We start from the raw sequence: 72,089 nt of genomic DNA on the forward strand, positions 1-72,089 counted from the left end.
TGGCCAAACCATGGCTGAATTCCACATTAATTGAATAACTTAATGGTTTAATTGCTGAACCGATTCTGCTAATGTTTACATACAGTTTTTCTTCTCATTGCATTAAGGTGGTTTGATCCGAAACTGATTAGGGTAGCTTGCTAATTAGGAATTAGGGTTTTTATTTGTTTAATATTTCGGTTTATCAGATAACAAAAGGCTGATTCAGTACTAGTAGTTGTTGGATCAATCCTCGTGGGAACGATACTCTACTCATCATTGTATTACTTGATTGGCTAGTGCACTTGCTAGTGTAATCTATACACATCAAGTTTTTGGCACCGTTGCCGGGGATTTATCACAACAATATTAGGAACCATCTACCGTTGTTATTCTGATTTTGTACAATATGTTTATGATATGTGTGTATTAGTCTCTTTATGACTTTGACTTGTACAGTTTATGACACACAGAAGTGAAAAGGAGAGCATCACCTATGATCCCGAGATTGAAAGAACTCTCTGTCACCGCCTTAGAGCTTCTAAGCAAGGGAGAGCTGAAAGTGCAAAGATGGCCGAACAAAGGACCATGATGGATTAAGCCAAACCAACCCTCACCGGGGCAGCCTCGAGCATTGTGAGACCAGCATAGCTGCCAACAATTTCGAAATCAAACCAGCTATCATTCAAATGATTTAGAATACAATTCAGTTCTGCGGCTTGGCTCATGAAGATCCGAACACTAACATCGCCAAATTCTTGGAAATATGTGACACATTCAAGCACAATGGCGTTAGTGATGATGCAGTGAGGCTCAGATTGTTTCTGTTCTCATTGAAGGACAAGGCTAAGACTTGGCTGAACTCTCTACCAGCTGGATCAATTGCTACTTGGGAGGAGATGGCCAGTTGTTTTCTATCCAAATATTTCCCTCCGTCCAAGAATGCAAAGATGAGGAATGATATCACCACCTTCTTCCAGCAGGACGAAGAGTCATTGTATGAGTTACGGGAGCGTTACAAAGAATTACTAAGGAAGGTCCCTCATCATGGACTTCCTGTATGGCTGCAAGTTCAGACATTTTATAAGGGGTTGACCAAAGAAAATAAAACTGTTATGGATGTTGCAGCTGGGGGATCCATTAATAACAAGACCCCGGAAGTTGCCCATGCACTCATTGAGGAGATGGCTGCAAACAACTATCAATGGCATTCCGAGAGAGCCCAAGTAAGGAGACAGCCCGGACTTCATAATGTAGACACCTATACAACACTATCCGCACAAATCGCTGCCCTCAGCAAGAAGATAGATGAAATGCAGTTGGCAGCCATGCATGTTCAAACCGTAGTTTGTGAATGGTATGGGGAGGTCAAATCAGCACTGAATGTCAAGTCGGAAATCAGTTCATGCAGTCACCCGAGCAGGTAGATTTTGTTGGTAATTTGCAAAGGCAGCAAGGCAATCAGTACCCTCGTGCATTTATCCCCGGATGGAGGAATTGTTAGACAGTTTTGTATGCCCTTAGCTTCAATCAGAATGATGTACACTATGAGTTTATTGTAAATGAGTAAAAGTACATATTTGATTCATCTTCCCTTGGTATGTTTCTGTGTAATACCCTTAAACTGGACACTTAATGAGACTCGTGTTAGTTTAGAATGTTCCCAGCCAGTGGATCGGTCTGGGGGAGACCTATCCCAACAAGGCAGACACTGTGGTGCCACTAAGTCGGTTTGCGTGGCCTGTCTCAACTGCCAGGGTGAAACCCTAGGCACATACAGTGTGGGATTAATTGAATCTTTGAACTGGATCAGATTTTCAGTATTGCCCTGGACCTTGGATATTGATGGGCAAAACTGGAAAGTTACACCCGACCCCTAGACTCGATTATGATACTGCACTAGGTGTCAAATTGGGCTGTCTTTGATGTACCAATCAGTGAGATCCTTAGCGGGGGTCAAAACCTGGGTATGTTGGGACAGTCTGAGAATTCATCTGAGTGGGTGATCATAGTGACAGGATCAGCCCCTTTGTCGGACAAAGGTAATGATCGGGGATGCACTCTCACTGATGGAAACCAAGACTATCGGCAGTCGATTTCAACCGTTGAGATTTGTTTTGCAAAGTATATTTTATATGAGATATAAAAGTATATATATTATGGTTTCTAAAATGTTTGCAAGAAAATTTTAATTCCCGGGATCCACATAAGTAGAGAGTGCAACACTGTTCCTTGCAGCCGAGGGAGAGGTCCTCTCTTGTCGAGCAATGTATGATAACTATGGGCTGAGAGGTTAAGTGTAAGACCATTGAAGATAATACCTGATGGGCTAATCTTGCATCTACCCACAGTCCCTGGGTGTTACAAGGTGGCTTGGCCCAGGGACCACTTAGGGTAAGTGTTGGGCCCATAGAGCCCATTTGATGGGTTTCAGGGGGTGCACTGTCCATAACAGTGTATTCGGCCAGGCCTTGTAACAAAGGCTGGGCCGAACCCATGTGGCTGATGTGTAGATCAATACTTGGGTCCCACGCCATACAAAGAAGCCCAACTGGGCACCAGTTAGGAAGGTTAAGTGAGCACATAAGCTTAATGGGCCTAAAGCCCATTTTGAACTGGGTTATTTAATTAGTTAATTATGGGGGGGAATTCTGAGATGGATTAACAGATAGGATAGGGTCTTGACCCTATCCACTCAGAGAGTCCAGATCTGAATGTGATTCAGATCTAGAAATCTCCTAATGAGATTAGGGGAAAGCTAATCTAATCTGCAAATAAGATAAGGGTTTATCCTTATCACCTAAAGAGAGGGCTGGTCCAAATATGATTTGGATAAGTAGCTCCAAATTGGATTAGGAGCTGATCTTTGAGGTTAACAAAATAAGGAGGGGGTGGCAGCCTTGAGAAGACACATAATCAGATCCTCTTTAGAGCTGAAATCACAACAGAAGAAAGAATTAAGCAACCCTGCAGAATTCTTTCTTGCTGCCTCCCTGTTCTTGCCGCCCTGTTTGGCAGTTCGATCTCCAGTTGTGGGAGAAGTCAGGATTCGATCTTGACATCAGTTCTTGGAGGAAGAATTGATAGGAAGTTGTGCTCACGTGCCATCCTGTTGTTTCTTGCGAAGTACAGAGTTCTTGGAGAAGAACACTGCTGATTCTACTCCATCCTGCACTGCGCCATCTTTAGTGGGAGTAGTCTTTGGATCCTTCCTTGGGCGTGAACACCTTCGTTGGGGGATTCTGCTCCATCATGCACTGATGTTAGCTCTTTTATCAGAAAATGGCAAACGGATCATTTGCAAAATTGCTTGATGACAACAAGTTGAAGGGCCGAAACTATGCCGACTGGTACAGGAACCTTATGTTGGTCTTAACCTCTGAAAAGTTGGATAAGGTAGCCAAGAATCCTGCCCCGGATCATCTGGGAGATAGGGCTTCCGAGGCCCGGAGAAGAGAATACCAGGAATGGGAGGAGAAAAACTCCCTTGCCCGCTGCTATATCATTGCCTCTTTAGACAATCCAATTCAGAGGCAGTTCGATCAGATCGAACTTGCTAAGGACATATTGGACAGTCTGAAGACAATGTACGAAGAGCAGAATCATTCTACTCGGCAGAAGGTCTTGAAATAGTTCATGACCGCGTAGATGTCCAAGGGCCAACAAGTTCACGACCATTGTCTTCGGATGATGGGCTATATCAACGAATTGGAGGCTCTTGGATCCGGGTTGGATCTGGTAACACAGATCGATGCTATTCTCAACTCTCTGCCTCCATCCTTTAATCCATTCATCATGAACTACAACATGAACAAGCTGAACGTCAGCTTGCAGGAACTCAGCAATATGTTGTAGAGGGCCGAAGAATTGATTAAAAAGGATGAGCCCATTGCCATGCTTGTTGAAACTGGCAAATCGGGCAAGAAAAAGAAGGCAAAGAGAAAGTGTAGGACCATTGAGGATAATACCTAATGGGCTGAGAGGTTAAGTGTAGGACCATTGAGGATAATACCTAATGGGCTAATCTTGCATCTGCCCACAGTCCCTGGGTGTTACAAGGTGGCTTGGCCCAGGGACCACTTAGGGTAAGTGTTGGGCCCATAGAGCCCATTTGATGGGTTTCAGGGGGTGCACTGTCCATAACAGTGTATTCGGCCAGGCCTTGTAACAAAGGCTGGGCCGAACCCATGTGGCTGATGTGTAGATCAATGCTTGGGTCCCACGCCATACAAAGAAGCCCAACTGGGCAGCAGTTAGGAAGGTTAAGTGAGCACATAAGCTTAATGGGCCTAAAGCCCATTTCGAACTGGGCTATTTAATTAGTTAATTATGGGGGCGAATTCTGAGATGGATTAGCAGATAGGATAGAGTCTTGACCCTATCCACTCAAAGAGTCCAGAACTGAATGTGATTCAGATCTTGAAACCTCCTAATGAGATTAGGAGAAAGCTAATCTAATCTGCAGATAAGATAAGGGTTTATCCTTATCACCTAAAGAGAGGGCTGATCCAAATATGATTTGGATAAGCAGCTCCTAATTGGATTAGGAGCTGATCTTTTAGGTTAACAAAAGAAGGAGGGGGTGCCAGCCTTGAGAAGACACATAATCAGATCCTCTTCAGAGCTAAAATCATAAAAGAAAGAATTAAGCAACCCTGCAGAATTCTTTCTTGCTGCCTCCATGTTCTTGCCGCCTTGTTTGCCAGTTTGATTCCAGTTGTGGGAGAAGTCAAGATTCGATCTTGACATCAGTTCTTGGAGGAAGAATTGATAGGAAGCTATTCTCACGTGCCATCTTGATGTTTCTTGCGAAGGACAGAGTTCTTGGAGAAGAACACTGCTGATTCTGCTCCATCCTGCACTGCGCCATCTTTAGTGGGAGCAGTCTTTGGATCCTTCCTTGGGCGTAAACACCTTCTTTGGGGGATACTGCTTCTCCGTATCAGGTATAATCCTTTCCTATTTCTTTTGGTTCAGATCTGGTTCAGTTTATGGTTCAAGAATGATCCTTGAAAATATGATTTTCTAAATAGGGAATGCGATTCCCAGTTGAAGGGAGAGAAAAATTTATGAAATTCACCCCCTTATTCCGCAATCTTTGGGCGTCCATTCGATGGATCTCTCATCCCTTCAGGAATCACCTCAATTTGTCTTGGCAAAATCAAAATGCGGTGAAACCCTTTCCCCAAAATTTCAATCAGCCAGAAAAGAAATCTAATCTGGAGGAGCTGATGACCAAGTTCATAGCATGTGCTGAAACGAGATTTCAGAACCAAGAGGCATCGATCAAGAACTTGGAAACTCAAGTGGGGCAACTGGCACAGATGATATCTTCTAGAGTTCAAGGCACTTTACCTAGCAATACCGAAGTTAATCCAAGAGAGCAGGTGCAAGCCATTACCTTGAGGAGTGGCAAGGAGCTATAAGAAGTGGAGAAGAAAGCAAGGTGAGTGCAACCCTAGAAACCGAAAAGAAGGAGGAAGAGCAATCTGATTCAAAGAAAGAGAAAAGTCAACAGCCGCAAGTACCATTTCCGAATAGGCTAAAGCAACACAAATTAGAAAAGGAATTCGGTAAGTTTCTTGAAATTTTTAAGAGTTTACGTATTAACATTCCTTTTGCAGATGCTTTATCCCAGATGCCACACTATGCAAAGTTCCTAAAGGAGATATTGGCAAACAAAAGGAAACTAGGAGACGTGGCTACAGTTGCACTATATGAAGAATGTTCAGCAATCCTTCTCAACAAGTTGCCTCAAAAACTAAAAGATCCAGGGAGTTTCACTATTCCTTGAATTATAGGTAGTTTGAAAATTAATAAGGCACTATGTGATTTAGGAGCTAGTATAAATTTGATGTCATATTCGGTTTTTAAGAAATTGGGGATGGGTGAACCCCAACCCACTAGAGTTGCATGCAATTAGTTGATAGGTCCATCAAGCATCTTAGGGGAATCATAGAAGATGTACTTGTTAAAGTTGACAAATTCATTTTTCCCGTGGATTTCATAGTTTTAAACATGCAAGAGGACGTTGATGTCCCACTTATCCTAGGGCGACCCTTCCTAGCTACAGGAAAGGCAATGATTGATGTGCAACAAGGGAAACTCAGTCTTAGGATTCAAGATGAGGAAGTAATTTTTAAAATGTCTGATCCTATGAAACATGCACCTTCTAGTGATGATTCCTGCTATATGATTGATGTCATTGATTATGCTGTTGGTGACTGTTTTCAGGTTAACAGATCGGCCGATCCCCTTGAGCTATGCATACAGGATGGAGAATCCATAGTGGGAGAAAATGAAGAGATTCAAAGCATGGCAGCATACCTGAATGCCAATCCGCAGTTTCAAGGGAAGGGGTTCATCAAGTTGGAGAGCTTGGATAGACCTTCGATGCCAAAAAGCAAGCCTTTGATCGAAAAGTCGCCCACCCTTGAGCTGAAGCAACTCCCACCGCATTTGGAGTATGCTTTCTTAGAAGCACCTTTAGCCCTACTAGTGATCATATCAGCAGCCTTGTCCCCTCTGCAGAAAGAAAAACTATTACGGGTGTTAAGAGAACATAAAACAGCTCTGACTTGGAAGATAGCAAACATCAAGGGCATCAACCCATCCATATGCACTCACAAAATTCTGATGGAAGATGGAAGCAAGCCCTCGGTTCAGCCCTAGAGACGCCTGAACCCAAACATGAAGGATGTGGTGAAGGCCGAAGTAATCAAGCTGTTAGATGCAGGCATTATCTATCCGATCTCCGACAGCTCATGGGTGAGTCCAGTGCAAGAAGTGTCGAAGAAAGGTGGCATGACCGTGGTACCGAATGCTAAGAATGAACTCATACCGACTAGGACCATTACCGGGTGGCGAGTGTGCATTGATTACAGAAAATTAAATGAAACCACATGCAAGGACCACTTCCCTCTACCCTTCATTAATCAGATGTTAGAGAGGCTAGCCGAACATGAGTACTATTGTTTCTTAGATGGGTATTCGGGCTATAATCAGATTCAGATTTCACCGGAAGATCAGGAGAAGACCACCTTCACATGTCCCTACGGTACCTTTGCCTACAGGAGGATGCCATTCGGGTTATGCAATGCTCCAGCAACTTTTCAGAGGTGCATGATGGATATATTTTCTGATATGGTTGAGAAGTTTATGGAGATCTTCATGGACGATTTTTCAGTCTTTGGCTCTTCCTTCGATGCATGTTTAAATAACTTGGAGAATGTACTCAAGCGGTGCAAGGAAACTCATCTAGTGCTGAACTGGGAGAAATGTCATTTCATTGTGCAAGAAGGCATTGTGCTTGGACATAAGGTTTCATAGAGAGGGATTGTGGTTGACAAAGCCAAGGTGGAGACAATTGAGAAGTTGCCGCCACCAACATCCGTCCATTCTGTGAGAAGCTTCTTGGGACATGTAGGATTCTACAGTCGGTTCATCAAAGATTTCTCCAAGATAGCTAAGTCGTTGTCCAATTTGCTTCAGAAAGATGTGCCCTTCGATTTCACAAAGGAATGCCTACAAGTGTTCAACATCCTAAAGGACAAGCTAATTAATGCCTCGATCATAATAGCACCGGATTGGACTCTTCCTTTCGAGCTGATGTGTGATGCGAGTGATTCAGCAGTGGGGGTTGTTTTACGACAAAGAATGAACTAACACTTTCAACCAATTTATTATGCTAGCAGGACCTTGAATGGAGCTCAACAGAATTACACCACAACAGAGAAAGAACTACTAGCGGTAATTTTTTCTTTTGATAAGTTTCATTCATATCTAATCTTGTCCAAGGTTGTTGTGTATATAAATCAACCAGCATTAAGACACCTACTCGCAAAGAATGATGCCAAACCAAGGTTGATAAGGTGGATTCTGCTGCTGCCAGAGTTTGATGTTGAGATCTGTGACAAGAAGGGTACCGAGAACCTAGCTGCTGATCATCTTTCCCGGTTAGAGAATGCAGACTTGGAAGGGAAGATAACCAGCACCTTCCGAGATGAGTTTCCGGATGAGTAGCTCTATTCTATTCAGGTAGACACATCTCCTTGGTATGCTGATTTTGCCAATTATCTTGCTGGAAATGTTCTCCCTTCTAATCTTTCATATCAGTAGAGGAAGAAATTCTTCTTTGATGTGAAACACTATTTGTGGGAGGACCCCTTTCTGTATAAACTTTGTGCAGATCAGATCATTAGGAGGTGTGTTCCCAATGAGGAGATGGAGTCGGTGCTCCGCTATTGCCATGATCGAGAAGCGGGAGGCCACTTCGGAGCCAACTGCACTGCAGCCAAGGTATTGCAATCAGGTTTCTATTGGCCAACCTTGTTCAATGATGCTCACAGGTATGTGTCCACATGTGACCAGTGCCAAAGGACAAGTAATATCTCTCAACAGAATGAAATGCCTCTTACTAATATATTAATCTGTGAAATTTTTTATGTATGGGGTATAGACTTCATGGGACCATTCCCAAATTCTTTTGGGAACAAATACATCCTATTTGTTGTTGACTATGTGTCCAAATGGGTGGCAGCCATGGATTTACCCACAAATGACTCTAGGAGAGTAGTTCACTTCCTCAAAAAGCTATTCACTCGATTCGGCACACCTCACGCCATAATTAGTGATAGGGGAACTCATTTCTGCAACACCCAATTTGAGCGGTTGATGCGAAAATATGGTGTTATGCATAAATTAGCAACCCCATATCACCCTCAAACCAGTGGCCAAGTCGATTTAGCTAATAGGGAACTCAAAAGAATTTTGGAGAAGACAGTAGACTCCTCTAGGAAGGACTGGTGAATCAAGCTAAATGATGCATTGTGGGCATATAGGACTGCATATAAAACACCCATCGGCATGTCCCCATATAGGTTGGTCTTTGGAAAATCATGTCATTTACCTGTTGAACTTGAGCATAAGGCATATTGGGCCCTGAAGTTATTAAATTTTGATTTGCAGGCAACAGGAGCACAGAGACGAATGCAGTTGATGAGATGGATGAATTCTGACTTGCAGCTTATGAGAATGCCAAGCTCTACAAGGAAAGAACCAAACGATGGCATGACAAGAATGTATTAAGGCGTGACTTTCAGGTGGGACAGCAAGTGCTATTGTATAATTCACGCCTCCGGTTGTTCCCAGGCAAGCTGAAATCGAGGTGGTCTGGACCCTTCACCATCTCACAAGTTTTCCCTCATGGAGCTGTAGAGGTAACACACCCGACACAAGGCACATTCAAGGTCAATGGTCAGCACCTAAAGCCATATATAGTGGATGGGACATTACCTGCCCCATCAACTGTATACCTAGATGAACATTGATGCCACTAGACTATCGAGCTTCAAACAGAAAATAAGCGCTTATTGAGAGGCAACCCAATGCTGATAAGTAGTTCTTATTTTTATTTGTTTTTCTGTTTTTCCTTTTTCCGTATCATTTGAGCTTTTTTTTTCTAGGATTTGAATTTCGCAGATTGCTGATTACACCTAGTGTATCATTCTCTCCTCCTTCCTAGTTTCTTTTGATTCTCAGCAGCTAGAAGGGCCAAACGGAAGAGCCAATTCAGAATTCAGCACGCTCTTCAGGGAAGTTCTCTAAACCCCTTTTATTGCTTGAAGTCCCACTGCCCTCATTGCTGAATTCATCTTCAAATTATATGAACATTGAGGGCAATGTTCATGATAGTTCTGCACCTCAATCACCCCAATACTTACATGCATCGATAGGCCGAATAAACTGGAATTCCCCTGATATTTATTGCTGTCTATAAGGTGAACTCGAAGAGGGAATACGATGAGTTAAAGGAAACCATTGTAAGTGCTAGAATTCATTCCTGTGAATTATCTAATTGATCACAATACATGAGGTTAAGGAAGCTGAATAAGACATCATGACCAACACTAATTTTACTCATGAGTATAGGGCTCTTGATTGAAATCTTAATGAACACTCGAGCCATTAGTGCACTTCATGAACTGTTCATGCATGAATTTCAAAAATTGCAAAAAGAAAAAAAAGAGAAGAAGAAAAAGGGACAAAGTCCAGATGACTCCGCTGTCATGAGCTGAATAGTAAAACTAGCGGTTTATGATATGAGTTCAGTCCCAACTCCGCTATTCCAAGCTGAATAGTAAAACTAGCAACTTGGAATATGAGTACTGTTATCTGCCTCTAGCCTGTGATCCGTGTGAGATGGAGCATAAAATGCACTCACACCAAAAAAAAAAAAGAAGAAAAAAAAGAAAGAAAAGAATTTGGTGATGGCTGAGGTTCAAAGGGACAAAAAAATATGGTTGAACATTCAATTTAGTGCATTGACAGGATTTGAGACCAAGCTCGAGGTGATGGTTAGTTATGGCGGTGAAGGAACTGCTATATACAGTGAATGGAATTAAGTGCTGGAGCATGAAGAACCTCATGTTTCCCCTTCCTTGGCTCTTATGTATGTGGTAAGAGTGGCCAATCATGGGGATGAATCAGAGTGCTTATGCAAGATTTCTGATCACTAAGCGCATTCTCATCCAAAAATTCACTCGATAGGTGAAAATAATCTGGGGGATGATCAGTTTATGGGTAATGTAACCTTTGCTTGAGGACAAGCAAAAGTTTAAGTGTGGGGGAGTTTGATGTGTGCGCAGGCTACACATCATTTTTATTGTTTTATACATGGTTTTCATGATGATTTTCATGATTTTTTACCCTAATTGATAATGATTTCAGGAAATCAAGAGTTTGTGACAGTTTAGGGTGAAGATAGCATAAAGACATTCTGAAGGGCGAATAGGGAAGCATTTCGGCCCATCTAGAAGAAAGACCCAGCTGAGAATCAAAACGAGATCACTTCGGCCCATAAAGAAGAAAAACCCAATTTGAAACCCTATGGGGGACACCAAGGAGAGAGCCCAGCCAAAACCCTCCAAGAGAAGCATTTCGGCCCACCAAAGAGGGAGGCACAACTGCAGCCCAATTCGCAGCCCTAGGGAGACCCCAAAATGGTGGCTGCTTTTAGAGAAGAGAGAGAAGGCTGAAGGGGAGAGTATAAAGAAAAGAAAAAAGAAGAGATTAGGGTCCGAACCCGTGAAAGCAAATTGAAGAAGAGAAGTACTAGAGAAGGAAGGAGGCTGTTGAATGCGAATTGAAGAAGAATCACATCAAGGAGATCGAAGATTGATGCAAGGATCATAGGTTGTCTTCTTCTTTGGTTCTGCATATTTGGTAACCTAGATTCAGCTAGGGTTTAATGGGTTTTTGTTATTGAATCTTTCTTTCTTGCTATTATTCGATTGATTGGATTCGTTCTTGGTATTTCTTGATTAGGGTTTTCAATTGATAGAATAATCTTGGCCGAATTGTTCTTATTTCTTGGATTGCTTGAATTGCTTGAGAAAGAGTTTAGGTAATCAGATCAACTGATCAAGAAAACGGATCTAATGCATCTTAGAGATAATATGCATGGTTCGTTTGGTGTTCATTCATACCTAAATTGATGCCCTTCGAATTTTTTGTTCTTAATGCATCTATGGGGATTAAATTCTTGATAGAGATATAGGAATTGTCACCCATAGATAGAGTGGGTGTGCTCGAGAGTGGCTGCTCATACCATTAGGGTTTCCCCAAACCATGGCTGAATTCCACATCGATTGAATAACTTAATGGTTTAATTACTGAACCGATTCTGCTAGTGTTTACATACAGCTTTTCTTCTCATTGCATGAAGGTGGTTTGATCCGAAACTGATTAGGGTAGCTTGCTAATTAGGAATTAGGCTTTTTATTTGTTTAATATTTCGATTTATCAGATAACAAAAGGTTGATTCAGTGATAGTAGTTGTTGGATCAATCCTCGTGGGAACGATACTCTTCTCATCATTGTATTACTTGATCAGCTAGTGCACTTGCTAGTGTAATCTATACGCATCACCTATCTACTATACTAGAAAAGTGTTTATAGACGTAGAGACTAGATATCTAAACCTGGAAAAAGTTGTTTTGGCCCTAGTGATCTCTGCTCGCAAGCTCAAACCCTACTTCCATGTTCACAATATTCATGCACCAATCAACCCTCCAAGCAAGTGTTATAGAAGCCTGGGGCCTTGGGACACTTGACAAGGTGGACCATAGAACTTGGTAAGTTCAACCTCCACTGTGCACCCTGACCTGCCTTCATGACCCACATCTTGGCTGGCTTCGTAGCTAAATGCACCTTCTCCATCCTGGATCCCATCAATGGAGTTGTCAACCTAGACTCTTCATGTTGACAACCCTTTGAACCAATAGGGGAGCGGTGTTGACCTCCTTCTCCTCGGACCAGATAACCTTGCCCTAGAGCATGCTCTTTGGTTTGACTTCAAGGCCTCCAACAATGAAGCAAAATATTAGGTACTTATTACTAAACTTTGCCTTGTGGTTAGTGCAACATGCATAGAGGCCTTTAATGATTCCCAACTAGTAATGAACTAGGTCAACAACGAGTTTGCAACTCAGAAGCCCACCATGGCCATTTACTTGAAGAAGGTACCTTAGTCAAATACGATGGCTAATCCAAGAGACCATTTCTAGACTTGAACACTTCTCCATTCGTCAAATACCTCAGTCAGAGAATGTTTAAGTTGGCATCTTATCCTTGCTAGCTAGGTTATCATGCTCTGATCTTGGAGGCAACTTTGCTATTTTTTTACACAAACTCAACCTTCTTGGAAAGACCCTATCTCTTGCTTCCTTCATAAAGGCGCCCTTTTAGATGACTGAGCCGATGCCAAGAAGGTTGCACACAGGATGACCTAATATTGCATCATTAGAGGAGATCTGTACTAAAGATCACATACTCCGCCTTATATTAAATGCCTCACCCTCAACAATGCAGATTATGTGCTTTGAGACATCGGGCAACTCATACGAAAGTGCGACCATTGTTAGAGGCACTCCAACATGCTTCATCAACCTATGATCCCACTAACACCGATTTGTAGCCCCTGACCTCTTTCCCAATGGGTGATGGATATCATTGGCCCGTTCCCTCTTGCTACTAACCAAAAGAAGTTTCTCTTCATTGCCATCGACTTTCATGAAGTGGGTTAAGGCTGAACCCTTAACGTGGATCACTACCAAGAATTTACAAGGGTTCTTTTGGAGGTCAATCTGTTGCTTTGGTATCCCTTTGGTCCTGATCACTAACAATGAATCCTAATTCATAGATAGGAAGTTCAAATGATACTGCAGAGAGTTCAGCATCGAGCATTGCACCACTGCACGCTATTACCTGCTAAGCAATGACCATACCAAAGTCACCAATTGCACCATCATGCATGGTTTGAAGACACGCCTGGACCAAGCTAAAGGAAGATAGGTCGAGGAACTCCCAAGTGTCCTTTAGGCGTATGCACCACTTCAAACTACAACCAGGGAGGCTCCATTTAACCTCACCTTTGGATCCAAAGAAGTGATCCTGATGGAGGTCGGATACCCTACACTTTGAATCAAACTCTACAATAGGTTAAAGCAAAACAGAAAGTGCAACAAAAATGTTCTACATTGCATTGATATGTTTCTACATAGCTCTAGCTTGGCATACCAACCCTTGCAACTTCAGAAGAAAAGGAGAGAAGAAGACATGAGGAATGAACTAGGAAACAAAAAAGGAAGGGAAAAAGGTCACAACACTTAAAGACTCAATGATTAGTTAGAGGATCATTTATGTCTTCCTACACACCATCTTTAGCTTACCTAGTGACCTTGCCCTCCTCATCCTCGTCACGCTTTTCCTTGGCCTGTAGTTCTGTTAGACAGTTTTGTATGCCCTTAGCTTCAATCAAAATGATGTACTTTATGAGTTTATTGTAAATGAATAAAGATACATATTTGATTCATGTTCCCTTGGTATGTTTCTGTGTAATACCCTTAAACTGGACACTTAATGAGACTCGTGTTAGTTTAGAATGTTCACAGCCAGTGGGTTGGTCTGGGGAGACCTATCCTGACAAGGCTGACACTGTGGTGCCACCAAGTCGGTTGGGGTGGCCTGTCTCAGCTGCCAGGGTGAGACCCTAGGCACATACAGTGTAGGATTAATTGAATCTTTGAACTGGACCAGATTTCCAGTATTGCCCTGGACCTTGGAGATTGATGGGCAAAACTGGAAAGTTACACTCGACCCCTAGACTCGATTATGATATTGTACTAGGTGTCGGATTGGGCTGTCTTTGATGTACCAATCAGTGAGATCCTTAGCGGGGGTCAAAACCTGGGTATGTTGGGACAGTCCGAGAATTCATCTGAGTGGGTGATCATAGTGACAGGATCAGCCCCTTTGTCGGACAAAGGTAATGATCAGGGATGCACTCTCACTGATGGAAGCCAAGACTGCCGGTAGCCGATTTCAATCGTTGAGATTTGTTTTTTGCAAAGTATATTTTATATGAGATATAAAAGTATATATGTTATGGTTTCTAAAAGGTTTGCAAAAGGTTTTAATTCCCGGGATCCATATAAGTGGAGAGTGCAACACTGTTCCTTGCAGCCGAGGGAGAGGTCCTCTCTTGTCGGGCAGTGTATGATCATTATGGGCTGAGAGGTTAAGTGTAAGACCATTGAGGATAACACCTGATGGGCTAATCTTGCATCTGCCCACAGTCCCTGGGTGTTACAAGGTGGCTTGGCCCAGGGACCACTTAGTGTAAGTGTTGGGCCCATAGAGCCCATTTGATGGGTTTCAGGGGGTACACTGTCTTCAGCAGTGCATTCGGCCAGGCCTTGTAACAAAGGCTGGGCTGAACCCATGTGGCTGATGTGTAGATCAATGCTTGGGTCCCACGCCATACAAGGAAGCCCAACTGGGCAGTAGTTTGGAAGGTTTTTTGAGTACATAACCTTAAATGGGCCTTAAGCCCATTTCGAATTGGGCGGATTTAATCAGTCATTTAAAGGGGGCGAATTCTGAAGTGGGTCAGCTAAAAGGATTGGGCTTAGACCCTATCCACTCAGAGAGTCCAAGATCTAAATGAGATTTAGATCTAGAAACCTCCTAATTATATTAGGAGATAGCTGATCTGATCTGCAGATAAGATAAGGATTATCCCTTATCACTAAGGGACTTCTAACCCAAATATGATTTGAATTAGCAACTCCTGATCTGATTAGGAGCTGACCCCTTTGAGATTATAAAAGGGGAAGGGGGCGGCAGCCTTTTATGATCATCAACAGCATTCTTCTCTTAAAGAAAGAGAGATTGAGAGATTTCCTGCATACTGCGAATTCTCTCCTGCCGCCACCTTCCTGCCATTGCCATTCCTTCAGTTCGATCTCCAGTTCTTGGGAGCAATCAAGATTTGATCTTGATCTCAATCTTTTGGGAAAAGATTGGTTGGAGCTGTACTCACAAGCTGTCCAGTTGATTCTTGCGAAGGGTCAAGTTCTTTTGAAGAACATTGTTGATTCTGCTCCATCATTCACTGCGCCATCTTCAGTGGGAGCAGATTTTGGATCCTTTCTTGGGCGTGAACACCTCCATTGGGAGATAGTATTTCTCCGTATCAGGTATAATCCTCTTCCACTCCTTTTGGTTCAGATCCGGTTCAGTTTATGGTTCAAGATTGATCCTTGAAAATATGATTTTCTAAATAGGGAATACGATTCCTAGTTGAAGGGAGAGATAAATTTGCGAAATTCGCCCCTTATTCCGCAATTCTTTGGGCGTCCATATGATGGATCTCTCATCCCTTTAAATTCTGGCTCGTTCTGTGCGAAGGATGCAATGCCAAAGATTGCCTTGGCTACCTCTAGAAACACATCAACCACTTTCCTTTGACAGCGTGTGAAGCAAAATACATCGGAGTCAGCAAAGTAGTCATCCAACTCCTACTAATATTGTTTCAAGGTGTAGAACTCCTCGATGGTTCAGGCTCTAGCCTCCCCAGCTGCACATAAACTTGCCTCTTCGGTCGCCTTCACAATAGGCTCTACAACCATTGACAGCTGCTTTTTCAACTCCATGATCCAATGGTGAAGCTTCTTCTCCTTGGCCTTTGCCTTGACCTTCTCTGTCTCCAACTACAAGTGGGCAGTCTTCAACTTACCCTCCATGCCTTCAATGAACCAAGACATTCTCTTCATCCAACATGAATGACCAAGCAAACACTTTGCAAATAGCACAGACAAACTATTAATCTACCAAAATTCAGAACTAGAAAGTCATCATCAAACAAACAACAAATTACCTACACGGTCGAGGATGAAGACAACCTAGGATGAGAACCCTAGCTGAACTCACAAGCGCTTCCACTCAAAATGACAATGTGAAATAGCTCACCTTTCACCTTATATAGAGATAGCCAATGGTCAGATCAAGGTTAGTCGATGGCCTAGATTGAGCCCCGCACTTCGTGCACATGCGTGAGCTCGAGAAGATGAAATGACATGACCTGAAGGCCACCCATTCAAATATCAAAATTCAAATCTTCTCCCGTTGCCCATGATCATTGTTTCAAGACCAGTCCAACCATGATTCACGTGGCTCAACCACAACTCCAAGGCACAACCAAGTTCCATAGTTGAGCATCTTAAGAGCTCATCCTCTAGACTTCGGCCAAGAACCTCCCTCCTCAACTTCAGAACTGAGGGGTTGGTGATGGGGTTGTACCAAAATTCAGAACTAGAAAGTCATCATCAAACAAACAACAAATTACCTGCACGGTTGAGGATGAAGACAACCCAGGATGAGAACCCTAGCTGAACTCTCAAGCGCTTCCACTTAAAATGACAATGTGAAATAGCTCACCTTTCACCTTATATAGGGATAGCCAATGGTCAGATCAAGGTTAGTCGATGGCCTAGATTGAGCCCCGCACTTCGTGCACATGCATGAGCTCGAAAAGATGAAACGACATGACCTGAAGGCCACCCATTCAAATATCAAAGTTCAAATCTTCTCCCGTTGCCCATGATCATTGTTTCAAGACCAGTCCAACCATGATTCACGTGGCTCAACCACAACTCCAAGGCACAACCAAGTTCCATAGTTGAGCATCTTAAGAGCTCATCCTCTAGACTTCGGCCAAGAACCTCCCTCCTCAACTTCAGAACTGAGGGGTTGGTGATGGGGTTATACCCCAGATTGGTTGAATTACCACGTGGACACTGACGTGGCTAAAGAGTTGGCCATGAGCTTTCCCATATTGGCGATGTGATGCACCATCATGTTAGAGGCAGCTGTTGCAATGCATAACAGAAACCTTGGTCCAAGATGGGATACATGGAGAACAACGACCACCACATGGCCTCCCATGACGAGGGGCACAAAATTGCCCCAAGACCTCGGCCAAAGGCCATCTTGATCCACACCACACATCCCAAAAAGTGAGGAGCACAACGGCACCACCCAACGGGTATTTAAGGGCACAAAACATGAGGTCTCTCTCTCTTGATTCTCTCAACACTCTAGCTCTCTTGTTCTTCAGGTTTGTTCATCTCAGACCAGCTAAGCCTAGCTGACTACCCTTCCCTTACTTATTGACTTGAGCATCGAAGTGCTCCTTCCTAGGGAACCAGCTTAAGGCCTCTGAATTCGGTTTCTCATAGGTCGTCAGATTCTCTTTAATTTGTCCTACACAACTCACCCTAAACATCTCATCTCATGTAGATGTCTACCATGGCTTATCTAGTTCGGCCTTGCCAACCTAGCAGGACCTTAGGAGCCACCTAACTTCTAATCTTCACCATTCAGCCTTTAGTCATTAAATCTCAGCCTTACATAATATTGGGTGCCCTCTCCTTTTCCTCTCAGCCTTAGGAACAACCCAGAACCATCCTAATCCTTCATTAGAAACCCTAGGGCACTCATATCTTTTCTAAAACCTAGCTGCCTCCCCCCTCTTTCTCTCTAATCCCAATTTTATCCACCCTTCTCTATAAAAAGGACCTATAGGCTCCTAAGAAAGGGTTGGATGCTGCTCCCAGGTAAGACGAAAGGCTGATATTGAGAAGTTCAAGGGAAGAGGAAGAGGAGAACGCCCAGGCAAGATGAGGGGTTCCAACTTGCAGTTCGCCAACACCACTACTGCCACCTCTAGAATCGGATCCCAACAATTTCTGCTTTACTTTAGATTTAATTTCTATTCTTTTCAATTCCAGGTTCGTTATTTACTTTATGCAATTTATTTTCCTTCCATTTGATTTTCATTTTGCTTTCTGCAGATCTGCAATTCAGCCAGGTTAGACGGAAGGCCTAGCTTGAGAAGTTCGAGGGTCAATGAAGAGATCGGGAGACTGCTACCTCTGATCGGATTAAAGATTTTTATTCCCTTTCTTTTGTTCATTTATTTTTGTATTTATTTTTGTTTATGCACTTTTAATTTTCAGTACTATTCGAATTCTATATTTTTCTTATGTTAATTAATTAATTTTTTTATTTTTGCACTTCCCCCTTGTGTTCTATTGTCCGGATTGGAGTTTATTTTAATTTTTCCCTTACTGCTCTGTGGATATGACCCATTCTCACCCCATTGCTTTAGTAATTGTTTGAGAATGGAAAAGTTTTATAAATAATTAAACTGGTGTTCCGAAGTGATTAACAACACTCTTCCGAACACACCAAGTTTTTAGCGTCGTTGCCAGGGAAGCAAAGAGAAAATTTTTTATTTACTTTATCTGGATCTGTTTAATTATTTTTATTTTCATTTTATTACTTAATCCGTTATCTCATTTTAATTCATGTTTCTCTTTGATTCTGCAGGACGGAATAGCGAAAGGTGGGGTACCGAAGCATTGCGGGACTGCGGGAGAGAAGAGAAGAGAAGAGAAATTGGATTGCATTTCAGGTGTAGTCATTCCATTTTATTTTTAATTTTTTAATTTTTATTTTTCAACTCCTTTTTTTGGTATAATAGTGATTTTCAAATTTTTTTATTACTTTTTTTTAGATCTGATTTATTTTTTTTAGTATTATCTTTCTTCCATTTTGTTTCTAAATCTATTCTTCTTTCTTTATTTTAATTTCTTGTTCGATTTTTTTGCTTTATTAGGTTTGTGTTTTTCTTTTATTTCAGATTTAAAAAACAAAAAAAAAATCATTTATTTTATTTTATTTATTTTTGTAGCATATTTTTCGTTCATTAATTTTATTTTCGTATTAATTTTTAGATTTGTGTTTTTCTTTTATAAAAAATGAAAAAATATAAATTAAAAAATTTCATATATTTTTTCTTTTTTTATTTTATTTTTGTTTTAATTTTTTTTAGTTTTGTATTTTTCTTTTATTTTATCTATTTCTTGCATAATTTTCTTTTTGATCATTTTATTTTCAGTTTAATTTTTAGATTAGCAATTAGTTTGTCAGAATTTATTTTTGGTAGTTGTAATTCTATTTAGCACAATAAATTGTTGTTTTATTTTTTTTTTTGCAATTATTATTTGTTGCTTTATTTAATTTCTTTTCTTTTAGTTGTTTAATTGAATAATTAATTGCTATATAGGAAATTATTGAAACTTTCGAATTTGAGTTTAAATTTCAAATCTGAATTTAAATTTTAATTTTAATTTGAATCTGAATTTGAATTTGAATTTGAATTTCAAATTTTGAAATTTAAATTTTAAATTTTTTAATTAAAAAAATTGAAAAGAAAAAAAAAGTTAAAAAATTAAAAAATATATTCAAATTTAAATTTTAGGAATTTAAATTTCAAAATCTGAATTTGAATTTAAACTCCCAAAAATTTAAATTTTGATTTAAAAAAAATCGAAAAATAATTTCTAAATATTTTTCTTGCATTTTCATTCCATTATTTAGGGTTTGATATTCTAGAGCATACATCATATAGGTTTATTTATTTGCTGAAATTATTATTGTTAGTTGTGAATGTGTTAGGTGCTCTTTTTATTATTTTAATTGTTCCTTTTGCTTAGTTGTTTGTTTTATTATTTTAGGTTTAATTGCTGAATTTCATTTTAGAAATAAGTGTTCATGCTTTGTAGTTAGCTGCGTTTGTTTTGTTTATTTTGTTTTTTCATTAACCCACTTAAGGGCACCCAACTTAAATAAGATAAGGTGGGGATTTCATCACCCTTCCTTGGCCCAAAAATCACCACCCTTCACATGCGGTTTACCCTAACCCTAATTTAAAATTTGGATAGCAAGATCTTCTAGGGAAACCTCACATTTGGTTCAAAAGTGTGCTGAATTTTAGGGAAGCTTGTAATTACTTTCCATAACCGGCGGTTGGTGTCTAAGGAAAGAGGTTAAACGGCTACGCCTAATAAGGTTTTGTGATTACTTAATTAGGTCCTTGCGAGAGCAAGGGGATCCTCCCACTTCCCCACCTCTTACCTATCTAACCAAAGGAAGTGGTGTAATTTCAAGTGAACCCAAGGTCAGCCCTAGGTTGTGTGCTTTATTTGTTTGCAAAAAAAAATTAAAAATTCAAATTTGAATTTAAATTTTAAAATCTGAATTTGAATTTAAATTTCGAATTAAAAAAAAATAAGAGAAAATCAAAAATCAAAAAAATAATAAAAAAAAGAGAAAATTTCAAATGTTAAGTTTAAATTTCAAAATCTACATTTGAAATTAAACTCAAAATTTTAAATTCAAATAAGAAGAAAAGGGACTTCTGTGTTGTATGTTGCATGCTCCCCATGCCTTAGCAAATCCTAGGGTGCCTTTTAACTCGATCTTTTCACTCTTAACAAACCCTAGCCACCCCTATTTGCTAAATCCTCACCTTCCATCCCTTCTAATCTCGACCATCCATTCTAGGGCACTCTCTTTTTAGCATTCTAACCCTAGGAGCCACCTAACTTCTAATCTTCACCATTCAGCCTTTAGTCATTAAATCTCAGCCTTACATAATATTGGGTGCCCTCTCCTTTTCTTCTCAGCCTTAGGAACAACCCAGAACCATCCTAACCCTTCATTAGAAACCCTAGGGCACCCATATCTTTGCTAAAACCCAATTGTCGCCCCCTCTTTCTCTCTAATCCCAATTTTATCCACCCTTCTCTATAAAAAGGACCTAAAGGTTCCTGAGAAAGGGTTGGATGCTGCTCCCAGGTAAGACGAAAGGCTGATCTTGAGAAGTTCAAGTGTAGAGGAAGAGGAGGACGCCCGGGCAAGAGGAGGGGTTCCTACTTGCAGTTCACCAACACCACTACTGCCACCTCTAGAATCGGATCCCAACCATTTCTGCTTTAATTTAGATTTAATTTTTGTTCTTTTCAATTCCAGGTGATAGCTATAAATATATAACCCTAGCAAGTGCACTAGTTATCAAGTAGTATAATAATATCATTCCCACGGGGATTTAACAAAATAAGTATTAGAACCACAGTCTTCCCTAATTATTTAGATAATCGAAATTCAGATTTGAGCAAGAATTATTGAAAATAAAAACTAGAAAAAGAAAATAAAAACAAGGGTGATCACTAATCGAATATGCAAATGATGAAATCGCTAGGACTTTTGGTCCACCTAACCAATGTAATGAATATTGATGAGCCTGATTATCCAAGACTAATTGTCATTCCCATAAGTTGAGATTTTTCCAAATTTATTTAATATTCTCTCTCGAGATATACTAAACCTACACCCATCAGGTAACCCTTTGATCTCTCGAGTAGAGCTCTCAAGATGGAAGTGCATTAAGTCCAAGAAAACCATTAAATTCAGATGAATCATGTATATATATCTCTATATATCATTCAATTCACACTATGAATTATTCTGTCAATTATGTGAATTCCTCTCTCAATTCATTCACATAACTCACATCAATTAAGAGGTGGCCAACCTCTTAATTGCAATAAGCACAATAATTCATAGACTATATGGAAATCACAATCTTGGATAAATCAAGAAGATAAAAATATATTCATTAACATGGTTAGGCTTTCCATAGCCTTAGCAAAAAAACAAATTAGTTTGTGATGGAAGAATTAAAGCAAACAAAGGGGAAGAAAGAACTCTTGAATTCGCCCATGGTGCTGAGATCTCCTCTTCTTGCCGCCACCTTCTTCTTGAAGTTTCTTGAATTCTTGAACATTTCTTGAACCCTTCTTGACTGATTGCTCCTTGCTTCTTGATTCAAATCAGAAATTGAGTGATTCAGTGATGCCCTTAGCTGGTCTGCCCCCTCCTTTATATAGCTTAAAGGGGAGGGGGTGGTCTCCTACTTCCTCTTGAAGTTGATCTTTACAAGAATAGAAAGTCCTATCCTAATTATAATCTTATCTTTTTATCTAATGAACTCAATCCTCTTATCTCTCTAAGATTACATCAAGAATTTAGGTCTGGAATGACTCTTCTCAGTTTCTTGTTCTTGGATTCGTAATAGACCTCCTCTACGAATTGGGCTTCAGCCAGGCTTTTCTGCGAGTTGGGCTTCAGCTGCGGATTGGGCTTTCCTACAAAATTTCCCCGACTTCGGGCCCGGATTTGACTTCGATGCAGGCCGAATCAGCAAAAGCCCAAAATACGAAAGTTGTGGCTTTTTCACTGATCTTTCCAGTGGGTCTTGAATCAGCCCATTCGGAGTTCGGAGACGCGAGTTACGCCCAGATCACTAAACGATGTCGAAACTGTGAAAAATCATCTGATTTGTCTTTCTTTGCTCTTGATGCCTTCTTTCATGCCTTGAACAGAAATATGAGTCCAATTAGGTGCTAATTCAGTATAAAAGACAGAGTAGTTGGGGATAAAAATATGATAAATTCTCTTCTCATCACCAGGTTCGTTATTTACTTTATGCAATTTATTTTCCTTCCATTTGATTTTCGTTTTGCTTTCTACAGATATGCAATTCAGCCAGGTTAGACGGAAGGCCTAGCTCGAGAAGTTTGAGGGTCAATGGAGAGATCGGGAGACTGCTACCTCTGATCGGATTAAAGATTTTTATTCCCTTTCTTTTGTTCATTTATTTTTGTATTTATTTTTGTTTATGCACTTTTAATTTTTAGTACTGTTCGAATTCTATATTTTTCTTAGGTTAATTAATTAATTTTTTTTTATTTTTGCACTTCTCCCTTGTGTTTTATTGTCCGGATTGGAGTTTATATTAATTTTTCCCTTACCTCTCTATGGATATGACCCGTTCTCACCCCTTTACTGGATTAGTAATTGTTTGAGAATGGAAAAGTTTTATAAATATTTAAACTAGTGTTCTAAACATGCACTTGAATGGCCTCTCCATTTAATAATTTGTAAGGAATAGATTGAGGTAGAGATTCTATAATATCCATCTAAATTTTAAGCTGAGCAAATTGACCTCATTTCTCCATGTCCTTTGATGACACCTTAAATGGTTTACCTAACACCGATCCCACATTACAGGCGGCATTTGCATTCAGGTACACCACTGGGAGATCAAGTAATTTCACCTAGAGATCAGCATTGATGGGATGAGAGATCCATCATATGGATGGCCGAACCCTACAGGAAGGTTGGGCGAAATTTCAAAAATTTCTCTCTCCCACATGGGAATCACATTCCCTATTTTAGAAAGCTGCATTTTCAATGATCAACCTTGAACCTAAACCAGACCAGATGTGAAACCAAAAGGGAGTGGAGGGTTATACCTGATACAAAGTAACAATAACCTCCAATTAAGGTGTTCACGCCCAAGGAAACATCCAAAGACTGCTTCCACCAAAGATGACACGGTGCAGGATGAAGTAGAATCAATAGGATGACTCTTCAGCAAGAATCTGATGGAGGGCTAGTAAGCACGACTTCTGATTACCTTTTTCGCCAAAAGGTAATATCAAGAACACTTCTTGATCACTCCCACAGGTGGGGATCAAACCGGTATGGCGGCAAGAGCAGGAAAGAGTAGAAGACATGAGCAGCCGAACTACAGATTCTTCTCTCTTTGTAATCTCTGAACTGAGAATTGTATGTTGGAGGTTCTCCCTACTCCTCAATTTATAGCCTTTAAAGAGAGTATCTCCTAATCCCAGTAGGAGTTTCCTAATCCAAATATTGTATTTGGATCTGGACTCTCTTTAAGAGATAAGGATAATCCCTTATCTTATCTACAAATAAAGATCAACCCTCCTAATCTAATTAAGAGTTTCCTAATCCAAATTTTATTTGGATCTGAACTCTCTGAGTGGATAGGGACAATCCCTTATCTTATCTACTGATCTAAATCCTAAAACTGCCCCCTTTTAATTAATCTCATTAAGCCAGTTCGAATTGGGCTTTAGGCCCATTAAGTCTATCTACTCACTAGCCCCTCAATCTGCTGCCTAGTTGGTTATCCTTGTATGGCGTGGGACCCAAACATTGATCTACACATCAGCCACATGGGTTCAGTCCAGCCTCTGTTACAAGGCCTGGTCGAATTCATTGTAGAAAATAGTGAACCCCTAAGTCCATCACCATGGGCTCTTAATGAGCCCAACATTTACACTAAATGGTCATTGGGTCAAGCCATCTTATAAAAACCCAAGGACTGTGGGCAGATACAAGATTATCCCATCAGGTATTACCCTCAATGGTCTTACACTTAACCTCTCAGCCCATAATGATCAAACACTACCCGACAAGAGAGGATCTCTCCCTCGGTTGCAAGGTACAGTGCTGCACTCTCTACTCACATGTATCCCGGGAATTAAAACCTTTTGCAAACATTTTGAAACCATAATATATATATTTATATATATATATATATGCATATCTATATATAAATATATTTTAAAAAACAAATTTCAACAGTTGAAATCAACTACCAGTAGTTTTGGTTTCCATCAGAGAGAGTGCATCCCCGATCATTCACTTTGTCCGACAAAGGGGCTAATCTTGTCTCTATGATCACGCACTCAGATGAATTCTCGGACTGTCCCAACGTACCCAGGCTTTGACCCCTTCTAAGGATCTCACTGATTGGCATATCAAATACAACCCAATCCAACACCTAGTAAAATATCATAATCGAGTCTAGGGGTCAGGTTTAATATTCCAGTTTTGCCCATCTATCTCCAAGGTCCAGGGCAATATTGGAATTCTGGTCCGGTTTAGGGTTTCAAGAAAACCCACACTGCATGTACCTCAGGTCTCACCCTGGCAACTGAGACAAGCCACCCCAACCATCTTTGCAGCACATCAGTGTTAGCCTTGGCAAGATAAATCTTCCCAGATCTATCCAACGGCTGTGAAGATTCTAAACTAACACGAGTCTCATATGTGTCCAGTTTAAGGGTATTACACAGAAACACACCATAATAACATGAACCAAATATGTACTTTATTCATTTACATTAAATGTCATAATGTACATCATTCTGATTGGAGCTAAGGGCATACATTGTCTAACAAGCATAAGTGAAACTATAGGAGGTCGGTTGTTTGTTAGGATCAAGTTTCTGTAAAATAAGAAGATCATCCTCAAAAAGCCATGGCCGCTTCTTAAGTATTTGATATCTCTCGAAGGAATTTGGGGACTTGATGAGATATGAATCCATTGTGAAGTCCACAATCATAGAATTTGCAACTTTCCAAGACTTTGTGATTATTTCTTTCAAACCAACAATCTTTATTGGTTTGTCCATGAAAACCTTGAACACCAAACTGCGTTGCCATGCATTCCCATGAGAGGAATCTTCTTCTTTTGCTTTGATAGGTGTATTAGGATGCGGTAAAAGAAGCTTTGATGTTTCTTTCAAGAATTTTTCGTCCACCATGAAACAATGAAATTCAATGAGCATGGGAGGTTTAGGGAAACTTGCTCAATAGCAGGAGAGAGACCTACCTAACAGTAGAAGGGAGAGATTCAGTTTTTAATTCAGTGCTACTGATTGACCACACCATTTTGTTAATTCATTATTAAACTATATGACCTTAATCATTTTTCAATACAATTAATTCATGAATTAGGTTTGCCCCTACCTCTTCTAGCCCATTCTAATTGGTGTTGGAGGTGGTCTTGTTTGTAAATGACCAAACCATCTTAACCGGTTCTACTATTTGAAGCCAGGGTGGTTTGTCCAAGTGGTACAAAACTAGGTTCACTATTGGCCTAGAGGAGCCACCAAACTTCTAATCTTCACCATACAGCCTTTAGCCATTAAATCTCATCCTTACATAATATTGGATGCCTTCTTCTTTTTTTCTCAGCCTTAGGATCACCCTAAAACCATCCTAACCCTTCATTCTAAAGCCTAGGGCACCTATAGTTTTGCTAAAACCCAGCTATCGCCCCCACCTTTCTCTCTAATTCCAGTTATATCCAGCCTTCTCTATAAAAAGGGTCCCAGGGGCCCTATAGAAGGGGTTGGTCAATTCACCCAGGTAAGAAGGAAGGCTGATCTTGAGAAGTTCAAGGGTAGAGGAAGAGGAGGATGCTTAGGCAAGAGGAGGGGTTCCTACTTGCAGTTCACCAACACCACTACTGCCATCTCTGGATTTAAATCCCAACCATTTTTTCTTCAGTTTTAGAATTATTTTTTGTTCTTTAATTTTCAGTTTAATTTTTTTTTACTTCCTGCAAATTTATTTTTATTAGATTTAATTTGTGTTTCATTTCATTTTTGCAGATCTGAAATTCGGCTATGTAAGATGGAAGGCCTATTTCGAGAAGTTCGAGGATCGAAGGAGAGATCCAGAGACTATCACCTCTGATCGGATTCTCAGACATTTTTCTTTCATTCCTGTTATTTATTTACTCTTATGCAGTTGTTATTCTCAGTACTATTTGAATGTTGTTTTAATGAATTCCATTTTTTTAATTATTTAATATTTTATTTTTTGCAACTCCCACTTACGTTCTCTTTTCCCGGATCTAAGTACATAATTATTTTTCCCTCACTCCACTATGGATACGACCAATTGTCATCACTTTATTGTGTTAGTAGTTGTTTGAGAATCGGAATAAAATTATAAATGTTTAAACTGGTGTTCCGAAGTGTTTAACGACGCGCTTCTGAACAAACACCAAGTTTTTGGTGCCGTTGCCGGGGAAGCATGGAGAAAAATTTTTATTTACTTTTTCTAGATTTGTTTTATAATTTTTCTTTTTTGTTTTATTACTTAATCCATTATCTCAGTTTAGTTCTTGTTTCTTTTTTATTCTATAAGATGAAATAGCGAAAGGTGGGGTACCAGAGCGTTGCGGCGGGAAGGAAGAGAAGAGAGAAATTGGTTTGCACTTGAAGTATAGTCATTACATTTTATTTTTCATTTTCTTATTTTTATTTTCAAACTCCTTTTTTTAGTAGAATAGTGATTTTCAAATTTTTTTATTAATTTTTTAGATTTGATTTATTTATTTTTAATATTATCTTTCTTCCATTTTGCTTCTAGATCTATTCTTCTTTCTTTATTTTAATTTCTTATTCAATTTTTTTCTTAGGTTTGTGTCTTTCTTTTATTTCAGATTAAAAAAAAAACAAAAAAAAATCATTTATTTTATTTTTGCAACATAATTTTCTTTTGTTTATTTTATTTTATTTTATTTTCGGTTTAAATTTTAGATTCGTTTCTTTTCTTCTGTTTCAGATAAAAAGGCAATAAAAATAAAAAAAGGAAATAAAAAAATAATTTATTTTATTTTTGCAGCTATATTTCTTTCATTAATTTTTAGATTTGTGTTTTTTATTAAAAAAACGAAAAATAATATAAATAAAAAACATTTCAGCATAATTTTTTTTCTTTTGTTTATTTTATTTTTGGTTTAACTATTTTTGGATTTGTATTTTTTCTCTCTTAATTTATCTATTTCTTGCCTAATTTTCTTTTTAATCATTTTATTTTCATTTTAATATTTAGATTAGCATTTAGTTTGTTAGAATTTATTTTTGGTAGTTGTTAATTCTGTTAGGCATAATTAACTTTTTTTCTTTCTTTTCTGTTTGCAATAATTATTCGTTACTTTATTTAAATTTTCAAATCTGAATTTAAAATTTCAAATCTGTTTAAATTTTCGAATTTGAGTTTAAATTTCAAATATGAATTTAAAATTAAATTTTAATTCGAATCTGAATTTGAATTTCAAATTTCAAAATTTAAATCTTAAAGTTTTGAATAAAAAATTGAAATAAAAATAAAATAAATTAAGAATTTGAAAATTCAAATTTAAATTTCCAAAAATTTAAATTTTGAATTAAAAAATATAAAAATATAAAAAAAATCGAAAAAAAATTGGTGAATATTTCTCTTGCATTTTCATTCCATTATTTAGGGTTTGATATTCTAGAACATGCATCATATAGGTTTATTTAATTGCTGAAATTATCTTGTTAGTTGTGAATGTGTTAGGTTTTCTTTCTTTTTATTATTTTAATTGCTTCTCTTGCTTAGTTTATTTTATTCTTTTATGATATTGCTGAATTGCATCTTATAAATAATTGTTCATGCATTGTAGTTAGTTGCATTTTGTTGTGTTTATTTTGTCTTTCCATTAATTCATTTAAGGGCATCTAACCTAAATAAGATAAGGTGGGGATTTCATCACCTTTCCTTGGCCCAAATATCACCACCATTCACATGCGGTTCACCCTAACCCTAATTTAAAATTTGGATAGAAAGATCCTTTAGGGAAACCCCACATTTGGTTCAAAGGTGTGTTGAATTTTAGGAGAGCTTGAAATTATTTTCCATAACCGGTGGTTGGTGTCTGAGGAAAGAGGTTAAATGGCTATGCCTAAGCGGGTTTTGTGGTTACTTAATTAGGTCTGTGTTAGAGCAAGGGGAGCCTTCCACATCCCCACCTCTTACCTGGCCAACCAAAGAAAGTGTTGTAAAGCCAAGTGAACCTAAAAGGATTCACATTGGTTAAATCACTAGTTTAGGAAACCCTAGGTTAGTCCCTAGGTCGTATGGTTGATTTGTTTTCCTTTAAAAAAAAATTAAAATTCCAACTTGAATTTAGATTTTAGGAATTTAAATTTCAAAGGCTGAGTTTGAATTTAAATTTCAAAAAAAAAGGAAAACAAAAAAATTATAATAATAATAATTTTGCAATGGTTGGAGTGTGTTGAATGAGAAACTACTTCCAAACTAAGACACAAATAGATTGGAACCTTGTGTCCCAACAATTACCAACCTTGCATATCGACAACAATTACCAACCTTGTCATCCTACTCAACATGTTCCATCTGTTCAAGCCCGGCCCATCATGTGAGCCAATGCCCTACTGCGGGCCCATGTTAACCGATCATTCCAGAGCAAGTACATGTAGCTAACGGATTTGTCCAACCCAATTTTACCCCATCCTTTATTCCATATAACCCTGGGTGGAAAAATCAACCCAGCTTCGCCTATTGGGCCCAATCCCAAGAAACCACCCTACCAGATGTGTACTCTCAATGGTCTGCAGCCCAGGCTCATTGTGAGTATAGTGATTACCCTATGACCCAACTGGTTCAACCTTATCAAACCGATTCATTTGATGATAGGTTTTTGTAACTCCAACACCTGATCTTAGCTCAACAACAATCAATCCTAAAATTATAGAGCCAAGTAACTCAGGTTAGGGAAGCTAACCTGCTATGGGAAAATAATTCAATGCTTAGTCAACCAGTTGTAAACCCTAGAGATGAATCCTTAGGTCTTCCCCAATACCAAGATCCTACAACCTTTAATACCCCAAAATTATAAAATGCTAAAGAAACCTCAGCTTTTCAATGGGAGGAAAAGTGTGAAGACCTGTATGAGTCTAGAAGTCCTTCTGCCTACCCAGAAAAGAATAAGAATTGTTGTACGATAGATGCAGAAAGAAACCCTAGAGAAACCAATCTGGTCACAATAGATGACCCGACGGAGGAAGTTAATGCCTTAATGAAGTCTCCTCACCCATTTCAATCTTGGCCTACTATTGAACCTCTACCAAAACTAAAGGGTGAACCACCTGTTTCTTCTTTGGAATCTCCCCCACAACTGGAACTAATTCCCTTACTAGACTCCCTTAAGTATGTGTTTTTAGGACCCGACCAAACACTACCAGTGATCATAGCCGCAGACTTAACCCCTAGATAGGAAGAGAAACTGATTGATGTACTAAAGGAGTATAGGGGTGCTATTGGTTGGTTAGTAGCTGATCTGAAGGGTATTAGTCTGTTCATCTATATGCCCCATATTTACATAGAGGAAGGTGCCAAACCTAGTAGGGAGATGCAAAGAAGGTTGAACCCAAATATGAGGGAGGTGGTCAAACAAAAAGTAGTTAAGTGGTTAGATGCGGGTGTTATCTACCCGATCTCGGATAGCAGTTGGGTAAGTCCTACACAAGTGGTTCCAAAGAAAGTTGAACTCAACGTGGTCACTAGTGATCAAGGTGAAGTCATCCCTACCCGACTTACCATGGGATGGCGAGTGTGCATCGACTTTAGGAAACTCAACGCAGTCACAAAAAAAGACCACTTCTCTTTGCACTTCATTGACCAAATTTTAGAAAAACTCACCAGGCAAAAATGTTTATGCTTCTTAGATGGGTATTCTGGGTACAACCAAGTGGACATTTACCCCAGAGACCAAGAGAAAACAACTTTTACCTGCCCTTATGGAACATTCTCCTTCCAACGGATGCCGTTTGGATTATGTAATGCACCTACAACCTTTCAGAGGTGTATGACGATAATTTTTTTGGAAATGGTGGGTGATTTCCTGGAAATATTTGTGGATGATTTCTCGGTCTTTGGGGATTCCTTTGAATCATGTCTCGAACACTTACGAAAAGTTCATCTATGATGTATCGAGACAAACTTGGTCCTTAGTTGGGAGAAGAGTCATTTTACGGTCAAAGAAGACATTGTTTTAGGCCACATAGTTTTTGAACGGAGTGTTGAGGTGGATAAAGCAAAAATTGACCTAATCTCTAAACTTCCACCTCCCACTTCTGTCAAGCAAATCCGTTCTTTTCTTAGACATGTTGGCTTCTATCGATGATTTATTAAGGACTTCTCCCAAATTTCTAGACCATTATGCAACCTTCTAGCAAAAGATGTCTCATTCAGCTTTGATAGCGCATGTCTTAAGGCCTTTGAGTACTTGAAAGGGGCACTGACCAAGGCTCCAATTCTGCAACCTCCCGACTAGTCTTTGCCCTTTGAAATCATGTGTGATGCCTCTGACCACGCCATTGGAGCTGTTTTGGGACAAAGGGTGGATAAATGATAAGAACCCACTAGACGACCTACTCTAGGAACTCTTGAATCAAGTTGTTATGCGCACCCAAAAGCTATAAAACAAGTTGTAGTTGATCAGATTAGAACCTTAAGGAAACTAAGTCCTTAAATAATCCAATCTTGAAGACGCCACAAAGGTTGATCACTCCCTTGATAAGTCAAGATATTGTATTATACCAAGACCACAAGAAGGTAAAGCTAAGCTTGCTGAAAATACCTTTATATTATTGATGATCTCGTTTTACATAGTTGTAGCCTTTATATAGGCATATAAACATCCTTATCTTATAAGGAAACTCCTAATCTAATCATTTAATATCATTATCTTATGAGGAAACTCCTAACTAATGAGGATCCCTTTAATTTAGGAAAACAAATCTGCCTTGATATAGGAATCCTTCTAAAAGACTACAACTAATGATAACTAAGCATAGAAAAGTCAAAGTAAAACAAAACAAAACAAAACAAGCCCATCAAACATAACAAGACAAAACAAGCCCATCAATACATCTTATCATGCGGATTGGGCCTTTCCTTATCATGTCCATGCGCCTTGGTCTTATGTCATGGATTCCAAGCTTTGTTATCTAGATCTAAGCCTTGTAAAGCCTCTTTCATTCTCTTTGTCCTTGCCCTAGTCATTGGACCACCGATTCCTTGCAAAGGATCTTGAGAATATTTGGGAATATTAGTTTGAGCCATTTAGCCAGCACCTCGATCTCCATTAATAAACGTCCTATAGTGATCTATTATGCAAACCATACCCTCTCGGAAGCCCAATTGACTTATACTACCACAGAGAAAGAATTGTTAGCTGTAGTGTTTGCTCTGAAAAAATTTCGTCCATACTTATTAGGCACCAAAGTAGTTGTATACTCTGATCACTCAGCCCTAAGACATTTGTTGTCTAAGAAAGAGGCCAAACCTAGGCTCGTCAGATGGATCCTTCTATTGCAAGAATTTGACCTTGAGATTCAGGATAAAAAGGGCTCTAAAAATGTAGTAGCTGATCATCTATCCCAAATTCAAATTGAAAAGATAGAGCCCATCCATGACTATTCCTTCCCAGATGAGCACCTTTTACCTGTCTCTCATTGTGCTCCCCATGGTACCCATATTGTCAATTACATAGCAGTAGGTAAAATTCCCAAGGGGTGGTCTAAGAATGAGAAAGACAGATTCTTTTCCCAACTCAAATACTACTTTTGAGAAGATTTCGAGCTATTTCATATCTGTTCGGATCAAGTGATCCGACGATGTGTCCTCGAGTCTGAACACCAAAGCATTCTTAACTATTGTCATACTCTAGCTTATGGGGGCACGTTTTGAGAAAGAAAACTATTGCCAAAGTTATGTAGAATGGGTTTTACTGGCCGAGTTTATTTAAGGATGCCCATGTCTTTAGCCAAAATTTCCTAAGATGTCAATCTGTCAGGAATATGTCCTAAAGAGACATGATGCCACTTAATCCTATTCCAGCTATAGAAATTTTTTATGTTTGGCGTATTGATTTCATGGAACCATTATTTCCATTGAATGAGCAAGGGGCCCTTCTTGCTTAATCAACAAAAATAATCCTCACAGTTAATTCGTAGAAAATATATGAATACCCATAAACAATGAACTGAAATAAAAATCAATTAGATCTCACAATGCTTATAGAATCAATACTTCCCTAACCCTTCAACCAGAAATAAAAACTTACAAACACTTCATGATGAAATCGCAGCTTCCAGATGAGAAAGGGGGCGAACTCTTGCTTCTTCCTCCTTGGTTGCTGATTCCTCTCTCTGAAGACTGAAGCTCTCTTCGAGGAAATTGATGCCTTGGGTGCTGGTCCGCCCCCCCTTTATATAGATTTGGGGAGAGGGCTTCTCTCCAACTCCCTTAAGGAGATTATCCTCAAACTGGAAAGTCCTAGTCTAATTTGAACTTATCCTACCTAACTCTTATCTCTTATCTTTTTAGGATTACAATTTGAGAATTTAAATCTGATAAAACTCTTTTATTGAGATTACATTCAACTTATATTCTAATGGGACTCTTGGATCTTGAATTCGAACTGGTCTTCTTTAAGAATTCGGGCTTCAAGACTCTTCTGCGAAATGGGCTTCAACTTGTGAAATGGGCCTTGCTACGAAATTGCTCCGACTTTGGTTCCGAATTTGTCTTTGATGCGGACTGATTCTTCCAAAACATAAAACATAAACATTGTGGGCCTTTTTCTTATCTTTCCAGTGCTTCTTGAATTGTCCAAATCGGAGTCTGGAATTGAGAGTTATGCCCAGATCACTGATCGGTGCCCAAATTATGCAAAATCATCCGATTAGCCTTGTTTTCTTCCAATCGCCTTCTTGCTTGGCCTGAATCGAAATACAAGAGTAATGAGTCTAATTAGGTACCATTTAAGTGTAAAATACTAAATATTGAGGGATAAAATTATGACAAATTTTATTCTCATCAAGGAGCCACCTAACTTCTAATCTTCACAATTCAGCGTTTAGCTATTAAATCTCAGCCTTACATAATATTGGGTGCCTTCTCCTTTCCTTCTTAGCATTAGGTGATAGGAATAAAAAGTAACATATTTTTATCCCCAATTATTCATTCTTTTACATTAAATTAGCACTTAATTGGACTCACTACTCTTGTATTTCGATTCAGGGCAAGCAAGAAGGCAAATGGAGGAAAACAAGGCTAATCGGATGATTTTGCACAGTTTCGGCACCGTTCAGTAATCAGGGCATACATCTCAACTCCAGACTTCGATTTGGATGATTCAAGATGCACTGGAAAGATAAGGGAGAAATCCACAACTCTCATGTTTTGGGTTTCGACAGATTCAATCTGTATCAAGGTCAAAATCGGGCCCAAAGTCGGAGAGAATTCCTAGTAAAGCCCATTTCACAACTGAAGCCCAATTCGCACGAAAGTCTTGTAGTGGCCCAAGTTATTAAAGAGCCCAACTCGGATTCAAGAATAAAGACTCCCATCAGATTTAATTTTCAAATGTAATCCTAGAAGGATAAAATGATTGAGATTAAATCACTAGATAAGAGATAGGATAGGATTAGTTCAAAACCAATTAGGACTTTCTAATTCTGAGGATAATCTCCTAAAGGAAGTTGGAAAACAACCCTCTCCTTACGGATATATAAAGGGGGAGAGGGGGGGCGGGGCGGACTAGCTTCAGCACTCAATCAATTCAGAAGATCAATCCATCCATCTGGGAAGCAGAGCAAGAAGGAATCAACAACCATGAGCGGCTAAGCTTTTCTTTTCTGATTCAAGGGGGATTTTTGATTCAATTGTGTCATCATGAGGTTCTGTGTTTAATTTAAATTCTTGCTTTTAATTCAAGTATTCATTGATTCTTGTGCATGTTCTTATGGATGTTAATGTTAATTAGTTTGACAAATTAATTAATGTTGATCTTCCTACTACTATCCATGGTTCGATGATCCATAATTGTCGCAAATAGTGGTATAAGTAGCAATTAGGTTATTATCTTTTTGGGTCAATTGTTCATGACAGCCTTTGACAAATGTATTAGCATGTTTTAACCTAAGGGGAATCAACGGAACAAGATTTGATAATTGCAGCTATCTCAATTATTGTTATTTTGGTTTAACTGTTTTCATAAAGGTTATTGCTATCATTAATTGATATGGAACGCTATCGTACCCAATCGGTTAATGATAAGTGTTGATCGAATGTTGGGTTTGGTCAACTAATTCAAGAAAACACGAGGTTTATTATGGCTATCCTAATAAATCCTAAGGTTAAATACTTGAATTGCAAGACTGCTGAAGTTTACTATGATCAATGACCAATTGACTCAATCTGAACCCTTGGATAAGAATTTGGTAAGACTGAATTTTCCTTATTAGTTGTTATTTGCTCTTTTGTTATTTTAGAATTTTAATTATTCAAATTTCCCACTTTTCATATTGCGCATTTGGCTGAGAAATTAATTACTGGCTCCCTGTGGGATTCGACCTGGTACCACAATTACTACAAGTTTATAGTAAGGTGGGACTAGAATTAATTTTGAGGGCTTCAACAACACATCAAAATTTTGGCGCCGTTGCTGTGGAGCTACTTTAATTTCTTAGCTTTGTACCTTCTGTTTGTGTTAACCTCCTTTGTTTTATGACTCGTGCTCCTCACCAAGGTGAACTAGAATATAACCCTGAAATTGAGAAAACCACCCGTTGATTGAGAAAGGAGGCAAAACAAAGGAAGGACCATTCACCTCCAAGGGTGAATTCTGATATTGATTTGACAACTTGTGATTGACCCATTTTCGAAGAGGAAGAAAGGATGGCTGATAGAGAAAGAACGCTAAGAGAGTTGGTTGCGCCAATCATGAATCAACAACCTTTATGCATAATCTATCCCACTCTCGAGGTAGCTTTTGAACTTAAATCAGGTTTAATTCAATTGCTTCCTGTCTTTCATGGCTTTCCAGGTGAGGACCCTCATAAGCATCTTAAAGAGTTCCATGTCGTCTGTTCGAGCATGAAACCACAGGGTATGACTAAGGATCAGATAAAACTTATAGCTTTTCCTTTTACTTTACGATACAAAGCAAAGGACTGGTTATACATTCTTCCTCCTGGTTCAATACGTACATGGGATGAGATGAATAGGATGTTTATAGATAAATATTTCCCTGCATCACGAGCTACAAATATTAGGAAGGAGACTTGTGGGGTTCGACAGTTTAGTGGTGAGACACTATACGAGTATTGGGAAAGATTTAAACAACTTTGTGCTAGCTGCCCATACCACCAAATACCTGAACAACTATTAATCCAATACTTCTATGAAGGACTCCAACCTATGGATAGAAGTATGGTAGATGCAGCTACTGGAGGAGCCTTGGTCAATAAAACACCCGAAGCGGCTAAGAAATTGATTTCCAACATGGCCGAAAATTCCCAACAATTTGGAGCAAGAACAGATGGTGCTATCAGACGTCTTAATGAGGTAAGCCATTCTAATTTGGAAAGTCAAATATCTGATCTAACTACTTGGGTTCATCAATTGGCTGTAGGGCAATTACAAACAGCAAGGGTCTGTGGCATATGCTCGATTCCTGGGCATCCTACGGATATGTGCCCATCATTACAAGATGGTTCGATGCAGCAAGTCAATGCCATAGGAGGATTTCTAGGCCAACCTCAATGCAAGTATGATCCCTATTCCAACTATTACAATTCTGGGTGGAGGGATCATCCCAATCTGAGCTACAGAAATCAAGGAGGGCCACAGAGATTCCAGTCTCAAGCTTTCAACAGACAACCTCCAATTCTAGCACATACCCATGCTCAAAATCAACCCTCAAGTTCAGGTATGTCTTTAGATGAGATCGTTAAGGCTCTTGCGACTAACACTCAACAATTCCAATAGGAAACAAGGGCCAGCATCCAGAACTTAGGGAACCAAATCAATCAATTTGCTACTTCTATTAGCAAGTTGGAGGCGCAAAACTCTGCAAAGCTACCATCATAGACGGTATTCAATCCCAAGGAGAATGCGAGTGCAGTGGTGTTGAGAAGTGGGAAGGAATTACAGTCACAGCCTACTTCACCAAGGAAAGAGGATAAAGAGCAGAAAGAAGAGGAGGAACAAGTATCACATGAGGACTCCCATAAGGTAAAACCCAACCCCCCTCTACCTAAGATGTCTAATGCCATTGTGCCACCATTTCCTAGTAGGTTGGAAAAATCTAAGAAAGAAGAGTACGAGCAAGAAATCTTGGAGACCTTTAGGAAGGTGGAAATAAATATTCCCTTGTTAGATGCCATCAAGAAAATCCCCAAATATGCAAAATTTCTGAAGGAGTTGTGCATTAACAAAAGGAAGCTGAGAGGTGATGAGAAGGTAAAGGTTTGGGAGAACGTGTCAACTGTCATTAAGAGGACCTTGCCAGAAAGTGTGCTGATCCAGGTATGTTTACTTTACCTTGCGTGATTGGCAATAAAAGAATTGAGTGTGCCATGCTAGATTTAGGTGCATCCATCAATGTCATGCCATACTCAATTTATTGTGCTTTGAATTTAGGTCCATTTGAAAGAAACTAGGGTTCTCATTCAGTTAGCTGACCGTTCTAACGCTTACCCTTAAGGGATTGATGAAGATGTTTTGGTGCAGGTTAATGACCTTATATTTCTAGTTGACTTTTACATCTTGAAGATGGAGGAAGATACTATCACAAGTTCAGCCCCACTTTTATTAGGCAGGCCATTTATGAAAATGGCCAAAACCAAAATAGATGTGGATGAGGGTACCCTCTCCGTCGAGTTTGATGGCGAGATTGTTAAATTTAATATTTTCGAAGCAATGAAGTACCCCAATGAATGTCATTCGATTTGTTCAGTTGACATTGTTGACTCAATTGTGCATAAAATTTTTTGGGAAGAGGATATGAATGCGGAGCTCAAATTAAGTGCACAATTGGATATGAAGGAAGAGCTAGATTCATCCTATGAAGCTTTGAAACCGATAGTAGAACAAAAGGTAACAAATTCTAATATTCCATCATCATTTTCTCATAAAAAATTGTTGCCTTCTGTTTTGCAGGCTCCGAAGTTAGAGCTGAAGACCTTGCCAGATCACCTTAAGTATGCCTACTTGGGTCACAAAGAAACATTGCCAGTGATCATTGCAAAAGGGTTGACTGATGATCAAGAGGCACGACTTATTGAGGTTCTGAAAGAGCACAAGGCAGCGATTGGTTGGACCTTCGCCGATATAAAATGGGTCAGCCCCTCAATCTGCATGCATAGAATTCTTTTGAAAGATGGTGCCAAGCTAGTCAGAGAATCGCAAAGGAAGCTCAACCCGGCAATGAAAGAAGTGGTAAAGAAAGAAGTGCTTAAGGGATAATCTATCCGATTTCGGATAGTAAGTGGGTGAGTCCAATACATGTTGTACCCAAGAAAACTGGGATCATTGTGGTAAGAAATCAAAATAATGAACTGGTCGCAATGATGGTACAAAATGGCTGGCGTATGGTGATTGACTTTCGGAAACTTAATTTAGCCACTAGAAAAGACCATTTCCCCTTGCCCTTCATAGATCAAATGTTAGAAAGGTTAGCTGGCAAGGCATTCTTTTGTTTTCTCAATGGATTTTCATGTTATTATCAAATCGTTATTGCTCAAGAGGACCAAGAGAAAACGACTTTTACTTGCCCATTCGGCACTTTCGCTTACAGATGGATGCCTTTTGGTCTGTGCAACGCTCTAGGTACTTTTCAAAGGTGCATGATTAGTATATTTCCTGACTTTATTGAGAAGTGCATTGAAGTGTTCATGGATGAATTTACTGTCTATGGTGATTCGTTTGATGATTGTTTAGATAATTTGAATAAAATTCTGGATAGATGTGTCGAAACTAATTTGGTTTTGAATTATGAAAAATGCCATTTTATGGTAAGGGAAGGCATTGTGTTGGAACATGTTATCTCTACCAGAGGCATAGAGGCCGATAAGGCAAAGGTTGATTTAATTGTGAGCTTACCTTACCCTACAAATGTTAGGGAAGTGTGTGCCTTTCTTAGACATGCAAGTTTTTATCGTAGGTTTGTCAACGACTTTTCAAAAGTTGCCCTGCCATTGCCCAAATTGCTTCAAAAAGATGTGTCTTTCGACTATGGGGATGAATGCATGGAAGCATTTGATAAGCTCAATAATTTGCTGACAATTGCACCCGTTATTCAACCACCGGATTGGAACTTGCCCTTTGAAATCATGAGCGATGCAAGCAACTATGTGGTAGGAGCTGTTATAGGTCAACAGATTGATGGGAAGAGTCATGTCATTTACTATGCTTCGAGGATGCTGAATATTGCACAATGTAACTACACAACCACCGAAAAGGAGCTACTAGAAATTGTTTTCGCTTTAGATAAATTTTGATCATATTTGCCTGGCTCTAAAGTGATTGTGTTTTCTGATCATGCAACTTTGAATACTTATTGGCGAAAAAGGAGTCAAAGCCGAGGCTGATACGATGGATACTTTTGCTCCAAGAGTTTGATTTAGAAATCAAGGATCGAAGGGGAGCTGAAAATTCGGTGGTAGACCATCTAAGCGGGTTGGTAAAAGATGAAGACTCCTCACCCATCTCTGAGCTTTTTCCTGATGAGCAACTGTTCCAAATAAAAGGTATGGTCCCTTGGTATGCTGATATCATGAATTACTTAGTTACTGGAATTTTGCCTAGTTATCTTAGCAAGTTGATGAAGGATAAAATCAGGTATGAGACAAAATATTATGTTTGGGATGAACCTTATTTACGAAAATTTTGCTCTGATCAAGTGATTAGGAGATGTGTCCCTGAAAGTGAACATATGTCGATTTTGAATTTTTGTCATAATTATGCTTGTGGTGGTCATTTTGGGCCAAAAAGAACTGCTAGGAAGGTCTTAGATAGTCAGTTTTATTGGGCAACTTTATTTAAAGATGCATACTTATTCTGTAAAATTTGTGAAAGATGCCAAAGAACAGGTGCATTGTCTCGCAGAAATGAGATGCCCCAAACTCCCATTCTTATTTGTGAAATTTTTGATGTTTGGGGTATTGACTTTTTGGGACACTTTCCTTCATCTTGTGATTTTGTTTACAAACTTCTGGTAGTTGATTATGTCTCAAAATGGGTGGAAGCAAAAGCCACCAAAACTGATGATTCTAAGTGTGTTGTAGGTTTTATCAAATCTAACATTTTCAGTAGGTTTGGTAATCTTCGAACCATCATAAGTGATCAAGGGACCCACTTCTGCAATAAATCCGTTGAAACCTTGCTAAAAAAGTATGGGGTACATCACCGAGTCGCCACTGCCTATCACCCCCAGACAAATGGACAAGCTGAGATTTCCAATCAAGAGGTCAAGTCCATTTTAGAGAAGACGGTGAATCCAGGTAGAAAGGATTGGAGCCTACGTCTGGATGACGCACTTTGGAAATACTGAACCACATACAAAACACCAATAGGGATGTCTCCTTATAGGATAGTTTTTGGCAAATCTTGTCATTTACCAGTTGAAATCGAACATAAGGCATATTGGGCAATCAAACGTTGCAATATGGACATAGAAGAAGCTGGCAAGGTAAGAAAGCTCCAATTACAAGAATTGGAGGAGTTGCGTTAGAAGCATATGAGAATTCGAGAATCTACAAAGAGAAGACCAAGTTGTTCCATGATATATTGCTTTTAAGGAAATAGTTTATGGTTGGTCAAAAGGTGTTATTATATAATTCTCAACTCCAACTCATGCTAGGTAGGTTGCGTTCTAGGTGGATGGGTCCATTTGTTGTTACTAATGTGTTTCCTTATGGTGCAGTGGAGATCAAAAGTCTTGATACAAATAAGGTTTTCAGAGTGAATGGGTACAGATTAAAGTTGTTTCATGAAGATGCAAATGTATCCTCCTTGGTAGACATCACGTTGGATCTCCCTCATTATTCATCAAATTAAGAGAGCAAGAAGGACGTCGAGCATAACGACGTTTAACAATTGCGCTTGTGGGAGGCTGAAGGGATGAGAGATCCATCCCATGGACGCCCAATGATTGCGGAATAAGGGGCAAACTTCAAAATTTTATCTCTCCCTTCAACTGGGAATCGTATTCCCTATTTAGAAAATCATATTTTCAAGGATCAATCTTGAACCATAAACTGAACCAGATCTGAACCAAAAGGAGTGGGAGAGGATTATACCTAATACGGAGAAATACTATCTCCCAATGGAGGTGTTCACGCCCAAGGAAGAATCCAAAATCTGCTCCCACTGAAGATGGCGCAGTGCAGGGTGGAGCAGAATCAGCAACGTTCTTCAAAAGAACTTGATCCTTCGTAAGGATCAACTGGACGACTTGAGTACAGCTCCAACCAATCTTTTCACAAAAGATAGAAATCAAGATCCAATCTTGATTGCTCCCAAGAACTGGAGATCAAACTGAAGGAATGGTAAAAGCAGGAAGGTGGCGGCAGGAGAGAATTCGCAGTATGCAGGAAATCTCTCAATCTCTCTTTCTTCAAAGAGAAGAATGCTATGGATGTTGTTGATGATGTTGTGTTCTTCAAGGCAGCCGCCCCCTTCCCCTTTTATAATCTCAAAGGGATCAGCTCCTAATTAGATTAGGAGTTGCTAATCCAAATCATATTTGGGTTAGAAGTCCCTTAGTGATAAGGGATAATCCTTATCTTATCTGCAAATCAGATCAGCTGTCTCCTAATCTAATTAGGAGGTTTCCAGATCTAAATCTTATTTAGATCTTGGACTCTCTGAGTGGATAGGGTCTAAGCCCAATCCTTTTAGCTGACCCACTTCAGAATTCGCCCCCTTTAAATGACTGATCAAATCAGCCCAGTTCGAAATGGGCTTAAGGCCCATTTAAGGTTATGTACTCAAAAGGCTTCCAAATTTCTGCCCAGTTGGGCTTCCTTGTATGGCGTGGGACCCAAGCATTGATCTACACATCAGCCACATGGGTTCGGCCCAGCCTTTGTTACAAGGCCTGGCCGAATACACTGTTAATGACAGTGCACCCCCTGAAACCCATCAAATGGGCTCTATGGGCCCAACACTTACACTAAGTGGTCCCTGGGCCAAGCCACCTTGTAACACCCAGGGACTGTGGGCAGATGCAAGATTAGCCCATCAGGCATTATCCTCAATGGTCTTACACTTAACCTCTCAGCCCATAATGATCATACACTGCCCGACAAGAGAGGACCTCTCCCTCGGCTGCAAGGAACAGTGTTGCACTCTCCACTTATATGGATCCCGGGAATTAAAACCTTCTTGCAAACAATTTAGAAACCATACATATATACTTTTATATCTTATATAAAATATGTTTTGCAAAACAAATCTCAACTGTTGAAATCGGCTACCGGCAGTCTTGGTTTCCATCAGTGAGAGTGCATCCCCGATCATTACCTATGTCCGACAAAGGGGCTGATCCTGTCACTATGATCACCCACTCAGATGAATTCTCGGACTGTCCCAACATACCCAGGTTTTGACCCCCGCTAAGGATCTCACTGATTGGTACATCAAAGACAGCCCAATCCGACACCTAGTGTAATATCATAATCGAGTCTAGGGGTCGGGTGTAACTTTCCAGTTTTGCCCATCAATCTCCAAGGTCCAGGGCAATACTGGAAATCTGGTCCAGTTCCAAGATTCAATTAATCCTACACTGTATGTGCCTAGGGTCTCACCCTGGCAGCTGAGACAAGCCACCCCAACCGACTTGGTGGCACCACAGTGTCAGCCTTGTCAGGATAGGTCTCCCCAGACCGACCCACTGGCTGTGAACATTCTAAACTAACACGAGTCTCATTAAGTGTCCAGTTTAAGGGTATTACCCAGAAACATACCAAGGGAACATGAATCAAATATGTATCTTTATTCATTTACAATAAACTCATAAAGTACATCATTCTGATTGAAGCTAAGGGCATACAAAACTGTCTAACAGAGGCAACCCATTGTGTTTAGTTATTCTTTTTGTTTTCAATTTTAGGAACATGGTCATGTTTAGCAGCTGATTTTACACCGGAAGGATCTCAACAAGGCGTTCAGGGAAGTTCCCTTAAATCTTTCTATCCTACACACAGTCATATACATTGGGGACAATGTATACCTTAAGTGTGGGGGGATTAAAGGAGTTTGATAAATTCAGAGTTAACTCTAGTGTGCTTCGATCATCACTTTTTAACCTTGCTTTTTGAAGTTTCTGCCCCCTAGAAACTTATCTTTGAATAATTTCAAACTATCATGAATTATGTGCTTAGGTTGAATAGACAAGACAGGATGCAAGCATGACTAACTAAACTTTTTGACTACGTAAGGCACCTCATTACTTTGGAATAAGCAAGATTCAATACAAATGTAACCCTTATGAGCATTCTTTTTTTTGCCTAAAGGCCTGTCAAACACGGTTTGATTATTCTAGAACTTGCTTTGTAGTCATGTTGAGACCACATCAATGAGTTCAGGGATCGGAATGGAAATGGTGATGTCTACTACTGCAAAAAAAGTAAAAAAAATAAAAAAATAATGATAATAATAAAATTCGTGACAAATGTGAGATGGAGCATAAAATGCACTCACATTTAGAAGCGGATGAAAAATGTGAGATGGAGCATAAAATGCACTCACATTTAGAAGCGAAAAGATTGAGATGGAGCATAAAATGCATTCACCCCTAGCACTCCATTTCAATTTTTGATGCATAGAACTCATAATTAGTAGTGGAGATGTGATACATAAGCAAGCTTATGGTGATAACATACCTTGTTTTGACCCCGGAAACTAATGATACCTCAAAAACAAAGAGAGATATTTGAATCTGGCTGCATTTGATTGTTAAAACAAAGAGTGCCTATTTTAGTCCAAGAATGTTTAGACGATGGAATGCTTGTTTTCCTTGACTGTTGATTTAACATGGGTTCATGTGGAATGATGGTTTGAGGTTACTCTTTGACAAGTTAAAGAGGAGAAAGAAGTGGAAAATAAAAAAGATTATTAAGTCTGAATTGAAGCATGCGAAAGGGCAAGCATCATATTGAGAGAGAGAGTTTTAAAATCAGTAGGTAGTTAGATTGTTTTTGCTTGAGTTTTGTCTTGGCCGAGGACGGGCAAAGTTTAAGTGTGGGGGGATTTGATAGGAATAAAAAGTAACATATTTTTATCCCAAATAATTTATTCTTTTATATTAAATTAGCACTTAATTGGACTTATTACTCTTGTATTTCGATTCAGGGCAAGCAAGAAGGCAAATGGAGGAAAACAAGGCTAATCGGATGATTTTGCACAGTTTCGGCACCGTTCAGTAATCGGGGCATACATCTCAACTCTGGACTCCGATTGGGATGATTCAAGATGCACTATAAAGATAAGGGATAACTCCACAACTCTCATGTTTTGGGTTTCGACAGATTCGGTCTGCATCAAGGTCAAAATCGGGCCAAAATTCGAAACAAATTTGTAGTAAAGCCCAATTCACAGCTGAAGCCCAATTCGCAGGAAAGCCTTGTAGCGGCCCAAGTTATTAAAGAGCCCAACTCGGTTTCAAGAATAAAGAGTCCCATCAGATTTAATTTTCAAATGTAATCCTAGAAGGATAAGATGATTGAGATTAGATCACTAGACAAGAGATAGGATAGGATTAGTTCAAAACCAATTAGGACTTTCTAATTTTGAGGATAATCTCCTAAAGGGAGTTGGAAAACAACCCTCTCCCTAAGGTTATATAAGGGGGGGGGGGGGGGCAGCGGACTAGCTTCAACACTCAATCAATTCAGAAGATTAGTCCATCCATCTGGGAAGCAGAGCAAGAAAGAGTCAACAACCATGAGAGGCTAAGCTTTTTTTTTTCTGATTCAAGGGGGATTTTTGATTCAATTGTGTCATCGTGAGGTTCTGTGTTTAATTTAAATTCTTGCTTTTAATTCAAGTATTCGTTGATTCTTGTGCATGTTCTTATGGATGTTAATGTTAATTAGTCTGACAAATTAATTAATGTTGATCTTCCTATGCTATCCATGGTTCGATAATCTGTAATTGTCACAAATAGTGCTATAAGTAGCAATTAGGTTATTATCTTTTTGGGTCAATTGTTTGTGACAGCCTTTGACCAATGTATTAGCATGTTTTAACCTAAGGGGAATCAACGGAACAAGATTCGATAATTGCAACTATCTCAATTATTGTTATTTTGGTTTAACTGTTTTCACAAAGGTTATTTCTATCATTAATTGATATAGAATGCTATCGTACCCAGTCGATTAATGATAAGTGTTGATCAAATGCTGGGTTTGATCAACTAATTCAGGAAAACACGAGGTTTATTATGGCTATCCTAATAAATCCTAAGGTTAAATACTCAAATTGCAAGACTGTTGAAGTTTACCTATGATCGATGACCAATTGACTCAATCCGTACCCTTTGATCAGAATTCGGTAAGACTGAATTTTCCTTGTTAGTTGTTATTTGCTCTTTTGTTATTTTAGAATTTTAATTATTCAAATTTCCCACTCTTTATACTGCACATTTGGCTGAGAAATTAATTATTGGCTCCCTGTGGGATTTGACCTGGTACCACGGTTACTACAAGTTTATAGTAAGGTGGGACTAGAATTAATTTTGAGGGCTCCGACAACACGTCTTTAGGATCACCCTTAAACCATCCTAACCCTTCCTTCTAAACCCTAGGGCACCCATATTTTTGCTAAAACCCAACTATCACGCCCATCTTTCTCTCTAATTCTAGTTATATCCACCCTTCTCTATAAAAGGGTCCTAGGGGCCCTATAGAAGGGGTTGGTCAATTCATCCAAGTAAGAAGGAAGGCTGATCTTGAGAAGTTCAAGGGTAGAGGAAGAGGAGGATGCCTAGGCAAGAGGAGGGGTTCCTACTTGCATTTCGCCAACACCACTACTGCCACCTTTGGATTTGAATTCCAACCATTTTTTCTTTAGTTTTAAAATTACTTTCTGTTCTTTAATTTCCAGTTTAATTTTTTTTTCCTTCCTACAAATTTATTTTTATTAGATTTAATTTGTGTTTCATTTCTTTTCTGCAGATCTAAAATTCGACTAGGTAAGGCGGAAGGCCTAGCTCGAGAAGTTCGAGGCTTGAAGGAGAGATCCGGAGACTACTACCTCTAATCGGATTGTCAGACATTTTGATTTCGTTCCTATTATTTATTTATCTTTGTTATTTATTTATTCTTATGCAGTTGTTATTTTCAAAACTGTTCGAATGTGGTTTTAATGAATTTGATTTTTTAATTAATTTTTTATTTTTGCATATCCCACTTACGTTCTCTTCTCCAGGATCTAAGTACATAATTATTTTTCCCTCGCTTCCCTATGGATACAACCCGTTCTCATCACTTTATAGCGTTAGTAGTTGTTTGAGAATCAGAATAAAATTATAAATGTTTAAACTAGTGTTCTAAAGTATTTAACGATGCACTTTCGGACATTAAATTATAAATGTTTAAACTGGTGTTCTAAACTACAAAAAGCAGTTCAGCCCATATAGCAGAATTTAGGCTGATGCAATTTTAACTTTACAATATTGGGTTTTACAGGTTGGGCTGAATTGCATCTTGCAATCAGCCATCAAACCGTTGGCCCATTATAAATTTTAGGATTGTGAGTAGTCCCTATTGAGCCACGGATTCAATCCAACCAGTTTGGTCCAATCTGGGTTGAATGTCTCTAGGGTTTGCTATCTAATTCAAGATCCAATTCATGAAGATGATCTGAAATTAATCATGGCTAATAAAAGACAATCAACAATCATAAATCAAACATAATAGTGGGTGGTTGTTCATGTGGCTGCAAACCTGCAAGAAAGAGGTTAGTCACAATTTGCAGATTTATTTTTCGTAAATCGAAGATTGCAGATCTTCTATCTGTGCAAACATCTTCTCCTCCACGTGAACCAACACTTATTCCAATGAAAAACTAGAAAAAAACTAATTTCTCTATTAATTTACATCAGAATGAATCCTATACATTTCGTCAAAAAAAAATTATTTACAGGCTCAATTGAATAGAATGATACAACAGGATGCGCAAATTCTTGGCACCGATAAAGATTTCAATGTCCACCATATGAATAGCCCATGATTTAAGAAATAAATATAGCACATTTCTATAATTATTGTAGATAAATAAAAAATTGATTTCAGATCATTCGCCCATAACAGAGAACAAAATTCTTAGAGAAAACCCTAATTTTCAAATCATGTATGATTTTGGTTCAAGAATAAGAACCTGGCTCTAATACCATTGAAGGGATGGGAGATCCATCATACGGATGAACAAACCCTGCAGGAAGGTTGAGTGAAATTTCAAAAATTTATTTATCTTCCATCCGGGAATCGAATTCCCTAATTTAGAAAACTGCATTTTCAAGGTTCATTCTTCAAACAAATCGAACTAGATCTGAAATCAAAAGGGAAGAGAAGAATATACCTGATACGAAGTAATAGTAACTCCCAACGTAGGTGTTCATGCCCAAAGAGAAGACCAAAACCCGCCTCTACTAAAGATGACACAGCGTATGGTGAGGCAGGATCAACAGGATAGTTCTTCAACAAGAACCTAAATTTTTTAGCAAGAATTGAACAAGGGCTAGTGAGCACGACTTTGAATTCTTTCTTTCAGCAAGAAACAATATCAAGAAGCTTTCTTGATCAGCTCCAAAGTGGAAATCAAACTAGGTAGGGGTGGCCAGAACTGGGGAAGAATTCTATAGATGGCTAAGTGTGTATAAACTAAGGAATTCACCCCTTATAGCCTTCATTGGATCAGCCTCTTAATCCAATTAGGAGAGAGTTTCTTGATCCAGATCTGATATTTGGATCTGGACTCTTAAATGGATAAGACTTATCTTATCCTTCAGCTAATCTTAATCAGGTTATAAATTAGATTTCGCCCCCTTTTTAATTAACTGACTTAAGCCCAGTTCGAAATGGGTTTTAGGCCCATTTTTAGGCCCATTAAGTCACATAGCTCACTTACCCTTTAATATGCTGGCTAACTTGGCTCTCTTTGTATGGCATCGGACCCTAACATTGATCTACACATCAGCCACATGGATTTAGCCCAACCACTATTACAAGGCCTAACCGAATTCACTATAGGACATAATGAACCCCTGAGTCCATCACCATGGGCACTTAATGGGCCCAACATTTACACTAAATGGTCCTTGGGTCCAGCCATCTTATTAAGGCCCAAGGACTGTGGGAAGATGTAAGATTAGCTCATTAGGTATTACCCTCAAAGGTCTTACACTTAACCTCTCAGCCCTTAATGATCAAGCATTGCCCGACAAGAGATGACCTCTCCCTCGGCTGCAAGGTACAGTGTTGCACTCTCTACTCACATGGGTCCTAGGAATTAAAACTTGTTGCAAACATTTTGTGAAACCATATCATATAAGTATATCTCTATATAAATATAATTTGCAAAACAAATTTCAAACACATTTGAAATCCTTTATCGGAAATTTTAGGTTTCCATAAGAGAGAGTGCACTCCCCGATCATTCACTTTGTCCGATAAAGGGGCTAATCCTGTCACTATGATCAACCACTTAGGTGAATTCTTCGATTGTCCCATCATGCCCAGGTTTTGAGCCCCTCAAAGGATCTCACTGATTAGCATATCAAAGACAACTTAGTCCGACACATAGTGCAGTACCATAATCGAGTCTAGGGGTTAGGTGTAACATTCCAGTTTTGCCAATCTATCTCCAAGGTCCAGGGCAATATTGGAATTTGGTTCGGTTTAGGGTTTCAAGAAAACCCACACTTCATGTACCTCAGGTCTCACCCTAGCAACTAAGAAAAGCCACCCCAACCAACTTGGCGGCACATCAGTGTCAGCTTTGGCAAGATAAATCTCCCCAGATCTATCCAACGACTGCGAGATTCTAAACTAACACAAGTCTCATAAGTGTCCAGTTTAAGGGTATTACACAAAAACACAACAAATCACATGAATCAATTATGCACTTCTATTCATTTACAATAAATGTTATCAAGTACATCAATTTGATTGGAGCTAAGGGTATACACTGTCTAACAGCCATGTTGACTAACAATATCCGAGGAATTTACCCAACGTCACACTGAACACACTTGTTCAGGTAAAGTTTTAACTTGTACTTTCTCAAAACATTGAAAACGAGGTCCAAGTCGGCGATTAAATCATTTGAAAATTGAGTCTTGACAACCATGTCATCTATGTAACATTAAATTATATTTCTGATTAAGTCTAAAAAAACACTATTTACAAGTCATTGGAAAGTTGCTCCTGCATTTTTTAATCCGGAGGGCATGACTTTATAACAATACAAGCCCGTCTCGGTTACGAAAGAACTTTTTCTTCATCTTCTAGGTCCATCAAAATTTGGTTGTAGCCATAGTATGCATCAATGAAACTCAACAGCTTGAACTTTGAGGTCTTATCTACTAGGAGATTTGTCTAGGGGAGAGGAAAGCTATCTTTAGGGCAAGCTCGGTTCAGGTCGGTATAGTCAATGCACTTGCGCCACTTGCCATTGGCCTTCTTTAATAATATTGGATTTGCAATCCAGCTCGGGTATTAGACTTCTTTCATAAAGTCCGTAGTGAGTAGCTTCCCTACTTCTTCCTCTACTATTTTCCATCTCTTCGGGGCGAGGTTCCTTTTCCTCTACTGGACTGGTCTGATTGTAGGGTCAACATTTAACTTGTTAGTTATTATTTTAGTGTCTATGCCAGGCATTTCTACTACCGCTTAGGTGAAAACATCTAAATTATTAAGTAAAAAACTTACCAAGTTGGAGCACACTGGTTCTATTAGGCGAGATCCTATTTGAACCATTTTCTCCGGCTTGGCCTTTGAGACCGACACCATGATTATTTCTTTAATCGGCTGATTTCACTCATATGTGTTTTCAGGAGGTAGCTCCAAATCGATGTCGACAACAATGTTGCATTTCGCTTTCAGGGCAGCTACATAACATTTGTGAGACTCCAGTTGGTTGCCTCGCATGACTCCGATGCTTCTGTCAATAGGGAACTTCACAGCTAAGTGATATGTCGAGACAACTACCCAAAGGGCATGTAGGATAGGTCAGCCTATTATGGGATTATATGGGGAGGGAGTGGTGCCCACTAAGAAATCGTGGTCGAACCGAACTGTGTTAGGAGGCAAGCCCGCCTCAACTGGTAACCTCACCTAGCCAACAGGTCGAATCACTTTCCCATTAAAGCCAACCAAGGGGACGTAAATGGGTTGTAAATCTTTTCTTTCGAGCTCCATGTGCTTGATGGCTTCTAAAAAGAGATGATGTTGGCCAAGCTTCCAGAGTCGACCAGGATCCTCTTTACTTCAAAACCATTGATAAATAATCTTACCACTAAATCATCATCATGCGGATATTGTATTTTGCGTGTGTCGTCTTCTGTGAAGTAGATTACTTCTTCCTTTCAAAGGTGCTTTGGTGGATTGTCATTATCGTGTTCATGATCCTTTACTTAGTTCTTTCCAGCCGAAGTGGTACAACCGGCCACTATTGAACCTCTAGTGATCATGTTAATGACCCCCCGGATACGTCGCTCTTGTTGCTGGTTCCTTGTAACTGCCTCTTTCTCCCTACTTCTCTGTGGTGCATCCCTACCTTGTTCTTCAGGTCGGTCTTCATCTTTGACAAATTGCTTTAGGTATCCTCATTGGATTAAGTCTTCATTTTTTAAGTTCTAGTAGTTCTCTATATCCTGAACAACGTCACGTTGGAAGTGGTAGTACTTATTAGGGTTTCTAGTGGCTGGGTCGCCCTTCATCTTGGGTGGCCACTTTACATAGTTGGTTGGTTTTATTTCTATCAATATTTCCCCCCATTTTGCATTCAAGGGGGTGAATGCAAAAAGGGGAGAAGGTTAACAGGGAAAAGGGAGGTGAAAATGAACACACAAAGGCAGTAATACGACTCAAATAAGAAAGTAAGGGAAAGCTTAACAAGGGACCGAATGACGTCCTTTCATAGAAGCTTCACATAGGCCTAGCAGCCCAAACGTTATCGTGGTAGACTAAATGAAATGATTATTAGTCCCCCTCTGTCTTACAGCTGAAAAATTGGTTCTTACAACTGTTGCCCTTAAGAAGGGGTGGGCGACCTGATAGACTAATTTAAATCAATGCCACATCATGCAACCGCTAGCTCAATTAGATAACCTCCAATCCCGACGCGCACACAACCCATTACACATGAATGCAAATTGACAATTATACATGAGGCATGATGAAGAGCATGCTACACACATAACGGTCGATCATATGCCATAACACAACAAAAGAAGAGGAAGAGACAGGCTACCCTCCAACAGACTCCCCAAGAAACCATAGCACAATGAACCAAGCATTCTTACCAACACACAGGGGGGCTGAAAACCTTGCCCAAACAATCAAAATGCCTATAGTATTTCCCAATAGAAAATGGTTTGCCAAAAGATAGGGGGCTGAAATTCAAACCATAACCACAACTGTCTTTGGCAAAGCACTTCCTATCGAGAAACAAGGGGTTTAATAATCAAATCATAGCCACAAATGTCCTTGAGAAAGAACATCTTGTTAGGAAGTAGGGGGCTGGAAATTGAAACATTACCTAGAAATTGTCTTCTGACAAACTACTTCCTATTGAGAAGTAGGGGGGCTAAGAACTTCACTAAATGATCAAAACACTGAAATGCTCTTTAATAGAAAGTACTCCATCAAAAGATAGGGGTGCTGCATATAACAAAGAAATTAACCCCAATAATCAACATAGCCAATGCCAAATCTCGAAAATAAAAATCAACAACCAAGCGGAAGGTGGACTCAAAACAACTACCCCCATACATCACCCAAATAATATCAAGATACATCTGATGAGGCTGAAAAGAACCATATTTTTGTCCCCTAATTTTCATATTTTTACATCACTTTAACATTTAAATGAACTCATTACTCTTGTATTTCGATTCAGGGCAATAAAGAAGGCAATTAGAAGGAAACAGTGCATATCGGGTGATTTTGCACAGTTTCAGCGACAGTCAGTAATCTGGGCCTAACTCTCAATTCCGGACTCCGAATTGGACAATTCAAGAAGCAATAGAAAGATGAAAGGAAGACCCACAACCTTTATGTTTTGGGTTTCGACGGATTCGGCCCGCATAGAGTACGCAAATGAGCCCGAAGTCGGAGCAAGTTTGCAGCCAGGCCCATTTCACAACTTAAGCCCAACTCGCAGAAGTACCTTGAAGCAGCCCAACTTTTAAAGCAGCCCAACTCGAATTTAAGAGTCAAAAATCCAAATCTCGAATGTAATCTCCAAAGAGAGAGTCTTATCAGATCTAAAGTCTTGAATGTAATCTTAGAGAGATAAGAAGATTGAGATTAGATCATTAGATAAGAGATAGGATAGGATTAGTTCAAGAAAGATCAAGACTCCCTAAAGATAAGATGATCTCTTAGAAGGAGTTGGAAAACAACCCTCTCCTTTGGCTATATAAAGAGGGGGGTGAACCAGCTCTAGCATCACTCACTCCAAGATCCAAGAGATCATCAAGAAGATCAAGAAGTTGAAGAAAACAGTTCGGCCACGGAGAAGCAAAACATGGAGATTGCGCAGATCATGAGCAGCTAAGCTTCTTTTTTTGGTTCAAGGGGGGAGTTTCGATTGTGTCATTGTGAGGTTCTGTAGTTAATTTATTTTCTTGCTTTTTAATTCAAGTATTCATTGGTTCTTGTGCACATTTTTATTGGATGTTAATGTTAATTAGTCTGACAAACTGAATTAATGTGGATTTTCCTACTGCTATCCATGATTTCAGTGATCCGTAATTGTCACGAATAGTGGTACAAGTAGCAATTAGGTTAATATCTTTTTGGGTCAATTATTTGTGATAGCCTTTAACCAATGTATTGACATGGTTTAACTTAAAAGGAATCGATGGAACAAGATTCAATAATTGTAGCTATCTCAATTATTGTTGTTTTGGTTTAACTATTTTCACAAATCTTAATGCTATCACTATTTAATATGGAACGCTATCGTACCCAGTTGCGTGGTGATATGTGTTGATCGAATGCTAGGTTTGGTCAACTGAATTAGGAAAACACAAGGTTTATTATGGCTATCCTAATAAATCTAACATTTAATGCTTGAATTGCAAGAATGCTGAAATGTACCTAGGATCGATGGCCAATTGATTCAACCTGAACCCTTGAACCAGAATTCGGTAAGACTGATTTTCTCTAGTTTGTTATTGCTTTCTTATTCTTTTAAATTTTAGTTATTTTCCCACTCAATTACTTTATCCATTCACCTAAGAGATTACTGAATTGCTCCCTATGGGATTCGACCTAGTACCACTTTTTACTACAATTATTTGATTGTGGGACTAGTACTAACACGATTAACTGACCGATTGAATGGTTTGCTGACCAAAATCAATGGTTTTAGGGGAAAAAGCAGTATTGAAGAAAAACAGAACCAGTGACCGGTTCCCGATTTTTCCACTCTGACGGTTCAGTCTGGTCCGGTTTTGAAAACAGTGATAAATAGTGCAAGACAAAATGATAATGACACATCTTTGGTTTTGTCTCATTTTCAAGATTCTAGGCGAGAATTGTTTAAAAAATGTTTTTTTTCTTTCACATTTGCTATGAGAGTCTAGCGCTGGGCCAAAATTGAAAATCATGTATATATAATATTGCAGTTGTCTCACTAAAACGTCACTTCATCTAATTCAAGTGGGACCATGGTAATAAATCATTCAGGGCTACGATACTGTTGTAGCAAATGTGGCTCCAATATTATGACTTTTTTGAAAATCTCTGATAGTTTATTATTAAAAGGTGAGTGGGTCCTCATCTTGTGGGGTCCGGATGTGTGACAATTGTTTTAGCTAATTCGTCTTTCATCTTAAAAGTTTTTGTTCCGTTAGGAGTTCTCTAAAAAAAATATGAAAAAGGAAAACCTGTCCCATTTAATGCACCTTTCTCTCCACTCTTCTAGCGTTTAGAGATCTCCCACCTCTGGACCTTCAGCCATTGCAACTGGTTGGTTGGGGCAGGCACCCAATCTGTTGCCAAGTATGTCACGCAAAACCTATGCTGACAGAAAGACTTGTATCGGGAGGGCTTTGATCAATCAAACCACATCCCCCTCCCCCCATCGTGGCTGTTATTTAGTTCTATGATATCAGTTGATTGATTATCAGCTTTTTTTTTTTTTTTTTCAGTATTGTCTTTTTAATATCATAGTTGAACCCTGTTCTATTTCTTCGAGGGAGATGTCAAAAATAAGAGGTTATAGATTGACCAGAACTAGAATCATGACCGAATCATGCACCCACAGCTTGCCAGTTTCAAGGCGAATGATGGATTGAAAACATTGCATCTTATGTTAAGAAATTATGAGTACCAGCTGATAAATTTGCCATCATTTTAAACTTTGCTCATAGAGAAAATATTCCCTCGATTCCAAATTGAAAACTGAATGTAAAAATAAAAAAATAAAATAAAATAAGTTGGAAAAAACTAATAAACCTCCCTTACCAACGACAAAATTGTAGTGTTATCTTTAAATAGCGACTATATACGAGTTTGTATTCAATTGACTGTCTATTGTCTAACTAGTTTGAATATAAAGATGAGGCTTGTCTCAATGGCGTGAAGTTTTGGTTGTTATTGCCCACAGTTTGAAGAGTTCGGATCGCAGTCGGAATTCATTCATTTGATGACACGTCAGTTGGGTATAGGGTCTGATAACGCCCTCCCTTAATGTTATATATTTTATATTTTAAAATAAAAAAACCTAAAATAGTAAATAAAAGTAGTTTGGATTATAGGGTCGATGGAGAAAAAAGTCAAAATCCATCTGTGTGAAAAATAAATAGAAAAATCTTAAGATTAGAAACAGGGAATTCGATTGATCAGTGATTTGAATAAGAAAAAACCATCTGTTTGAAAAATAACAGAGAGAACTTAAAATTAAAAAAAATTGATGATTTGCATAGGAAAAAACGATTCTTATGCAAAGTAAAGCTATAGGCTAATTTGACTGGCTAGTAAGGGGCTCATGCGTGTCCAATCGGAGGGCACCAGCCTGAGCGTACAATAAGGACACACAGGGCTCAGGTAAAGACCAGACGGACCCAACCCAAGGGTGCCGCGTGGCTCTGGCAGACGATCTCGGCAGGCCCTCGTACGGCTTGTATCTGGACCATCTAGGCTCAGATACTCCCAAGCGATTCCGACTATAAATATGAAGCACCCCCCCACAAGGTAAGGGGCTGGACTCTCTGATTTCTCTCCAGAGCCTAAGTAACCTCCAAACGCTACTGCCCTTTGGAGAACCTAAGTGTTATTTAAGTTCTCGTTTGGATCCTTCGGCTCCAGACTTCGGACTCTCCTTACGCTCATACTAAGTTGATTGTCAGAGTCCTCACCTTGAGCCCCCGCCCGAGGCCTTTGACACCTTTGTCCTTGCAAGATCCCCTTTGGACCCCTTACACATAGCAGGTGCCAGTCCTCGGCTCCTACAGTATCCGAAGAGACCTACCACCTCGGACACAGCCCTCGGCCTCGGCTTCCCCCCTTTGGACCTTTGAAGCCCTCGGCCATTTTCACTGAAGCTCGGGAACGAAATTACCTTGTTCTCCTCAGCCAATCCGAGCATCAACAATTAGCGCCATCTGTGGGAAACTTTGCTAACACGATCCCCTAAAGCATTAGTTATTGAAATCCACCCCAGCTTTAAACACCATGGTACGAAGAGCTAGGAGCACTCAGGACTTGGTTACAAACGAGCAGTTCTAGGTGGTCCTCTATCGTCTGGAATACCTGACACAGCGCGTGGAACAAGCATGCCCCCAAGCAAGAGGTCCCTCCTGAGATGACCGCCCCGTCAGGGTGTCTAAACACCAGGATCGACACAAGCCAACCGAACTACTAGTCCTCGGCCGAGCCCTCTGAGTCGAGCAGCAGCCGACCCCTCAATCCACCTCGGAGGAGCGAAAGGCCTCCCAGCCGGAGGGGGGAAGAACTAGCGGCATCCGATTACAGCCACCAACCCTCCGAGCCGCACCAACGTCACAGAAGGGATTGCACCCAAGACAACAGTGGGCGATTCGGCCACCGCATTGCCCATTCCAAGGCTAAGGGTCGACGCCACACCTCTCCCTCTCCAGTTTCCGACCTCCACGACGTTCTGAATGACCACCATGCCAGATGGGGGTGCGCATGTTAGACAGTTTTGTATGCCCTTAGCTTCAATCAGAATGATGTACTTTATGAGTTTATTGTAAATGAATAAAAGTGCATATTTGATTCATGTTCCCTTGGTATGTTTCTGTGTAATACCCTTAAACTGGACACTTAATGAGACTCGTGTTAGTTTAGAATGTTCACAGCCAGTGGGTCGGTCTGGGGAGACCTATCCTGATAAGGCTAACACTGTGGTGCCACCAAGTCGGTTGGGGTGGCCTGTCTCAGCTGCCAGGGTGAGACCCTAGGCACATACAGTGTAAGATTAATTGAATCTATGAACTGGACCTGATTTCCAATATTGCTTTGGACCTTGGAGATTGATGGGCAAAATTGGAAAGTTACACCCGACCCCTAGACTCGATTATGATACTGCACTAGGTGTCGGATTGGGCCATCTTTGATATACTAATCAGTGATTTCCTTAGCGGGGATCAACACCTGGGTATGTTGGGACAGTCTGATAATTCATCTGAGTGGGTTATCATAGTGACAGGATCAGCCCCTTTGTCGGACAAAGGTAATGATCGGGGATGCACTCTCACTGATGGAAACCAAGACTGTTGGCAGCCGATTTCAATCGTTGAGATTTGTTTTGCAAAGTATATCTTATATGAGATATAAAAGTATATATATTATGGTTTCTGAAATGTTTGCGAAAGGTTTTAGTTCCAGGGATCCATATAAGTAGAGAGTGCAACACTATTCCTTGCAGCCGAGGGAGAGGTCCTCTCTTGTCGGGCAGTGTATGATCATTATGGGCTGAGAGGTTAAGTGTAAGACCATTGAGGATAATACCTGATAGGCTAATCTTGCATCTGCCCACAGTCCCTGGGTGTTACAAGGTGGCTTGGCCCAGGGACCACTTAAGTGTTGGGCCCATAGAGTCGATTTGATGGGTTTCAGGGGGTGCACTGTCCATAACAGTGTATTCGGCTAGGCCTTGTAACAAACGCTGGGCTGAACCCATGTGGCTGATGTGTAGATCAATGCTTGGGTCCCATGCCATACAAGGAAGCCCAACTAGGCAGCAGTTAGGAAGGTTAAGTGAGCACATAAGCTTAATGGGCCTAAAGCCCATTTCGAACTAGGCTATTTAATTAGTTAATTATGGGGCAAATTCTGAGATGGATTAGCAGATAGGATAGGGTCTTGACCCTATCCACTCAAAGAGTCCAGATCTGAATGTGATTCAGATCTAGAAACCTCCTAAAGAGATTAGGAGAAAACTAATCTAATCTACAAATAAGATAAGGGTTTATCCCTATCAGCTAAAGAGAGGTCTGATCCAAATATGATTTGGATAAGCAGCTCCTAATCCAATTAGGAGCTGATCCTTTGGGTTAACAAAAGAAGGAAGGGGGCGGTAGCCTTTAGAAGAATGAGATATTCACATCCTCTTTAGTGCTGAAATCACAGAAGAAAGAATTAAGCAACCCTGCAGAATTCTTTCTTGCCGCCTCCCTGTTCTTGCCGCCCCCTGTTTGCCAGTTCGATCTCCAGTTGTGGGAGAAGTCAAGATTCGATCTTGACATCAGTTCTTTGAGAAAGAATTGATAGGAAGCTGTGCTCATGTGCCATCCTGCTGATTCTTGCGAAGGACAGAGTTCTTGGAGAAGAACACTACTGATTCTGCTCCATCCTACACTGTGCCATCTTCAGTGGGAGCAGTCTTTGGATCCTTCCTTGGGCGTGAACACCTTCGTTGGGGGATACTATTTCTCTGTATCAGGTATAATCCCCTCCTACTCCTTTTGGTTCAGATCTGGTTCAGTTTATAGTTCAAGAATGATCCTTGAAAATATGATTTTCTAAATAGGGAATGCGATTCCCAGTTGAAGGGAGAGAAATTTTTTGAAATTCGCCCACCTTATTCCACAAGATTTGGGCGTCCATACGATGGATCTCTCATCCCTTCAGCACAGTCCCGCCTCAAAGCACTCTAGAGTCCGAGCTGACCCTCACTCGGCTCGCAAAGACAAGAGGGGTGCACAAGCTTACGTTGACCCTCACATCGCGGAGCTGCAAGCCAAGCTCGGGACCATCAAGGATGAGCTCCGACAGGTTAAGGAGAGTCATGCTGACGCCTTAACTAGTCACAAAAACTCCGCTGGCCGCATGGACACATTCACCCTGGAAATCATTTTGGAGCCTCTTCCCCCACATTTCAAGGATCCCACACTAGAAACGTATGATGGGAGCACCAACCTCAATGATCACCTGGAGGGTTTCAGAGATACTCTACAAATATTTCGACGCCTTGACATGCAGGACCTTCCATGCCACCTTCAAGGGGGCCCGCTCACCGTTGGTTCTCTAGCCTCCCACCTCCGTCAATCAGCTCGTGGGAGCAATTTACAACTTTGTTCGTTACCTGCTTCATCAACAGTAAACGATGCCAGAAGAGCGTAGTCTCTCTGATGTCACTCAAGTAGAACTCGGGTGAAAGCCTACGGTCCTACATTGATCACTTTAAGAAGGAAGAACTCGAAGCTTGAGACCTCGACTCTATGGTCTCCATGCATGCCACCATTAACGGACTCTGCCCCAGCTCGGCCCTCAAGTGCTCAGTCACCATGACCCCGCCGAAGACTAAGCTTGAATTCCTCAAGAAGGCCCAAAAATACATCGTGGTCAAAGAGGCTTCAGCTGGGGACAACCAAGAAAGGGTAGTCGAGCACCGCAATGGGCCCTCGGAGAAGAAGAGGAAAGGCGGGGACCAGCATCACCCCGGCAACCATTGCGGCAAAGACAATAAGAAGCCATCGCCCCCAGCCTTGGCTTACAAGGACTACATGCCACTCAACTCCACCCGCACTCAGATACTAATGCAGATCAGGGAGGAGAAGTTTGTGAAGTGACCAACGAAGTGGAAGCAGAACCCCAAGAAGGGAAACCCTATGAAGTACTGCAAGTATCACTGTAGCACCGGACATGACACTGACGACTGTTATGATCTCAAGAACAAGATAGAGTCCCTCATCCGCCATGGGCACCTCAAGCAGTTTGTCAAAGGAGAGGTCGGTGCCTCGTCCTCCTAGCATCAGCATTAGTAAGTGGCAGGCATCATCAATGCCATCGCCGGGGGCATGGCCTCGGGTGGAGCCTCGGCTTCAGCTCGGAAAGCCTACACCAAGAAGCTTAACATCCAAGAGCTTGCCCTGAAAAAGCAGAAGTACCCGGACACTCCTTGGAGGCCGAGCTGTCCACATGCCCTCGTCTTCCCCGACGAGGACTTAGAGGGGGTCACAGTCCCCCACAACGATGCCCTCGTGGTCGCAGCCACCATGTCCAATTTTATGGTGAAGAAGATCTTGGTGGATAGTGGCTCGTCAGCCGATATCCCCTTTTACAATACCTATGAGAGAATGAAGCTCACACCAGAGTGGCTCCAGCTTGTTGATGTTCCCCTAATTTGCTTCTTTGGCAGCATCGTTGGGCCGAAAGGAAAGATCACCCAACCCATCATGCTAAGACAGCACCACACCAGGTGACTTGGATGCATGAGTTTCTGGTGCTGAATGTTGCCTCTCCCTACAATGCAATAATGGGGAGGCCAACCCTTCATACACTAGGGGTGACCATGTCCTCCTATCATCTGTCCCTCAAGTTTCCCATCGAGCATGGCACCGGAGTTGTTCGTGGGAACCAGCAAATTGGCCGCCAGTGCTACGTGGCGGCACTAAAAGGAAAGAATAAGGAGGCCCTATCACTGGAAGGCCTCAACCTTCGAGAGGAGCCAACAAGTTGAGAACCTCATCTTGGTTTTCCTAGACGAGTCAGCCCTAGAGAAGATAGTTCGTGTTGGGTCCCACCTTCCCGCTAAATGCCTATTCGAATTGGTAAGTTTCCTCAAAAATAATGCCGATGTCTTTGCTTGGTTCACCACTGACATAACCGGAATTAACCCCTTGGTCATTTACTCACATGCTGAGCATGGACCCGAGCTCTAGGCCAGTCCAACAAAAGAAAAGGAAATTTGCACCGGAACGATGGAAGGCCATAGGAGAAGAAGTTGACAAGCTACTCGTTGCTAGCTTCATCCGTGAAGTAGATTACCCTAACTGGTTGTCAAATGTGATTTTGGTAAGGAAAGCTAATGGGAAATGGTGAATCTGTATTGAATTCATAGACCTCAACTGAGCCTACCCGAAGGACAGTTTTCCTTTGCCGAAGATAGACCACCTTGTCGATGCCACTACAGGGTATGAACTACTCAGCTTCATGGATGCCTTCTCCGGGTATAACCAGATCAAGATGCACCCTGACGATGAGGAGAAGACCTCGTTCATCACTAAGCACGACACATACTGCTACAAGATGATGCCGTTCGGCCTTAAGAATGCAGGGTCCACCTATCAGTGCCTTGTCAACAAAGTTTTCATGAATCAGATGGGGAGGAACGTCGAAGCCTATGTGGATGACATGGGTGAAGAGCTTGAAGGCCAAAGCACACACCTTGGACTTGGCCGAGACCTTTGATACCCTGTGCAATTTCAACATGAAGCTCAACCCGAGCAAGTGTGCCCAGACGAAGTGCTGGCCATACTAGACATGGCACCCACTCAGTCAGTAAAGGAGACCTAGAGACTCACTAGTAGGATAGCTGCTCTCAACCATTTCATGTCGAAGTTGGTAGACCATTGCCTTCCCTTCTTCCGCGCCATCAAGAAGCTAAAAGATTTTTAGTGGATAGAGGAGTGCCAGCGTGCCTTCGACGAACTCAAGCTATACCTCATCTCACCCCCACTCATTGCTCGGTTGGCATAAGGGGAAGCTCTATATTTGTACTTGTCAGCAGGAGATGAGGCCATCAGTTCGATCTTGGTAAAAGATGACGGAGTCCAGAGACCTATATACTATGTCAGCAAGGTCCTCTGCAACGCCGAAACCAGGTGCATTAAAGTGGAAAAGCTAGCCTATGCCCTCATCACCTCGGCCGGAAAGCTCTGGCCATATTTCCTAGCCCATACCATTGTGGTCCTGACGAACCAGCCCCTTAAGACTATCCTTGCCAAGTCGGAGACTTCAGGATGCCTAACTAAGTGGGTGATTGAAATGTCGGAGTTTGATATCCAATACTAGCTGAGGCCCACGATCAAAGTGCAAGCCTTGGCTGACTTCATAGAAGAATGCACCTTCAGTAGGCCCCTCAGCCAACCTCACGGAGGCGAATCAGAAGAAGCTGAAGGGATGAGAGATCCATCGTATGGACGCCCTAAAGATTGCGGATTAAGGGGGGGAATTTCAAAAATTTTTCTCTCCCTTCAACTGGGAATCACATTCCCTATTTAGAAAATCATATTTTCAAGGATCATTCTTGAACCATAAACTGAACCAAATCTGAACCAAAAAGAGTAGGGGAGGATTATACCTGATACGGAGAAATAGTATCCCCCAACGAAGGTGTTCATGCCCAAGGAAGGATCCAAAGACTGGTCCCACTGAAGATGGCGCAGTGCAGCATGGAGCAGAATCAGCAGTGTTCTTCTCCAAGAACTCTGTCCTTCGCAAGAATCAGCAGGAGGGCACGTGAGCACAGGTTCCTATCAATTCTTTCTCAAAGAACTGATGTCAAGATCGAATCTTGACTTCTCCCACAACTGGAGATCGAACTGGTAAACAGGGCAGTAAGAACAAGGAGGCGCCAAGAATGAATTCTGCAGGGTTGCTTAATTCTTTCTTCTGTGATTTCAGCTCTGAAGAGGATCTAATTATGTGTCTCCTAAAGGTTGCCGCCCCCTCCTTCTTTTACTAACCCAAAAGATTAGCTCCTAATCCAATTATTCGACATCACCTCTTTCAAGAGTTTGGCATATTTCGGCATCTGTGACAATAAGTCAAGAAGAGGGAGATTAATATGAATATTTTTAAATACTTCTAAAAATTTTTCAACTTGTTTATCCAAATTAGCTTTTAAGACTCTTCTAGGGTAGGGGAGAGGAAGTTTAATAGCATCTAAATTCAGTTTAGGTGTACTCCCTTCAGTCTCCTTTTGTGAATCGGCTACTTCAGCTTCCTTGTCATCATTCTGGGTTTCGCCAATTGTCTTCCCACTTCTCAAAGCTATGGCATTTACTTGCTCTCTTGGATTCTTCTCCGTATTGTTGGGCAGTTGTCCCTCCTTTCTTTGCGACAACAGATTCACAATCTGCCCCATTTGGACTTCTAAGTTCTTGATTGATGCTTCTTGACTTAAGAATCTCTTATCATGTTCTTGGAGCTTTGCTTCAGTAGCATTGATGAACTTAGAAATCATTTCTTCCAAATTACTCTTCTTTTCTTGTGGGGGCGACTATTGTTGGAATCCCATGGGTGCTTTTTGTTGGTTGTTGTTCCATGAAAAATTTGGATGATTCCTCCACCCTGGGTTGTATGTGTTTGAGTAGGGGTTGAAATTCAGCTTGCCAGTATGAGAGATAAAATTAGCATGCTCATGTGAAGAAAAAGGATTACATAATGGACAGTCAGAATTAGTATGTCCTTTTTGACCACAGAAATCACATGGGATGCTAGATGATGTATTCATTGCTGCAATATTAAAAGTATCAAATTTTTTATTCAGACTAGCAAGTTGAGCAGATATGGCTGCAAGGGAATCGATGTGGTGTACTCCCCTTCTTCGATTAGTTTGGTCATTACTCCACTAGTAGCTGTTCGACACCATCTCTTCCACTAGATCATAAGCTTCCTCTAGTGTTTTTCTCAGGACTGTGCCACCTACAACTACATCAATAATAGAACGATTAAAGGGGGTAATACCATTATAAAAGGTTTGAATTTGACGCCAAGTTGGTATCCCATGGTGAGGACACTTCCTAAGAATCTCCTTGAATTGTTCTCATGCTTCATACAGAGATTCCCTCTCTAATTGAGCAAAAGTAGTAATATCATTAATTAATTTTGCTGTTTTAGAGGGTGGAAAATACTTAGCCAAGAATTTTTGGGTCAGGTCATTCCAAGTGGTGATACTTCCTGTAAGGAGTGAGTTAAGCCAATTTTTAGCTCTATCATGCAATGAAAACGGAAATAGTCTCATCCTAATAGCATCATCATTAACTCCATTATGTTTAAATGTATCACATATTTCCAGGAAGTTAACAATATGTGCATTAGGGTCATCACTTGGCAACCCACTAAATTGAATACTTGTTTGAATCATTTGAATGATTGCAGGCTTGATTTCGAAATTCTTGGCTTGAATTGTGGGCTTGCAAATACTGGAAGTAGCCCCATCAATGGTTGGACAGACGTAGTCCAAAAGGGTGCGATTTGCTTCGGCCATCTCTTCCTCAACTTCTATTGCTGGTTTGCCAATTTCAACCTCCTCTCTTGTTTTGCCTCTGTTGGCTCTTTGCAACAAGCAAAGGGTCCTCTCTATTTCAGGATCGAATCGTGATAGTCCTTCTTGTCTAGTGCGTGTCATGCACTAGTGAATCTAAACACAGCTAGAATTTGAGCAAATAAAATAAAAATAAAAAAATAGAAACAGAAATAAAAAGTCCAAATTAACCAAGGTTAACAAGCTCTAATATTATTTTAGGATTAAATCCCCGGCAACGGCGCCAAAAACTTGATAGCTATGATTATAACCCTAGCAAGTGCACTAGTTATCAAGTAGTATAAAAATATCGTTCCCACGAGGATTTAACAAAATAAGTATTAGAACTACAACCTTCCCTAATTATTTGGACAATCGAATTTCAGATTTAAGAGTAAAGGCTACTGAAAGACAGAAAAAAGAAAACAAGAGCAAGAGTACTAATACTGAAGTATGCAACAATTGACTGAATTCTCTAGGACCTTTGGTCCGTCTAACCATTCCAATGAATAGTAATAGATGAGATTATCCAAGATAATTTGTCATTCCCATAAGCTGAAGTTTTTCCAATTTTATTCAATATTCTTTCTCAAGATATATCATAACTACTTCTATTAGGTAACCCCTCGATCTCTCGACTAGAGTTCTCAAGATAAAAATGCATTAAGTTCAAGGAAAAACTATTACTTTCAGATTAATCATGTGTATATACCCTATATACCATTCAATTCACACCATGAATTATTTGGTCTGCTATAGGAATTCCTCTCTCGATTCATTCACATAAACCTAACCAATTAAGAGATGGTCACTCTTAATAGCATCAAGCAAGATAACTCATAGACTATATGGAAATCATGATCTTGGAAAAATCAGAATAAAAATATATTCATTATTATGATTAGGCTTTTACAGCCCTAATTATAAATAAATCAATTCATACTAGAGGAAATAAAGCAAACAAGAGGAAAGAAAGAACTCATGGTGTCGCCCTTGGAGCTGAGATTAACTCTTCTCCTTGCCGCCACCCCCTTCTTGCAGTCTTCTTGCTTGATAGATTGGTTGCTCCTCTGCTTCCTTCTTGATACCTCTCTAGTCCGCCCCCCATCCCTTTATATAGCTTATAGGGGAGGGGGTGGTCTCCAACTCCTTATCTTTATAGGATTACATTACAAATTTAAATCTGGTAGGACTCTTCTTAGTTTCTTGTTCTTGCATTCGTATTAGGCTTCCTCTACGAATTTGGCTGCTGCAAGTATTTCCTGCAAGTTGGGCTTCAGCTGCGAATTGGGTCTTCCTGCGAATTTGCCCCGACTTTGAGCCCGGATGTGACTTCGATGCAGGCCAAATCTGCGAAATTCCAAAACATGAAAGTTGTAGCTTCCTCTCTTATCTTTCTAGTGAGTCTTGAATCAGCCCAATCGGATATCGGATACGAGATTTAGGCCCAGATTACTGAACGGTGCCGAAACTGTGAAAAATCATCCGATTTGCCTTGCTTTTCTCCTGATGCCTTCTTTCATGCTCTGAACCGAAATACAAGAAATAGGAGTCCAAATAAGTATTAATTCAGTATAAAAGACTGAATATTTGGGGATAAAAATATGATAAATTTTATTCTCATCAGCTGACCTAGGGTTTCTTAAACTAGCCATTTAACCTCTTTCCTTAGACACCAACCACCGGTTATGGAAAATAGTTACAAGCTTTCCTAAAATTCAGCACACCTTTGAACCAAGTGTAAGGCTTCCCTAAAGAATCTTGCTATCCAAATTTTAAATTAGGGTTACGGTGAACTGCATGTGAAAGGTGGTGATTTTTGGGCCAAGGAAGGGTGATGAAATCCCCACCTTATCTTATTTAATTTAGATGCCCTTAAAATGGATTAATGGAAAGACAAAATGAACACAAAATGAATGCAACTAACTACAATGCATGAACAATTATTTCTAAAATGCAATTTAGTAATATAATATAAAAGAATAAAATAAACTAAGCACAAGAAGCAATTAAAATAAAAAGAAACCTAGCACATTCACAACTAACAAAATAGTTTCAGCAATTAAATAAACCTATATTATGCATGCTCTAGAATATGAAACCCTAAATGTTGGAATGCAAATGTAAAACTTTTAAAATATTTATTTTATTTTTTTAAATTCGAAATTTGAAATTCAAATTTTCAAATTTGAAATTCAAATTCAGATTTGAATTTAAATTCAAATTCGAAATTTAAACTCAAATTCAAAAATTTAAATAATTTCCTATTTAATGATTAATTATTCAATTAAATAAATAAAAAAAGAAATTAAATAAAACAACAAGTAATTATGACAAACAGGAAATAAAAGAAATAATTATGCTTAAAAACGAAATTAACTACTACCAAAATAAATTCTAACAAGAAAGTGGCTATTCAAAAAAATTAAACCGAAAATAAAATAAACAAAAGAAAATTATGCAGCTATAAATAAAATAAAATAAAATAAATGATTTTTTTTAAATAAAAGAAAACAGAAAAATAATAATAAAAAATACATCAGATTTTTTTAAAGAAAATTAATTAAAAATTCAAAAATCACTATTCCATAAAAAAAGAATTTGAAAATGAAATTAAGAAAATTAAAAATAAAATGGAACGACTACACCTGCAATGCAATCCAGTTTCTCTTCTCTTCTCTTCCGTCCAGTAGTCCCACAATGCTCCGGTACCCCACCTTTCCTATTACGTCCTACAAAATCAAAGAGAAACAATAATTAGACTAAGATAATGGATCAAGTAATAAAACAAAAAAGAAGAAATAGAGAAATCAGATTTGTTTCAACAAGACAATAAATAAAAATCAGAATATAATAAAGTATGGGAATCTACAAAGGAAATAAAAGAAATAAATTAAAAAAAATGATCCAGAATCCGGTTCTGATGGTGGTAGCAGATCGACCAGACAACTTGTAGAAACCCTTCCTGACAAGAACCGAGCATCTGTCCTTTCTACAACCCTTGAACCCCTCAAGACACCTTAGCCTTGAACTGAACGAATTCAGATATACAAAATAGAGAAATGAATAAGAATTAAATCTAAAAGATTGCAGAAATAAAATAACAGAAAAGAAAAGAATGGTTGATCAGATCTAGTGGCAGTAGTTGCAGATTGGTTGAATAGCTTGCAAGAACCCCTCCTAACAAGAATTGGGCATCTTCCCCTTCTATAACCGTTGAACTCCTCAAGAAACCTTAGCCTTGTAACTAGGTGAATTGACCAACGCCTTCTTCAGGGCCCTCGGGATCCTTTTTATAGAGAAGGGTGGATAAAACTGGGATTAGAGAGAAAGAGTTGGGTGGCAGCTAGGTTTTTTTGTAGAAATATGGACACCCTAGGGTTTAAAATGAAGGGTTAGGATTGTTCTAGGGTGATGCTAAGGCTGAAAAGAAAAAGAGAGGGCACCCAATATTATGTAGGGCTGAGATTTAATGGCTAAAGGCTGAATGGTGAAGATTAGAAGGTAGGTGGCTCCCTAGGGTTAGAATGCTTATAAGAGAGTGCCCTAGAATGGATGGTGGAGATTTGAAGGGATGGAAGGTGAGGATTTAGCAGTTAAGGGTGGCTAAGGTTTGTTAAGGATGAAAAGAATGAGTGGATAGATGCCTTAGTGTTTTCTAAGGAGAGGGGAGTATGCTAATACGGTAGGAGGGGCACCAAACTGGGTTTAGCAACTAGGAGGCGCCCTCCTGCTTTCGGTTTTTTACAAAAACACCCCTCTCTCAATTGGACTTCACACCAGCTTCCCAAAATTTGCATTTCATCCATGAAAACTTTCCAATTTTCCCTAGAATTTGCATAGAGACCCTCAGAGGCCACAACATTGCATTTAACTGGGAAAAGGAAACATCTTGACTATTATAAGGCCACAAATACCCCTAAATTGATGCCCTTAAGGCATCAAAATGTAAATTTATCACCTACCAGGTCTCTAAGACCCCTCGGCTTCATGACTGGAGGAGGCGCATGGCCTCTCCCGAGGACCGCACCCTTTTATCAGACCCTTGCCAGGGCATATTACCAATGGCTATGGTCTCTTGGTCCCATACACTTAGTGCAATGAACTAAAGGCGGCAACCCCGACGTGCTCGGTGGTTCACCTCGGCTCGAGACCCCAACCTCTTCAGAGCATGACCTCGGCTTCATCGATGTAACCGCTTGGAGAGGAACCAGGCGGACCTTGGCCCAGCCTTAGATCCTCCCCCACAACTCAACAAGCCACCTCGGCCTTGCCTAAACAATCATGGGAGAGGGAGCCAGGTGAGCTTCAGCTCTGCTTCGGCCATGCCTAAGGAACACTGGCCTCATCGGCCTTTCCCTTCTAACAACTTAAGGCGTGCGTGTAGCGAACCAATATAAGATACATTTGTGTGTGTGCATTGTGTTCTCGTGACCCCTCAGGACAAAAAAAAACAGAAAAATAAGGGAGAAACAAGAGAACACATTGCACAAAAACAAAAAGAGGCACAGTATGCAAAAAGAGTGCTCGGTTTTGTCATTAGACTTTGTCGAATTTTTAGCCCTTACAAAATAGTTTGGCAGCCTCTCAGGCCAATCACATGTACATCAAATAAAAAAAAAGAGAGAAGAAAACCCCATTAAGCATCACCACCTACCGGAGGAGGGGCCTCGTTAGCCTCCTCGGGAGTATTTGGGATCACCTTTCGTGACTTGACATCGTAGTCAGGCAAGATCTCCTTGAGGACCTTCTTGGTGTCCTCGATCCCATCTAGGTACATCCCAGATGAATATTCGGTGAGCTCCTCCACCTGCTTCTCTGCCACCTCGGCCCTCCTCAGTTCCTCAGCAGTCTTCCCTTCAGCCTCGGCCACCTTCTTGGCCTTGGCTTGGGTCACACGCCACACGTCCTTGGAGAGGTTCTTCTACACCTCCTTTAGCTTCCCCTCGTGGTGCTCTCGAACAGCCTGCTCGTCCTTGAATCCCTTGAACTTTTGCAACTTCTCATTGGGAGCGGAGGCAACCTTTTGGAGTTTCTCCTTCTCCTCCTTCAACATCTCCTTTTCCTTCTCAAGTTCTCCAGATGGGCCAAGTTGAAGCTCATCTTGTCCCCCAGCCCGACGATGTTAAGGCAGGCCTACAGCGAAGATCGTCAGCAAAAGTCACAATAAAGAAAAACAAAAGAATGCCATAATCAATATAGGAATTTACCATGGCCAAATGCTGCAACGCCTCGTCGTAGATTGCTCACGGTGAGCTATTCATCATTCAAAAGCGATCCCTTAAGAGAATTGCCCTACTCACCAAGGCCTGATCGACCCCTTCTTCTATGATCGAGTCCCCCTCATGGACTGGCCATCGGGGGCGGAAGACCTTAGATGACGGCTCGGCCCCTCCAACGGGCTCTTGCATAGAAGTGGGGGCAGATGAGGGTCCCATGTGGTGTTCCTTGGTGGGAGGCTCCCTCGTTATGGCATCATTGTGAGGACGCTTGCTTGGGGACACCTTCTTCAGTAGCTATCCTCGAAGGGCCTCCTTGGCAGGCCTCTTCTTACCGGGCTTGGCCCCCTTGGCGGGTTCCTTTAAGGCTTCCTTCGGCTTTGGGACTGTTAGACAGTGTATGCCCTTAGCTCCAATCAGAATAATGTACATTATGACATTTATTGTAAATGAATAAAGTAGATATTTGATTTATGTTCTTGTGGTGTGTTTCTGTGTAATACCCTTAAACTAGACACTTATGAGACTCGTGTTAGTTTAGAATATTCATAGCCGTTGGATAAGTCAGGGGAGATTCATCTTGCCAAGACACTGGTGTGCTGCCAAGTGTTGGGGTGGCCTGTCTCAGCCACTAGGGTAAGACCCAAGGCACATGCAGTGTAGGTTTACTTGAAACCCTGAACCAGACCAGAATTCCTGTATTGCCTTGGACCTTGGAGATTGATGAGCAAAACAGGAAAGTTACATCTGACCCTTAGACTCGATTATGATACTGCATTAGGTGTCGGATTGGGCTGTCTTTGATATGCCAATCAGTGAGATCCTTAGAGGGGGTCAAAACCTGGGTATGTTGGGACTGTCTGAGAATTCATCTGAGTGGGCGATCATAGTGACAGGATCAGCCCCTTTGTCGGACAAAGGTAATGATTGGGGATGCACTCTCTCTGATGGAAACCAAACTGCCGGCAGTTGATTTCAATCGTTGAAATTTGTTTTGAAAAATATATTTATATACAGATATACATATATATGTTATGGTTTCAAAATGTTTGCAAAATGTCTTAATTCCCGGGATCCATGTGAGCAGAGAGTGCAACACCGTTCCTTGCAGCCGAGGGAGAGGTCCTCTCTTGTCGGGTAGTGTTTGATCATAATGGGCTGAGAGGTTAAGTGTAAGACCATTGAGGGTAATACCTGATGGCTAATCTTGCATCTGCCCACAGTCCCTGGGCTTTTAGAAGGTGGCTTGGCCCAGAGGCCACTTAGTGTAAGTGTTGAGCCCATTAGGAACCCATGTGATGGGCTCAGGGGGTGCACTATCCATGACAGTGTATTCGGCCAGGCCTTGTAACAGAGGCTGGGCTGAACCCAAGTGGCTGATGTTTATATCAATGTTTGGGTCCCACACCATACAAAGAAAGCCAAATGGGCAGCAGTTCGAAAGCATACTAAGCACTAAGACTTCATGGGCCTAAAGCCCATTTCGAACTGCGCTAATTTGATCAGTTAAATAAAGGGGCGGATTGTTGGATAGTTTTGTATGCCCTTAGCTTCAATCAGAATGATGTACTTTATGAGTTTATTGTAAATGAATGAAAGTGCATATTTGATTCATGTTGCCTTGATATGTTTCTGTATAATACCCTTAAACTAGATACTTAATGAGACAAGTGTTAATTTAGAATGTTCACAGCCAGTGGGTCGGTCTAGGGAGACCAATCCAAATAAGGCTGACACTGTTGTGCCACCAAGTCGGTTGGGGTGGCCTGTCTCAGCTGCCTGGGTGAGACCCTAGGCACATACAGTGTAGGATTAATTGAATCTTTGAATTGGACCAGATTTCTAGTATTGCCCTGGACCTTAGAGATTAATGGGCAAAACTGGAAAGTTACACCCGACCCCTAGAATCGATTCTGATACTGCACTAGGTGTCATATTGGGCTGTCTTTGATGTATCAATCAGTGAGATCCTTAGCGGGGGTCAAAACCTGGGTATGTTGGGACAGCCTGAGAATTCATCTAAGTGGGTGATCATAGTGACAGGATCAGCCCCTTTGTCAGACAAAGGTAATGATCGGGGATGCACTCTCACTTATGGAAACCAAGACTACCGGTAGCCAATTTCAATCTTTGAGATTTGTTTTGCAAAGTATATTTTATATGAGATATAAAAGTACATATATTATGGTTTCTAAAAATGATTGCAAAAGGGTTTTAATTCTCGGGATCCATATAAGTAGAGAGTGCAACACTGTTCCTTGTAGCCGAGGGAGAGTTCCTCTCTTGTTGGGCTATGTATGATCATTATGAGCTGAGAGGTTAAGTGTATGACCATTGAGGATAATACCTGATGGGGTAATCTTGCATCTGCCCGTAGTCCCTGGGTGTTACAAGGTGGCTTGGCCCAGGGACCACTTAGGGTAAGTGTTGGGTCCATAGAGCCCATTTGATGGGTTTCTGGGGCTGCACTGTCCATAACAGTGTATTCGGCCAGGCCTTGTGACAAAGGCTAAGCTGAACCCCTGTGGCTGATGTGTAGATCAATGCTTGGGTCCCATGCCATACAAGGAAGCCCAACTGGGCAGTAGTTAGGAAGGTTAAGTGAGCACATAAGCTTAATTGGCCTAAACCCATTTCGAACTGGACTTATTATTAAGTTAAATATGGGCGAATTCTGAGATGGATCAACGAATAGGATAGGGTCTTAACCCTATCCACTCAGAGAGTCCAGATCTGAATATGATTCAGATCTAGAAACCTCCTAATGAGATTAGGAAAAGACTGATCTAATCTAGAGATAAGATAAGGATTTATCCTTATCACCTAAAGAGAGGTCTGATCCAAATATGATTTGGGTAAGCAGCTCCTCATTGAATTAGTAGCTAATCTTTTAGGTTTACAAAAGAAGGAGGGGGCGGTAGCCTTTAAAAAAAAAAAGATAATCAGATCCTCTTTAGAGCTGAAATCATAGAAGAATGATTTTTGCAATCCCTGCAAAGATCTTTCTTGCCGCCTCCTTCCTGTAGCCGCCAGACATCCAGTGAAATCTCCAGTTGTGGGAGAAGTCAAGATTCGATCTTGACATCAGTTCTTTGAGAAAGAATTGTTAGGAAGCTGTGCTCACGTGCAGTCCTGCTGTTTTTTACGGAGGACAGAATTCTTGGAGAAGAATACTACTGATTCTGCTCCATCCTACACTGCGCCATCTTCAGTGGGAGCAGTCTTTGGATCCTTCCTTAGGCATGAACACCTTTGTTGGGAGATACTTTTTCTCCGTATCAGGTATAATCTTCTCCTACTCCTTTTGGTTCTGATCTGGTTCAGTTTTATGGTTCAAGATTGATCCTTGAAAATATGATTTTCTAAATAGGGAATGCAATTCCCAGTTGAAAGGGAGAGAGAAATTTTTGAAATTCACCCCTTTATTCCGCAAGATTTGGGCGTCCATACGATGGATCTCTCATCCCTTCAGTGGTATCAGAGCCAGGATCAAATCTTGAACCAATTTGTTTCAGATCTGAACCTGTGCAAATGGGCAGAAGGCGTTCTACCCAATTTGCGTAGATATGGTTTTTTGTGGAATTTGTTCCCTAAATTATGGGCGAATAATCTGAAATTAAT

The 72,089-nt window shown here is 40.2% G+C and overlaps 2 non-coding genes and 1 pseudogene across 2 annotated transcripts; 2 read left to right on the forward strand and 1 right to left on the reverse strand.

Moving 5' to 3' along the window:
• Positions 1-926: 926 nt before the first annotated feature.
• Positions 927-1,033, reverse strand: LOC148790409 (small nucleolar RNA R71). The gene has a single exon (XR_016078996.1). It is a non-coding gene; the product is annotated as a small nucleolar RNA R71 (small nucleolar RNA).
• Positions 1,034-6,669: 5,636 nt separating this feature from the next.
• On the forward strand, positions 6,670-40,575 carry LOC148790410 (uncharacterized; annotated as a pseudogene).
• Positions 40,576-62,725: 22,150 nt separating this feature from the next.
• On the forward strand, positions 62,726-62,832 carry LOC148790411 (small nucleolar RNA R71). The gene has a single exon (XR_016078973.1). It is a non-coding gene; the product is annotated as a small nucleolar RNA R71 (small nucleolar RNA).
• Positions 62,833-72,089: the final 9,257 nt, after the last annotated feature.

The sequence above is a fragment of the Nelumbo nucifera genome, chromosome 7 (genome assembly GCF_055504915.1).
Source record: "Nelumbo nucifera cultivar China Antique chromosome 7, China Antique-T2T, whole genome shotgun sequence".
NCBI lineage: Eukaryota > Viridiplantae > Streptophyta > Magnoliopsida > Proteales > Nelumbonaceae > Nelumbo > Nelumbo nucifera.